The 72,089-nt window shown below is 36.6% G+C and overlaps 2 protein-coding genes and 1 long non-coding RNA gene across 4 annotated transcripts in view; all 3 read left to right on the top strand.

The window, feature by feature from the left end:
* Positions 1–18,302: 18,302 nt before the first annotated feature.
* LOC128126443 (uncharacterized) lies at positions 18,303–25,125 on the top strand. Of its 2 annotated transcripts, none has more exons than XR_008224415.1 (3): positions 18,303–18,700; positions 20,381–20,439; positions 22,196–25,125. It is a non-coding gene; the product is annotated as an uncharacterized LOC128126443 (long non-coding RNA). The 2 variants fall into 2 exon arrangements; XR_008224414.1 differs by having other exon boundaries at positions 18,303–18,929.
* An 11,044-nt stretch (positions 25,126–36,169) lies between these two features.
* LOC111877001 (G-type lectin S-receptor-like serine/threonine-protein kinase At1g67520) lies at positions 36,170–40,512 on the top strand. The gene is made up of 8 exons (XM_023873556.3): positions 36,170–36,504; positions 36,593–38,389; positions 38,462–38,581; positions 38,668–38,867; positions 38,970–39,180; positions 39,262–39,499; positions 39,710–39,860; positions 40,133–40,512. The coding sequence occupies exons 1-8, from the start codon at positions 36,411–36,413 to the stop codon at positions 40,439–40,441; spliced, it is 3,120 nt and encodes a 1,039-aa protein (XP_023729324.2). The 5' UTR covers positions 36,170–36,410; the 3' UTR covers positions 40,442–40,512.
* A 30,509-nt stretch (positions 40,513–71,021) lies between these two features.
* Positions 71,022–72,089, top strand: part of LOC111876999 (G-type lectin S-receptor-like serine/threonine-protein kinase SRK) — a 4,546-nt gene continuing 3,478 nt past the window's right edge. Inside the window, exons 1-2 of the mRNA XM_052764361.1 lie at positions 71,022–71,309; positions 71,384–72,089. The exon at positions 71,384–72,089 is cut by the window's right edge and continues 1,094 nt beyond it. Of these exons, the coding sequence (XP_052620321.1) occupies positions 71,213–71,309; positions 71,384–72,089 (803 nt within the window). The 5' untranslated portion in view covers positions 71,022–71,212. The remainder of the gene's footprint in view (positions 71,310–71,383) is intronic.

Below are 72,089 nucleotides of genomic sequence, written 5' to 3'. Positions count from 1 at the left end.
ATTGTTCGAGGATAAATTCCGAAGATGATTGGGTCTTTCAAGACCGCCATGGTTGAGTATTTTGTCGAGCGTCATGCAGACATTGCTGAGACAGTTTCCACGGCAGCTTTGGCAGCTGTAACAACGACAAGGGGAGGAGCTGGTCGAGCTTCTTAGTTCTGGGACATATTCTGATGAGCAGAGTGTTGCAGTTATTTAGGATCAGGAATATGATCGGTACTCATTATATTCTGCGAGTGGAGCAGGAGAGGTTAGCATGAAAGTTTTAGATTTGAGACTCGGGGATTTGCTTGAGGCCGGGATATGGGTCGTGGGAACTCCGAAAAGGAGTGATGAATGTGTTCAGCTAGGGTTTTGCAGCTGGAAGTGAAATAATTAGTTGATGTAGGGCAAGGATTGCGCTCTCTCAGTTTCCGAGCTTGAAGGAGTGAGCAGGCTTGTGACCCCAGGATCAGGTGTATTCCAGCTCGGGGTCAGTTGGTTTCAGGAATAGGCAACATTATTTCAGCGCTGGTGAGCTCAAGACGGTCGGCGTGGATAAGTGTTTGTGAGGTCCGGTTTTCCTTGGATCTCTTGTATCGGATGGAAAGGATTGATTTTGCGATCTATTGCACTTTTGGGACTGTAGATTGTATCTTGGGGGTGGTTTGTAGCCCGATTTAGGGTAGAGGTTGTTTCAGCTATTGCCATTCAGCTGTGGGCGTTTCAATTGGTGAGTGAGTCAGGGTGTGAACCCTGAAGAGAATGATTTCTAAAGCCCGAGAGAGGGAAGCTTGTTTGGAACACCTTTGGAAAAGGGGTTTTATGCGGGAGGCCTGCGGATGGGGTCCCACAAAAGCGTTATTCATCATTGTCAATATTCAGTGGTTAGCAACCGTTAGTGATTGACGGACTAAAGCGCCAAGAGAAGTAATTCGTTGCCAAGGTATTAGTTGGAGCATCTATCTGGTGGTCTTCAGGACGCGAGTGTGGAGTCATTCACGCATTAGTGGCTGTCGGTTTCACTGGGATTCAGGAAGTGATCATTTGGTTCTTAGAAGTGTGTGATGAGTTGGGTCCAGCTAGCAATGGAACACTAGTGGGAACGAGTTGGTTGTCATCGGATAAATTGTTGGGAAGTGAGGAGGATTGAGAATCCTCCAATTTTCATGTATTATGAAGGATTAGTTGAATCTAAGTGGGGGAGTGTCACCCTGAGATGCTGAAGTGGGAAACGTTTTGAGATGGGGATAAGTTTCACAACCGACAGGGAGAATGGAGGCCCTATTGGCTGCTTAGTTTGAGGGTTATGTTGATTGGGGGTTCGGAAAAGCTCCCGAGCATAAGAACACGTCATCTTCTGGATGCTTGATAGCAGAAGTTGGGGAACCAGGTTGGGGTCCTAGTCAAGAATTAAGTTCAGTTCGATTTTTCGGTCGAGGGTGTGCTCGACTCTGAAGGTTTTGGATTGATAGATTGAGGGTTTTGTTAGATGCCAGGGCTCAACAGTGCATTCAGCACTGGAGTGCGGGTTATTTAGCGTGTATGGTAGAAACACAGGCCAGGGAACAGACATCGGATTTCTGAGAAGGTGGACGATCGACTGAAGGCTTGGTAGGGCAGTCCAATCATGCTGAAGACTCTGTTAATGTTTGTAGATCTATGTTCGAGTATTGAGTAGGCTGCTACTCTTTAGCACTCAATAGGTCTGTTCCACGTATTGAGTATGTTGCTAGAGTAGGCTGAGGACTCTGGTGTATCTTGGTTGATTGGAAGTTGTTATTAGTGGTCGGAAGGAGTTCAAAGGATCTTGGTGATCTCATCAGTTCGGAGTGTCTCTGAGGTTTCATCTTCTTGGATCGGGTAATACTCTAGTTGAGGACAGAGAGTGGATCCGAATGGGTTTTTTAATTAAAATGTTGGATCCAATGGTGTTTTAGCCGAGAATGTGGTGATAGACACGTGGGGTAGGGAACAGACCATGGTTTTTAGAGAAAGTGATTAATTGTTGTGAGGCCTAGGGTTTGGCCGGAATGTGAGTATATGGAATGGAGCTGGTGTTCGGAACCCTAAGAGGGCGAGAACAGTAAGCATGGGAGAGATTCCTAGAAAGAATGGTTCAAGGTGATGTACGAAAATTTTGAGTGGTCTAGATAGACTGAAGGTCGGTGGGCGTACCAGTCAGGCCGAAGGCTTGAAGAACGATCCAGACAGTCTAAAGGCCCAGAAGGGCGGTCCAGACATGTTGAAGGTTCTGAGGGTGGTCCAGATAAGCTGAAGGCCTGGTAAGGCGGTCCAGTCATGCTGAAGACCCTGTGTGTGTTAAGTAGACTTGTATGCAGAGAATGAGTGAGTATGTCGCCATGACATAGCAATCGATAAGGTTTGGCCCCAAGTATTGATCATGATGATGGAGTTAGCTAAAGGCTGTGCATGGGTTTGTTAGTTATGTGATCGGATTCGGAGTATATGTGAGTTAGAGAATAGCAGTTGCTCTACTTGGGTAATGTAGAGTGGAGTTTTAGCACCATGGCACTTATGGATGTGGTAAAGGTTGTTGAGTAGACTTCCTGAAAGAATGGAAGGGAAAGGTATGTAGCTCCGTGAAGGAGTATTGGTTATCGGAAGGGAAAGCAGTAGTGTAAATGATGATCAAAAGTATTTCAGTTTTTGATAATGAGCACTGAGATTGTACCAGTTGTATGGAAACACATCCGGGTTTGATGTTCGTGAGGTTGTGGAATGGTTAGCTCTAATGTCGAAGTAGAAGGTTTGGAAGTGATGCAAGGGTAGACCCTTGGGGTCCAATTAGGGGTGTAGTCATGAGTTATGTATGTGTTGGTGTTCCATTCTAGGGATGGTTGGACCCATCGTAGGCGTGCCTGGTCTTCCAGCATGAGGCTGTTTGGGCCAGGTACGATGTGTATATGCGTTATAGATGGGTGTTCATGAGAGTTGCTCGGAAGCTGAAAATGCATTATCATGTCAGCATAGAAAGGGATTGGATTTAGGAAGGAAGCAGGATGAGTTCCCAACAGTGCAATTTGATAGAAGTTGCGCCTGTTGGGCAAAGGATAGCAAATTTGTACTGGGTTAGGTCCCGGTGGTTTATAAAGGTATCCAGTTTTCGCAAGATGCGAATGAATGTGTAAGACGGGAATATAGTAGTATCATCAGGTGATACATAGTTGCTATGTGCTGTCATTGGGGAAAAGAAGGCTGATGATCGGCCTAGAATAATTGGCAAGGATGCCACACAAGAAGAAGGAATTCTAAAGGGGGTGCAGTGGTAGGGTCTAGAAAGACCTGAGTTGGTTGGAAAATCGGAGTCTGTAGTGCAATAGGTTTATTCAGTATCGTATACTATAGTAGGCTTCGAGGGCGAAGCCTAATTTAAGTGGGGAAGAGTTATAACATCCCAAATTCTAGAAGTATGAGTGAAGGGCTTAAAGTGTGAATTAAAGAAGCTACTCGACGAGTAGATATGCTACTCGTCGAGTCGGAGCGGGATTTGATCGCGAGTTAAGTAGCCAACTCGCCGAGTCGGAAGCTGTACTCGACGAGTTGGTGCTGAATGAGAAAACCCTAATCGCGAACCACCCTATTTAAAGGTCCTTATGTCCTTCTCTCAGCCTCCTTATTTCCCTTGAGAACCAGAAGACCCTAAGCTCGTGTGTGCGAGGCCTTTGGAGGGAGATTCAAGCTTTGGAAGTTGTCTTTTGTGGAAGAATCTTGAAGATCAAAAAGGGCTTGCATCAAGGGAGTGGTGGAGATCCAAAATCTACGTCAGTTTGGGCACATCTTGGAGGTAATAAGCTGTTACCTTCACTCTTTTGCATCTAGATCTATTCATGAAAAAGATTTGGGGCCATTTTGGGTATGTTTGAGACCTATTTCGGGTTTGGAGTTTAGATCTGAGGTTGCTACTTCAGATCTAGACTTGTGTTGGTCCAGAATGCCATAAAGCATCAGTCAATGAGTTGTTGGTGAAGCCCCTTTGTCTAAAACCTAAGCCCTCAGTCAATGAGTTGTTGGTGAAGCCCCTTTGTCTAAAACCCTAGCCCTAGAGTGATTTGGACCTTTAACTCCTTGGTTTCAGGTAAAGTTTGCAACTTTATGTAGGGGTTATGCCCTAGAAGAGTGGATCTACAGTTTGGTAACCCTGCATGGCTCGAAAAGCCTCTGTATGGATGAAGGACTGAAGGGACTCGACGAGTCGCATGGGTGGACTCGGTGAGTCATATGAAGATCGGCATGGACTCAACGAGTTTGAAGAATAACTCAGCGAGTCTGTTGAAGATTACCTTGGACTCAGCGAGTCTATTCTTGGACTCGACGATTCAGGTCATAGAACCCCAACCTCTTGTGGTTAAACTTCGGACCAGTGAGTCGGTTGGCGACTCAGTGAGTTGGACATGATGGAATTCAGAGATCGTTCAACTCAACGAGTCGTGGGGCGACTCAGCGAGTTAAGTCGTGTTATCGGAGTTTTCTGAGTATAAGAACTTGACGAGTCGACGGGTTGAGTTGGCGAGTAGCGTCAATCAGGAAGGTTGACTTTGGCAAGGACTTTGAATTTGACCTGTTTGACCTTCAGTGGTGTTAAGTATTTTGGATATTTATGTCATGGTCCATTGATGACATTAGGTGTTGGAGTTTGGAGCAGTGCTTCGGGCCAGTGCTTTCATGGTTCGGTTCGGCAATTGCAAGGTGAGTTATCCTCACTATATCAATAGGGTCTAAGGCACCAAGGCCGGCCCTTTTAGTTGTTATCTTGGTTACAGTGTGCTACATGTGGTTATGATATGTTAGATCGGTGTCCGGATAGACAATATGTTGTCATGCTCTTATGATCCGTTAGGATTGGTATATTAGTGACCTGGTTAGGTTGGTGTTTTGGTTATGAGAGATTACTATGATCGATGATCTGTGAGATAGTTATATATGATATATGTATGTGTACTGTTTGATGTGCTTATTGATCTGATTAGATCAACGTCCTGGTAATTAGGACAATATTATGTTAGTGACCTAGTTTAGGTTGGTATCCTGGTATATAAGATGATGCTATGTTAGTGACCGGTTAGGCTGGTATCCTGTTATATGTGCACATGGTTATTTTCTTGATGTTTGGGTTGAGGCGGTCCTGCTTTGTGCTGAAGGCCAACATACCCTACGAGCGGTCCAGATAGATTGTAAGGTCGTATGGCGATCCAGTCATACCGAAGGCTCGGGATAGATCCAAATAGACTGAAAGCCCGGTGCGGGCGGTCCAGTCATACTGTGGACTCAAAGAGTGGCCAGGTGGACTGAAGGCCTGTTGAGGGCAGACCAGTCACACTGCAGACTTGAGAGGCATTGGTTGTTCTGTATTGTGATATGATATGATTGTGGTTGTATGTGGTTGGTATTTTGGGGGAAACCCACTAAGCTTTTGGGCTTATAGTTTCAGTTTATTGTTTCAGGAACATCAGGAGATTGTGGCAAGGCAAAGGTGTGATCGTACCGCTCCTCGTATTTCATGATTTTGTGATTTGGTTCTGGGGATACTCTGATGTTTAAACTATTTTGAAAACAATTTGTATAACTTAATGGTTTTTGAATGGGTTAAAGTGTTTTAAATTAGCTTGAATTTTATGGGGTTTACAGACGTCCACATGTTGGGGCGAGTTTTGGCATCGAATGTTGGGGATTACAGATAATCCTGCTCATTATAAACAAGTTGGTTTAAATGGTACAGGAGCAGTTGGTTACCGTATAGGGTCAGTATATGATCTGTGCCATTGAAATGAGTGTTTCGGTTTCATAAGAGAAGAAGCTTAGGGCCTTAGTGCATATGTCTATACAAGTTATTGTTCGAGTGAGGAAGGTATCATATCTATTAGAACTACCATATAAGTTGAGTTTGATTCACAACACTTTCCATGGCTCTTAGCTTCAAAAGTGTCTGGGGAAAGAAACAACGGTGGTTTCCTTTCAATAGATTTAGATTGATGAACGACTCAATCATTCAAGGAAGTTGATTGCTATTATTGTTAAAAAAAAGACCTTGCGCCATAAGGTGATTGGAATTACCAAACTCTAGTTGTAGCATCAAAAAGGTTTGGTAAGGGCATGGAAGACGAAGTCGAAGATGCAACAAAATTAACAAGAGTTGTTCACTAACTGTGACTTCAGGGATGAAGTCTGAATCGAGTGGGGGAGAGTTGTAACGTCCTGTTTCTCGTTGATTTATTATAATTGTATTTTAAAAATAAATACTAAAAACAGAAATAAATAAGATGATTATTAATTAAAAATAATTAAGATTTGTGTATTATAGGGTTTGGTAGTTAATTTTAGGAAAAATGGGCTGAAAGTGACAAGTTAGGACACCTAAAATTTCAAGGTTTGGTCAAAAGGGGGTTGTTTTGTCATTATGGCAAGCATTAGGGGTTAAACTGAAAAATGCGAATTTGAAGCTTTTTTTTTATGGGAAATAAGCTTAGGTTCAACCCCTTCCTTTGCAAACCTAGGCTAACCTCTATTTTCCCAGGTTAAGGTCGATCTCTCGGGGGTATTTTATGTACATGTGTGTTGGGGGAGGCCTAGAGGAAGAAATAAAGACATAGAGGGAGTTGGATCGAGAAAGGGATGGAGTTCAAAAGTTGTTTTTTGCTGAAAAGGGGAGGAGAAGGTAATATGGATTGGGTAGAGCTTTGTTTCAAGTAAGTCTCTCCAATTATCACCTTTATTTCTTTTTCTTTTCGGTACGTCTACCCTAGAACGACCACTATGAGGTGGTGGCTTCCGCCACTGACCACCATGCCATGATGGCAGTGGGTGGTAACTATTTTTAGGTTACTATTCTATTCTTTCATGGATTAGGTATTGTGTGGATGCAAGAAAAGAAATCCTAGTTCATGTTTTTACCATTCTAGCAATGTACTTTGTCCTCTCCTTAAAGCAATGTACTTAGACTATGGAATTGAAATTTTTAATGGCTTTTTCACTCAATGGGCTGTCACGTCCGTTAATGAGTTGTTTACAGAAAATAAGCCACTTTGTATTATGTCTTAATGGGTTAAGAAGCTAATTAACCATAAAATAGACAATGTTGGAAATATTGGAAATTTACTAATTTATCCTTCACTTGTAAAAATGGTAGAAAAATCAAGGGACATCAATTTGGGTCGACGCCAATTCCTAAAGTTTCGTATATTAGTCTACTCCATTTTCTTTATTTAGACGGGAAGCCAAAAATGGCTCTAACTAGGGTGAAAATGACCATTTACCTAGAGTGGTCCCAAATAAGCTGCTATGCGAGATAATTTTGTAAAATTCGCCATAAATTGTACAGAAATCATATGGACATGTGTAAGTAGTCCCTAAAAATGCATTCACATGAAATACATTCATGATGTACCGTTTTGTAAAATATTGGGTATAAGGAGGGAAAAATAGGTCCCAAACAGACCATAATTTTAATGTAAAAATCTAGAAATTTACCGCATTGGCATATTTACATTTTTAAGTTAGATGAGTGACTAAAATTAACTTAAATTGTTATTATTAGGTGGTTTAAAGGGTGATCATATGTGAGTGATTCCCGGACTACTTTGAAGATTGCTTTGATAGTGGAGGTGAGTTCCTCACTACATCTTGTTGAGTCATATCTTCTTTACAATAACTCGTGTGTGATATGTATGAATTGTTTAAAAGGGTAGCACTAGGTTGGGTAGAGTATAGTGGTTAGCCACACGTATTGAGAACTGTACATGATAAGACCCGACACATTCGAGTGGGTACCGGGCGTAGCCAATGTGTCCTAAAGGTCCGACGTATAGAGTAAGGGGATCGGGCATGGCCAATGTGTCCCAGTGGATTCGAGTATGGAGGATTGGTCTTAGCTAATGTGTCCCACAGGCTCGTGCACAACAAGGGGTATCGTGCCTTGTTAATGTGGCATATATATAGGAGTATGTTTGTTACTGATTTGTTCTTTAACATGCATGTGTGGTTATGTGTTGATACCGTTTGTATATGTGTATATGGGTAAGGTTGATATGATATGATATTATGTATGCGTACATGCAATTCACTAAAATTTGTACTTACCCCTTTTTTCCTTTAAAATAATATTTCACGTACATAGAAAGGTCGGGCGTGATTGTATACATTGGCTCGATGTGGAATGTTGGTTTTGAAAATTTTGAGTTCTTGTGTTTTCATAAATTATGGATGGTTTTAGTGTTTAAATTAATCTTAGGTAATAAATTTTCAATTTATCCTTATGATTCATGTTTAATGAATAATTTGTGTTGTTTAAAAGTTTTTTTTTTTTTTTTTTAATTTGGGGTGTTACACTATACAGCATCTAAACACCTAAATACTACAAAAACTCTTAGTTCTTTTCAAATACCAATCAAGTCACTAAAAATCTTCAAACCTCAAAAACATTGAAAAACAACCATGTAGAAATAAATTGGATGTTGCTGAAGATACCACTTTAACATCAGCAAGGTGTATTGCTAGTCAAAATAAGACTTATCGAAAAAACCGGAAAATGTATCAGTATGGGCACAAGTAAGGTAACTATATGTTGAAGCTCAGGTAGATTCTAGATAAGAAACATTGGTAACAGAAAGGAATATCAAAAGAGAGGTCATTCTAAACGACTTATCAAAAATGCCCAAAACTAGGATGGTGCCTAACAGGAAGCATATCATCGAAAAAAATTGGAATGTACATGAAATATATTGAGAATGAAGCTCATAAACATTATGAGGAAAATGGGAACGTCAAGTTTAATGACATTGTTGTTTTTAATGAAGTTATTTTTAAAATTTTGAAGTGGACATTACTGAAAGATCATGGCACAACACGTTATGAGGAGGATAATAAAGAAAGTAAGAGCGTCACAAAAAGATCAAGAACTACAAAAGAAGGGAACTACTCTAAACCAGATACACAAAATAGTGGTAGTACAACAATGCAACGTCTAACATGTAGATATGTGGATAAAAGAAAAGTAAAAATATAAGGTTTCTAATGAAATTATTGAAAATTTTGTTACAATGAGGCTTAGTAGAGATACTGAAGTTCAAGTCATGAAAAAAACTCGACATGGATCAACAACGGGAGCAAACAATCCCTGGTAGAGATTTAATGAAAATGTAACTTGTGTTTCTGAACACATTATTACAAAAAGAGCACTTGCCGTCTGAAGAAAAAAACATGAAACGTTTTCTAATGGCAAAGTATTATGGAAACTAAAAGCAATTCAGTGTATCGTATATTTTAAGTATATTTTAATTCATTTGTAATTTTTTCATTATGTACTTTGTATTTTATGTACTTGTAAGATATTTTATGTATTTTTGCATTTCACGAATTTTTAAGACATTTAATTATGTAATTTTGCTGTTTTACATATTTGTTTATAATTAGTTTTTATTTATATTTTTCAGAAAGTAATGTATCCTTTGTCTATGGAAATGACAAAAACAATTTATGTTCCATTAATTATTACTTAGCATATGGCACACATTCAAATACTGATTGCATAAAAAACCTCTACTCTTCCATATGGTGTCCACTTAGTATATGACACACATTTCAAAAGATAAAAAAACCTTATCGTCATCTTTGTTGAAAATTTCAAAAAATTTTACTTTCTTTTTGTATAAAGAAGTGTAAGATGAACATCTTTTAATATCAAACACATACTCTTCATTTCCTACATCTATAGAGATATCAGATAATGAAAACTCACCGGATCATCTAATTTGATCGACTATGATGAATGGGCAAGACAAATTGCTCAGCGAAATCGAGAACTTGATGACATCATTATTGAATTACTTATAAGCATGCTAAATATGCTCATTGGAGATCATCCTACTCGAAAAAGAAGGAGGTATCGTGATGGACAACGTGAGAAGGGCAAGGCACGTATAATGGAAGACTACATTGTTGGCAACTCAACATTTGATGAAGTAATCTTCCGACGCAAATTTCAAATGCGAAAACCTTTGTTCCTCCAAATAGTGTCGACTATTACATCCAATGACATATTTTTATCAAAAACGCGATAATACTAATAGAAGAGGTATTTCATAATTACAAAATTTTACTAGAGCTATGAGTGTGTTGGTGTACAGTACATCATTAGATGTGCATGATGAATATTTGAGAATGAATGAAACGGCAACACCAGATGCTCTTATACATTTCATAAAAGGTGTTATTTCATGCCTTGGGGAAGACTAACTTAGAAGGCATAACCAATATGATTAGGCAACTCTACTCTATGTCAGGGAAGAGCGTGGATTTCTTAGTGTGGTAGGAACCATTTATAGCATGCACTGGAATGGAAAAATTGTCCCATTTCTTGGGTTGGGCAAGATACAGCTAGAAACAGTAAAACAAAAATCATTTTGGAAGTTGTTGCATCGTATGACTTATGGATATGGAACATACTCTTCGGAACACCAGGTCCGTGCAATGACATTAATATACTCCATCGCTCTCTTAATTTTAGTGATGTATAGGTAGGCTGAGCACGAAACATGAGTTACGTTGCAAATGGTCGAGAAAGTAATATGGCATATTATCTTATAGATGATATTTATCCTTCATGGGATACCTTTTCCAAGTCAATAACTGCTCTATAAAACTGAAAACACAAGTTTTTTGTTGAACGTCAATAGCCTATTAGAAAAGATGTTGAACTAGCATTTGGAGTTTTATAAGCCCATTTTGCATTTCTTTGACGCCGATGTCTAGTATGGGACAAAGATTTTGTTGAGAAAATTATGATTACATGTATCAGTACTAATAATACCATCGTTGAGGATGAACGAGATACATACCTTCGCCAATATGATCAAACCGAATTTCTAAATGACATGTCTCCAAACCAACAATAATGCAACTCTACTCAAGATGATGAACATTCTTTTGAATACTCTACGAAAGGAATTACAAGCCTATCTAGTTATATGACCAATAGGGAACAACTTTGTGACAAAAATGCTCACATCGTTTGTAAAATCGATTTGATTGAGCATATACCGGAAAATTTAGATAGCTACGAATAATATGTTTTTCGGTATTTTGTATATTTTAAATCTGTAATTTTATATTTTATGTTACATTTGTAATTTGATTCATCTTTTTTATTTATTAAGTATGTTTGATGAATGTTATATATTTTTATGTTTATTTTAATATTTTTATATCTTAAATAAATAAATTAGTTGTCTTGAAAAAAAAATTAATAAGTTTTGTTTAATTTAAAAGTACTATAAATTATATTTATTTAATAAAAAATTATTTAGTTTCGTTGTTAGTAGGAATGAAAATATGGATTTAATTGTGTTGTATAGTTGGAAGAAAAAGGAATTAGTTTTTTAATAATTAGTTGTGTTGGATTTGATTTGATTGTGAATGGACATAATAAAATAGAAAGTAGGTGATTATTAATAATTAATATAGTTATGTTTATCTTGTTGTTATATATATATATATATATATATATAGAGAGAGAGAGAGAGAGAGAGAGAGCGAGAGAGAGAGCAAGGATCATTTGAGAATTCAAAGTTTCCCAAGAACCCAAGAACTAAACAATGACAGTTGGATTAAAATAATAAAGGGTTAGGATGCTTTATGGCATTTTTGTAAATACTTGAAAATAAAAAGGGACATGGGCAGCTTATTAAAATAAATCAAGGGCGTTTAGGGAAACTGTAATTGATACCCCATTATCAGATTAAGCACGTCGAATCTCTCCCTACATCTCTCTCTCTCTCTCTCTCTCTCTCTCTTCATCCCATCCCTCTCCTTATACTTTCATCACGTGAATGGACATAATAAAATAGAAAGCGGGTGATTATTAATAATTAATATAGTTATGTTTATCTTGTTGTTATATATATATATATATATATATATATATATATATATATATATATATATATATATATACAGAGAGAGAGAGAGAGAGAGCAAGGATCATTTGAGAACTCAAAGTTTTCCGAGAACTCAACAATGACCGTTAGATTAAAATAATAAAGGGTTAGGATGCTTTATGGCATTTTTGTAAATACTTGAAAATAAAAAGGGACATGGGCATCTTATTAAAATAAATCAAGGGCATTTAGGGAAACTGTAATTGATACCCCATTATCAGATTAATCACGTCGAATCTCTCCGTATATATCTCTCTCTCTCTCTCTCACTCTCTCTCTCTCTTCATCTCGTCCCTCTCCCTACACTTTCATCACGTCAACTTCATCACTGATCGTTTGATGAAATCCAATGTCACCATCTGAAAGCCATGGCCGCCTCCGGTAATCATCACCATATCGATTAGTTGCCTTCTTCATCGTCTCTCCCCCACTTCTCTTTCTCCCTCACACACACAAACACACACACACACATACACACGTCTTTACGCTTTTGCGACAATGATTCCTTCGATCAGGATAACATCGATGAGAGATTGAAATAGAACACAACGATGAGAGATCTCTCTCCTCCTATCATCGCCTCACCTCTTCCAGTTTCAGTCAATTGCAAAAATTAGGGTTTGCAATTGTTTTCTGATCCACAATTTGAATTTCGTGTTAAGATTCGAAATCAATAGACGAGACTAGCAACACGACCATCACAAGTTAGAAATCGACACACGAGTTGGCGATGGAAGGGAAAAAACATTTGGAAGATACGATAGAATCGATATTTCAAATATTATCTTCGATAAAATCAATGGAGCTCTTAATGAAGCTCGACTCCGATACAAAGCATCTGTTGCAACTCTTTGTTCTGTTCTCAGTGCTATTCTAAATTCTAAGGTAATGTTTCGAATTTTTCAATAAGATCGTAATTTTCTCTTAATTTTCAAGTATATGATCCATTAGTAATCGGATTATCAAACTGTTTACAAACCTTGTAAAAGCTATAAATCAAGGATGCTTATGTTTTTGCTTTTGCTATGTTTAAGGGTTGCAAAACATGATATGAATAATGATTTTATGATATTTTATTTTGAATTTTAAATCTACAAATGAAGGCCAACACTTATGAAATTGATACAATATTAACTGATGAAATAGATGTTGATTAGTTGGAAGAGAGTGTCTCAGGAGAACTTATACAACTCTATTATTTTCTGCAATTTTGCTAGACATTTTATGCTTCATCTGTGCCAGTCAAGAAATTTGGTTAGCATTCTCTCTTATAATCCTTCATTTGTATTTTTTTTTTCATGTTTAACATATTTTTTAGACTTTTATCTTCATCAGAGTTCGTTATCAATCTGCTAAAAATACTTTCTATGCAAGATCTTGATGAAGGTTACAATGGTATTGATGACAAAAAGGCTTCCTTACTAATGATGAACTTCAGTATTGAGGAAGTCGAGTTTTCAATAAAAAAAACTTGGTATTGTAATTTGTATTTATTTTAAATCATACAAAATATATTTTACTAATTTGTTTTTCTTCTCGTGATTCTTAATAGGTGAAGATGCTCCTGTGAACGAACTTGTAGATTTCATCTTGACTGCTCAGTTAGCTAATGCAGATGATAAAGGAATCAGTGTTGAATTTCAGAAAAAGGTTTGGTTGTTCCATCATTAGTCTACCCTTAATCCCTGTAATTGAGGTCATTTTGTTCTAAAACAGGATATGCTTATTGTAATTGCAGAAAAACTATGGAGTGGGCTTGAACATTTTGTATTTGATTGGTTGATCAATGCTGACAGGTAAGGGCACGTTATCTTCAGAAACTTGAAGATATCTAGTTGATATGCTCATTGATTTCAAGTGGCATAATTGGAATTATGTCATGTGGTGTTGTGTTTATTTGATAAATTTTCTCATTGCAGGGTTGTAAGTCAGGTTGAATATCCTTTGTTGGCTAATTTGAGGAGGCTCCTTCTAGACCTAGTTGCACAGCTTGTGGGTGCTCTATCGCAGATGATGTGATTTGTAAATTTGGTCAGTTTTATAATCAGTTCAACAGTTATAATCAAGACAACTATGGTTGCTTCTTTTTTACTTAACTAAATTTATAAAAAGTTTAACGTTGCAATTACATGTGATTCACATGTAAATCACATATGAATTACATGTGATTCACATGTAAATCACATGTAATTCACATATGAATCACATTTGATTCAGATGTAAATCACATGTAATTCATATGTAAATTACATGTGATTCACATGTAAATCACATATGAATTACATATGATTCACATGTAAATCACATGTAATTCACATATGAATTACATGTGATTTACATGTAAATCACATGTAATTCACATATTAATTACATGTGATTCACATGTAAATCACATATGAATTGTACGTGATTCACATGTAAGTCACATATGAATTGTAATTACATATGATTCACATGTAAATCACATATGAATTACTTGTGATTCACATGTAAATCACATATGAATTACATGTGATTCACATGTAATTCACATGTGATACACATGTAAATCAGATATGTATTTTTGTGAATATTTTTGCATCAATCGATTTCTTTTTAATTTTCTTGTAGATTTGGAAGAAATTGTGGTGAATATTGAAGACATGGAAAATGATAAATTGAAGAAAATATGGAAATATTCACACGAAGACATGAAAACGCTTTGAAATTTGTAGTATTTTTTTATTTTTTATATTTTATTTTATATCGAATAAAATATTTGTACTATTATGTTTACAGATTAATTAATAAATATGAGATTTGTTGTGATTTACTTACGAATATTATAGTATAATAAATGAATATATGTGCATTTGAAAAAATATGCACATATGCACCTAAAAAATTACTTTTAAAAAAAATGCAGTTTTTTTGTTAAATACAGTTTTTTCTGAAAAAAATGTAACTTTCTTTAAAAAAACTTATAGTTTTTTTGAAAAAATTGTAGTTTTTTTTATTTAAAAATGCAGTTTTTTTTTTTTTTTTTTTTTTTTTTTAATTTGTAGTTAGTTTTGGAAAAAATGCAGTTTTCTTAAAAAAAATTGCAGTTTTTTTTAAAAAATGCAGTTATTTTAAAAAAATATTTTATCATTTTTTTTTAAAAATTCATGTTTTCTATAAAATATTAAAAAATTTGCATTTAAAAAAAACGAAAAATACTATTTTTTTTTTAAAAAATATGAAAATTTGATTTATGATGTAAATTTTTAGACATTTATATTAATATGTTAAATAGCACAAAAAAATTAAACATTAAATGAGATTGGTAAGATGACGATCATCTCCTTAAAGAATTACTTTTGATCCAACGCTCCACTTTTAGTTCTCGGGTTCTCAGGAAACTATGAGTTCTCAACCGATCTCAATCTTATATATATATATATATATATATATATATATATATATATATAGGAGTAGGATCAAATGAGAACACCTAAAAGATTGAGAATGCAAGAACAGATATCATCCATCTATTATCTTAGATCTAAGGCTATAATTAGTTAGAGATTTTGTTATTATTAAAATTTTTAAAATTAATTAATTTAAATTAAAATTAAGAAAAGGGTATCAGGGTAATTAATCATTCTCGTATTTTAAACAACTCCAAAATCTCTCTCTCTCTCTCTCTCTCTCTCTCTCTCTCTTTCTCTCTCTCTCTCTCTCTCTCTATATATATATATATATATATATATATATATATATATATATATATATATATATATATATATATATATATATATACCTAAACCTACGACTTTATCATTCACTCCATTATTTTCCACTTGCGTTGCTGCCATCCAAGAACCACTTTCACAATCGGAGAATGAAAAAGCATCGCCTCTGCCTTCGCCACCATGATCGCCGATGATAGCCACCATCTCGCACAATAAAACCCTGACTACGCTTCTATATCCAACCATCTCTATAATTCAATGTCTCTTCCATTCGTGAGTACCAAACCTTTCAACATCCTAGGGTTATCAGTTGTTACACCTCCTATGTCGAAAGCAGGTGAATGAAATTAACGAGGAAGGATAGTTGGGTCTTGCCTCCAGCAAGGCGACAATCCGACTGAAACCTACACCACAACCTCAAGTCTCCGGTGGCCACAATGGCTTTAGTAATTAGCGACAAAACTGACACAACAACCTCAAGTCTACGAAGATCTGCGATTTTTCAAGTTATCTGGTGATTTTTTCGATCTCATGAGCCGTGTCTAGAGAAGAGGGTAAGTCCTATTGATTGAGCTTTCTTGTCACTGCTAGTTGTTCATACTTTCTGATAAACCAATTATCTACCTTCCCATATGCTTTACTCAGTCAATTTCATCCGATTTTTAATCAATTTTGATGATGGCGGACAGGTCATCGTAAGCTGTATTCTTTATAATCACTCATGATTATAAACATGGTTGTACGTATGATTAAAAAACGCTAAGTTTATCTCCAAAAATCGTAGTGTTGGTTTTGTTTTCTGTAATTTTTGAAACTATGTGAGTATCAAATTTGGTGTAATTATCACAAGTTAAAACAATTAGGAACTCAATGGGAATTAGCTTCAATTTTGTGTTCATTCTCCAATTGGGATCTTGTATGAAGATGAAACTTGGAAGACCTCTTTGAAATTAATCCATCCTGTTTGGCTGCTTGTTTACATATTTAGTTACAATTGGTGTCATGAGCAATTCTTCTTGCTAATCTGATAATTGTTGGACCCGATGTACTTTTCTTTTACACTCAGTAAGTTGTTACAAGTCACACACCCTTCATGTTTCATAGTTAATAGTTAATACACAAGCCATTGGTTATATTAACATCTTCCATTTGCAGTTAATCATCAATGAATCTATCAATAAATATTCAATTGTAATCTTGTATGAATACAATGTCAGATGTCTCATTTGCAGTTAATCATCAATGAATACTCCATGAGGCTGGTTCGAGAGGAGCAGGGAAAGCAGCCACGACAATGCAGGTGAGGGGAAAAAGCCAAGAGGCGGTTGCCTCTTTTGATTTCACCGGGAACACAACCCCATCCTGGTGGTTATTCTTGGCAGGGAACGAATAATAAGAAATGACAATTTTTACACTATTTTTATTTTGTATTTATTTATGAATAGAGTGTATTCATTTGTGAATGTCAATGTATTTATGTGTGAATGACTATTTAATTATACATAATTGTTTCTTTAACATTTTTGCAGATCCATTGAATAAACATGCATAGAGTGGGAGGTGGGAGATTTACCAAATGAAACACCGACACAAATAGATTTCGGAAGGAGCGCAAATATGTTTTATTCATTTATGATTGTAATTGTAGTATTAGTTTCCGTATCAAAAAAATATATATTGTAACTTATTCATTTACTATTATAATTATATTCTTATATGAATAGAAATGTGTTTTATTTATCTATATATGTGTATCATTTTAGTTGATTTTATAATCATTTTTTTTGGGTTTTATTAATTTATGATTTTACAAGTGTATTCATAAATACATCTGAGTTAATTCATTTCTAATTTATAATTTTATTCATTTTAAAATGAAATGTATAAATCATTATTTATGAAGATATTTAAAAAAAATAAATGAGGTAAACCTATAAATTATTCATTCTCTTGATATTTGATTGCTAAAAATGAAACATAAAAATGAATGAAATGAAAAAAAAAAAACGTTTTTTTAGATAGAAATTAACTCATGATTTTATTAATTATTGGTTCATTAAAAGAATAGTATCTAAAAAATGAGATATTTTTTGTAAGTGTCATTATAATCACTAAAATTTAGGAAATCATAATTTAATTAGATGGTAAAATTCCATTTATGCCCTCTAAAAATGATTGGTCTACAACTGTTCTTACGTTCTCAACCTTTTAGGTATTCTCATTTGATCATATATATATATATATATATATATATATATATATATATATATATATATATATATATATATATATATATATATATATATATATATATATATATATATATATATATATATATATGTTCAAATGAAAACATTTTTTAAATTGAGTACATTTGAGAACAAATCTACCATTTAATTTTTCAATTAAAATCATAAAATAATATTTATATTAATAAAACTATAACTGAAAACCACTATCCACTTAGGGGTGTTTGGGTTAGCTTTTCACAGCCTAAAAGTCATTTTTGAAAAAGTTACGAAAAATCAGAATTTCCTGACTTTTCCAAAAAATTCATTTTACTTGTATAAAACTCCAAAAGTAACTTTTGCCAAATATCTTTTGCTTTTTTTTTATTTTTCAAAAAAGACTTTTGGAATATGAAAAGCTAAGCCATACATGCTAGTCCCTACCCCCAACCTCCAAACACAATTGTACGGGTTCTCCCGTCATTTGAAGCTACACCACCAAAAGACTATCGGACCACCGTACCGACGTCGTCGGAACCACTAAACTACTGCCTCTTTCATCCGCCTCTAGTACTCATTTCGCCGGAAGTCACCTCCTTTTGTCTCTACTCTTCTCGATCTAGCTTCCCAGCCGCTAGATTAGGTTTCATCGGCCACCACCGTCACCATCGGATCTGCCAATGTTGCTACCAGAACTGGCCTTCTGAACCACCTCCCTCAATCGTTTGTAACAAGATGAATCGATCGTTTGTAACAAGATGAATCGGTATTGTTTATATTGAAATTATGGCTCGCCTGTTTACTCATCGGCTGGGTTACTTCTCTTCAGGTAATGATTTCAATACACACTTCAAAAGTTAAACGAGATGAATAAATACTTTATTTTGAAGATGCTGTAAAAATGGAGTTATGATTATAGGGGAATATGATTTTGTTAAAAAGGAAAACTTCCTTCAAGTAAAAGTTCGGAACCCTAGACAATCAAATCTATAACGATCGACAAGATTCAAGTCAGGATTAGTAGCCAATTTGGAATGCAATCAATTCGGCTACTTATTGTAATCTTTCTTTCTCATCTCGAATCTTTGGGCTAAAGCTATTACATCAATTTATTTACTCATTTACTGTTGTTAGTTGTATTTTGGTGCTTTTAATTTTTTTAATATAAATTATTGTTTTGGTTTCGGTTCTTTAAGCCTTAAATTCTGCACATATACAAAACCATTTGTAAAATCACAACCATAATTAGAAAAATGGAAAAGTCAACTATTTTTGTGGCGGTGATTCTCTTGGTAATTTTTGAGGGGTATGAACTTTGAACAATAACAGAAAAAGAACAAAAAGTTGCAGTCGGAAGGTTCCCCAACATTAATAGTCTTTGCTTGAAGAAACTTGATCAACTTTTATGCTTCTCAACTTTTTTGTTCTCTCCATACCTTTACTTCTTATTGTAAGCACAAATGGAATTAGAATTTAAGTATAAAAAGATTTAGTTTGTATTGGTTAGCTCAAAGATCATTAATAATGGCAATTATTTTGTCTAGTGCTTCTGGAGTAGTGTTTTTAAATTAGTTTTTGTATATGATAAATATATTACACTTGAGTAACATTTAAACATGTGTTAAAGATTATATTATTCAAGTCTTTAGGATATATTAGTTCAACCTTGTTAGTTTTATCGATTCCCATGCATTCCATATAGAAATTCAAAGGTATTTATATGCCAATACGTAAGAGTCACAAAATAATACAAAAGATGTTAAAATATAATGTTTCTTATATAATGACATATTAATAATAACGATTATTATTATTATTATTATTATTATTATTATTATTATTATTATTATATAAGAAACATTATATTTTACCATCTTTTGTATTATTTTGTGACTCTTACGTATGGGTATATAAATACCTATGAATTACAATCACATACGATTATATATACACGAGAACAACTATAGAATCGAGAACATAAAGATAAAGTCCACATATATCATATATGATTAAATGTATATAGTCACATGTGATTATATGTATCTAATCACATAGAATTTATGTGCAAAATATTCATTTTTGCGTTCTCGATTCAGTTCTTGTTCTTGTGTATTTAATCACATATGATTATATGTATAATCGTATGTGATTAAGTACATGAACACAACTATTGAATCAAAAAGGCAAAAATGAATCTTGTCCACCTCAAATCATATCTGATTATATACATATAACCAGAGGTGATTAAATATACAAAAACAATTATTCAATCGAAACCGCAAAAATAAATATTGTCTACATAAATCATATCTAATTAAATACATATAATCACATATGATTATATGTATCCAATCATATATAATTTATGTGCATAAGATTGGTTATCCCATTCTCGATTCTATAACTATTATTTGTCAATTGTAATCATTTATATGTATCTAATCACATAGGATTTATATAGACAAAAACTAATGATGTCTATATAAATAATGTTATAACTTTTGTGTAGGTTCTTGGAAAGGAAATGATCCATCTTGCTCATGCTAGCTAATTTTCAAGATCAAGGAGGTGAGCACTAACTCTCCTATTACGTAAGAATTACTTGTTGTATGTTATTGTTCACAGAACCCTAATAACATGTGATTATGTGTATCTAATCACTACGATTTATGTCGCTAAGATTCTTTTACACGTTCTCGATTCAATAATTGTTTTTTTCACTTTAATCATATGTGATTAAATACATTTAATTAGATGTGATTATATGTTTCTAATCATATACGATTTTATTTGGAAAAAACGAATATTTTCTATTTACATCATATGTGAATAGATACATACAATCACATATAATTATATACACGTTAACAAATATTGAACCAAGAACGCGAAAACAAATCTTTATCCAAATTAATCATATGTATTAAATACAAATAATCAGATGTGATTATATGAATATAATCTCACATGATTTATGTGGACATAATTCATTTTTTCTTTTCTGATTCAATAGTTGTTCTCGTGTATTTTATCGCATGTATTAAATGTATAATCGTATGTGATTAAGTACATGAGCACAATTATTGAATCGAGAAGAAAAAATGAATCTTGTCCACCTCAAATCATATGTGATTATATACATATAATCACATGTGATTAATTACACAAAAGTAATTATTCAGTCAAAACCGCAAAAATAAATATTGTTTACATAAATCATATCTGATTAAATACATATAATCCCATGTGATTATATGTATCCAGTTATATATGATTTATATGGTTGCGATTCATTGTCACATTCTCGATTCAATAATTGTTCTTTGTCCACTATAATCATATGTGATTAAATACATATAATCATATGTGATTAAATACATATAATCATATGTGATTATATGTATCTAGTCACATATGATTTATATGGACAGAAAATAATGACGTCTATATAAAGCATATGTAATTTGATACATATAATCACATATGATTATATACACAAGAACAACTATTGAATCGAGAACCCAAAGATAAATATTGTCCATATATATCATATGTGATTAAGTGCATATAATCACATATGATTATATGTATCTAATCACATATGATTTATCTAAACAAGATTCATATTTAAGTTCTTGATTCAATCATTGTTTTTTTTCCAATTTAATCATACGTGAATAAATACATTTAATCGGATGTGATTATATGCTTCTAATCACATATGATTTTATTTGGAAAAAAACGAATCTTATTTATATAAATCATATGTAATTAGCTATGTACAATCTCATGCGATTATATATACGATAACAAATACTGAATCAAGAACGCGAAAACAAATACCCACATTACTCATATATGATTAAATAGATCAAATCAAATGTGATTATATGAACCTAATCACATAAGATTTATGTATCTAATCACATATGATTAAATATAATTAAATACTTATAATCATATGATAAAATACTTAGAATCACATATGATTAAATATATGAGAAAAATTATTGACACGAAAACTCAAAAATGAATATCGTTCATATAAATCATATGTGATTGGATACATATAATCACATGTGATTTACGTAGACAATAATCATTTTTGCATTCTCAATTCACTAGTTTTTCACGTGTATTTAATCACATGTGATTATATGTATTTAATAACATAGAAATCATATATGATTATATATATATATATATATATATATATATATATATATATATATATATATATATATATATATATACATATAATCACATGTGATTATATACAAGAGAAAACCTAATGAATAAAAAACACAATAACAAATCTTTGTAGGTGGGTGTGGGGTGGTGGCAGCAGGTGGTGGAGGCAGGGTGGTGGTGATTAGTGGTGGTGGTGTGTGGTGATGTGTAGTGGTAGGTGGGTGGGTGGTTGCAAGTGATGGTGGGTGGGTATGGGTGGTGGATTTAATTCATTTTTTCTTTGTGATTATATGAATCTAATCACATATGATTAAATACATATAATCACATTTGATTATATGAATCTAATCACATAACTCATTTTTGCTTTGCTGATTCAATAGTCGTTCTCATGTATTTTATCAAATGTGATTATAGGTATAATCATATTTGATTAAGTACATGAGCATTGCTATTGAATCGAGAAGGAAAAAATGCATCTTGTCCACCTCAAATCATATATTATTATATACATATAATCACATGTGATTAATTACACAAAAGCAATTACTTAGTCGAAAGTTGTTATTATATGTATTCAATCATATATGATTTATGTGGATGAGATTCATTGTCACAATCTCGATTAAATAATTGTTCTTTGTCCACTGCAATCATATGTGATTAAATACATATAATCATATGTATCTAATCACATATGATTTATACAAACAAAAAATAATGATGTCTATATAAATCATATGTGATTATATACATATAATCACATATGATTATATATACACAAGAACAATTATTAAATCGAAAACACAAAGATAAATATTGTCCACATATATCATATGTGATTAAATGCATATAATCCCTTGTGATTATATGTATCTAATCACATAAAATTTATGTGGAAAATATTTATTTTCGTTTTCACGATTACGTTGTTGTTTTTGTGTGCTTAATTATATGAGATTATATGTATCTAATTAGATATGATTTATATAGACAATAATGATTCTCACATTCTTGTTCAATAGTTGTTCTTTTACATTTAGTCGCATATGATTTCTGTACACAAGATTCATTTTCGTGTTTTTGATTAAATAATTTTTCTTTTTATACATTAATCATATGTGATTAATACATACAATCACAAACGATTAATATACATAAGAAAAAATATTTACTCATGAATATTATCAATATAAATCATATGCGATTTGATACATATAATCACATATGATTAAGTACATCAGTACAACTGTTGAATTGAGAAAGAAATAATGAATATTGTCCACATAAATCATATGTGATTAAATACATATAATCACATGTGATTAAACATATTAGAACAATTATTGAATCGACGCAAGAATAAATATTTTTCATATGCGTCATATGTAATTAAATATATATAATCACATGTGATTAAACACATAAGAACAACTATTAAATCAACATGTGAAAAAAAATATTGTCCATATAAATCATATGTGATTAAATAGATATAATCACATGTGATTTAATACACGATGCCAATTATTAAATCAAAAACACGAAAATAAATATAGCCCACGTAAATAATATTTTATTAAATACATATAATCATATGTAGTTATATGTATCTAATCATATATGATTTATGTGGACAATATTCATTTTTGCATTCTCGATTCACTAGTTTTTCACGTGTATTTAATCACATGTGATTTTATGTATTTAATAACATACAAATCCTATAAGATTCGATACATTTAACCACATGTGACTCGATATCTATAATGATATGTCATTATATACGAGAGAAAACCTAATGAATCAAAAGCACAATAACAAATCTTTGTAGGTGGGGGTGGGGGTGGTGTAGGCGGGGTAATGGTGGTGTGTGATGATGGGTGGTTGCAAGTGGTGGTGATAGTGATGGGTGATGGTATTGGTAGGTAGTGGGTGTGGGTGGTGGGTGGTGGCGGCGAGTGGTGATGGTTAGGTGGGTGGTGGTGGTGGTGGTGGTTGGTGGTGGTGATGGTTGTGGTGGGTGGTGGTGGTGATGGGTGGTAATGGGTGATAGATAATGATGGGTGGTGGTTGGTGGTGGTGGGTGGTGGTTATGGTGGGGGGTGGCTGGTGGTGGTGAATGGTGATGGGTACTAATGAGTGGTGGTGGTTGGGTGGGGATGGTTGTGGGTGGTGATGGTAGTGGTGGGTAATGGTTGGTGGTGGTGGTGGTGGTGGTGGGTAGTGATGGTTGGTGGGTGGTGGTTGTTAGTGATGGTTAGTGATGGGTGGTGGTGGTGGGTAGTGGTTGTGGGTTGTGGTGGCATACGGTGGTGATATGTGGTGGAGGTGGGTGGTTATGGCGGGTCATGGTGGTTGGATGGTGATGGTGGTGGGTGGTGATTGTGGTGGCGGGTGGTCGTTGGTGGTGGTGGGTAGTGATGGGTGGTGGGTGGTAGGTAGTGGGTGGTGGTTGGTGGTGATGGTGGTGGCGGGTGGTGGGTAGTAATGGGTAGCGGGTGGTGGTTGGTGGTGGTGGGTAGTGATGAGTGGTGGTTGGTGGTGGTGGTGGTTGTTGTGGTGGGTGGGTAGTGGTTGGTGGTGGAGGGTATTGGTTGTTGGTGGTGGTGGCGGGCGGTGGTGATGGGTGGTAGGTAGTGGTTGTTGTTGGTGGTGGTGGGCAATGGAGATGGGTGGTGGTGGCGGGTGGTAGTGGTTGGGTGGTGATGGTGGTGGCGGAGGTGGTTGGTGGTGGTCGTGGTCGTGGGTGGGTAGTGATGGGTAGTGAGTAGTGGTTAGTGGTGGTGGTTAGTCATGGGTGGTGGTGGCGTATGGTGGTGGTAGTGGTGGGTGGTGGTAGCGCATGGTGGTGGTGGGTGGTGTTGGTTGGATGGTGAGTGGTGTTAGTTAGTGGGTTTTTTAATTATTTGTAACTATTTTTTGATTTATATGAATATTATTTTATAATTTTAATTAAAAAACTTGTGTTATTCAAATTTGTTATCAAACTAGTTGTGAAACCCGTATATTATACAGGTTAATTAAAACATAATGTTAAACAGAAGCGATTAAATGAAGAGTTTATTTGAATTTGAAATATGAAATAAGTGAAAATTATGAAAAAAAAAACATGCAAAAAATAAATTAATTAAAATTATATGTTTAATTGTTAGATCTGTGTACTAAACGATTCATTATTATAAAATGTTAAATACAAATGTTTAAAGTGTAAATTTATTTGAAATTGAAATTGAAATTTCAAATTTGAAATTTGAAATTTGAAATTAATAGTTATTATAGTAGGTTTAATTTATGGAAACTAAATTAATGATATACTAGAAATGAATAATGAAGTAATTGACAAGTGGAAAATAAATATATTTCAAAATTATAACAAAATGACATGTGACCAAATAAATGAGAGAATGACAAGTGGCAATAAGATTTTCATTTATTAAGGTAGATGTTCTCGCGATAAGAAATGTTCTCGATTGAACGCTCCCATATATATATATATATATATATATATATATATATATATATATATATATATATATATATATATATATATATATATATATATATGTGTGTGTGTGTGTGTGTGTGTGTTTACGTTATTTTGTTTTTATTAACTATTGTGTGCCAGAACGCATAGATTTGGACCACCGGATGAATAGAATCAACAGTTATGATCTAAGGGTCTATGACATTACAATATGGTAGCATGTATCATATAATCAGACAAATTTCAGCAAAATGGTATTTTGGTCAATTAACCTATTTTAAAAAAGGAAATTTTTGGATTTTAAGGGATCATTAATTCCCTTGTTTTTTAAAAATCTGAATCTTTTAAATTAATTCTAATTAAATTTTAATATTATTTTTAATTATAACCGATTTTATTCTGTCAGAATGATAAAATGTCAACAATAAACTAGTAAAATATATTTGCGGTTTTATTCTTGCAGAATATTGTTTCATTCAAGATACTTTTTATATTAAATATGCTTCAAGAATTATACAACATATTATCAAGAATAACATTTTCTAAAGAATACGGATTACATTTATTCTTAAAGATTAAAATTAAAAATGGTTAAAAAAAGAAAAAAAAAACATCAAAATCTAACAAAAACACTAATCCATTCCAAAAGAATATTATTGTTAAGAAACACTTTATACATTTTAACATAATACATTTTGCAAGAATACACTCTAGTTCTCCATTTTTTTTTTTTTTTTTTTTCTGATTTTCCACATCAATGGCAGCCTCTTCGAAACCTAAATCCACAAAAAAAAAAAAAAAAAAAAAAAAAAAAAAAAAAAAACATAATGAACTTTCAAATATTAAAAAATTCAGAACATTCTAAAAGAATAACAACTATAAATTATGATAGAATGTAGTAGACATCAAACAATTGTAATTTATTTTAACAACATGCATTACTAGTTATTCTGCTAGAATATACTATCGCTATTCTAATAACATGCATTCCTCGTAATTCTGCTAGAATGCATTACCAGTTAAACAAATATACTTGTTGTTAACAAAACATTCTTAAAGATATTTTGACAGAATGCATTTATATAAATAAATTTTGACAGAATACACACAAGTTTTTGATGGGTTTTGGTCATAAGACATCCTATGTGCTCATACAAACCCTAATGCTTGGATCTAGGTTTCTCTATTGTACATGCTTTGAATCCAAGACTATAAACCCTAATTCTAGCATATAGAAATCAATATTAACATATAATTAGGTTTAAGATATTACCTTGATTGTTATGTAGTAATAACAATCCTAATTCCTCCTTGAATTGACTTTGGAAGGCTTAGAGTCACAAGTGTCACTCCTCTAATGGCTTACAAACACCATAAGCAAGTAGAGAAGGTATAAAGAGAGAGGAGAGAGGTAGGAATTCGTCCTTAGGACTTCTTGGGAAGGCTTGGACGAATTCATGAGCCTTAGGGGGTTTATATAGGTGTAAAGATTAGGGTTTTAGTCCTTATCCTTATCTAGTTGCTTGCCCACGAAGCAACCATAAGATAAGTCTTAGAAACCCTTATCCTAGTCGAATTCTAAGGCATTATCTCCTTAAATTCGTTCACCCTATATTTAAGATAATCCTTACCTTATTTTGTAACTATCACATAATTACAATTCAGCCCCTCTAGTTTAATTAATTACACTTGATCACAAAATTAATTCTTAATTAATTATTGACCAATATTAATTAAACAAATATGATTTCTCCTTTAATATATTATTCTTATAACATATTAATAAATCATAATAACCTCTTTCTCTTTATTTATTTCTCCAATCAAGTTGCTTAGGTGAAGGCAACCCAAAAGGTCCATGCACCATCGGGTCAAGTACATACCAAAATAGTTAGACTTAGACACTAATCCAACAGTCTCCCACTTGGATAAGTCTAACAACTATTCTGCGTATGACTTCAGATCCCGATCTGCAATCATAGCTTTCCAAAGCCGCTGTCAACTTTGATCATATCAAATACGCGTGTCCTTAGATAAGGGATCATATATTCCTCCATTCTAGATATCGTATGAGATATGATTTCAAATCATTCTCTTTGTACTATCTCTCGATTTCTGATTTATGACGACTGACTAATTGAACAAATCAAATTAGCCCTAGCCCGGCTGAGCATTTACGTTTGTCATCACTAAACCATCGAGGGGCCCAAAGATATCGCTTTTATCCTACTTTGAATAAAAGGAATGGATAAACTTTGATTCAATGCTTGCTTGCACTCACTCACCGAATTACACACAACAATATGTTTTATAACACCAAGTTACTAGTGCGTTTACATATTATCAATGTGCAACCGATTCGCAAGATACAACTCACACATCTCGGTTTCAAGAATATAAGATGTTATCGTCTCACCAATCACTCGTGATACAATTCATGGAGTGATCCAAGTGAGCGTGGGTTTAATCCAATGCTCAAATCATATTCATAAGCACTCATGAATGTTGCAGCAAACATTTGCTTATGTCTAATGCTCTTTAGACAATCCACACACCAATTCACGACAGTCTTCATTCATATCTACTTCCAACATATGAACAACTGTGGCCCGTTCGAATAATTCGATTATTCTTAATAAACTCAATTATTTTGGAAGTCAAAACATGTAAATGTGAAATACAAGAATAATACTAATCCCATATGGCCTCAAACCTTTGAGTATAAATAAAACGCCTTTTATTTATCACCACATTGATTACTCATTATTTGTCGTTTCGGGTAATCAACTTCTTACTTGAATTCCAACACTTGTCCTATGCTCCTAGCATGCACACAATGTTTACCTATGGTTCTTTCTTTGTGAAATAGATCACATTGAACACATTTCCAATCCTTCTCATTTCACAACTCCAAATCCGTTTTTCATAAGTTAAAGAATATCATATTCTTGTTACTTATAGAATATGCTAGATTCTATCATTCTATGCAACTATCCTTTCGTAATGTCACTGCACCAAAGTCACAAAGACTATTGCCAATGATATTACAAAGTCCTCTATGATCAGAGATTGTTACAAGACAATTCCTTAGATGTCTCTCACTCAAAGTACATTCCTTTGAACATCCTTTTGCATAAAAGTTTCTAATCTAGACATAGATTTTCAATATTCAATTCCCAATATGGACACGCTTCCATATTTTCCATATGACAACTCATTCTTAATAGAAACTTTTCTATTCATAATAATTTCGATATGGTCCATCCAATACCATGCTTCCAACTACTCACAAGAGACCAATTCTCATCGAACTTTGGATTGTCCTTTGATAGTTGTTTAATTATTTTAGTCAAAACCGATTCTAGTCCTTTTTCCCTCTAAATGCGCTAGACATTTGGAAAATTTTAGAATGGTCAAACATTAAAGCATTTGCAATCGATCCTATACCCGAAGCGTATGGGACACGACGCATAATGTTTTATTTGCTATGTTCTCAAAATTCGAATTGTGAAGAGGAATGCCGTAATCATAATTGAAATTTTAAGAACACACTATGTACCCTTGACTAAGTTTATTAACATTTCTCAACCTAATCCTTTAGATTTGAAATGAAGCATAATATTCTCTCCCTTAATTATAGCAAAACAACCTTTCAACTTTGCAAAGTATGACTCTTGTTTTCTATAATTAATATTGTCAACTTTGCAATACGTGCCTTAATAATCATACAATCATAACATTTATGCTCCCACTATCAACATAACACTTATGCTCCCACTAGCTTCGACATGTATTCATAAACATCTTGACTTTCAAAAATCAATACTTATTGAATTTTTAAGTTCATGTTTCTAATACTTAATGATTTGATAATCTTTTATCAAGGCTTTTTGAACTTATACACCTTTGCCTTCGATAGTTCATATGTGTGTCTAAACACTTAAGACCAATTGCCAAACCTTACAATTCAAATTATGGAAAGGGATACCGTAACCATAATTGAATTCGAGAATGCAATTTTACAATCACTATCTTCTTAAAATCTTTCTTAGTGAAAGCACTTTCTCACAATCATTTTCATGAAGGAGGAAATCTTATGACACTTAGATTTTAAATGGTGTATGTGTTTCTATCCATGTGAATTTGTTGAAACCAAAGTTTACGACAAATTCAAACTCATATGGACCGAACTTTCTTAGTCTTGATTTCTTACCTTATGGTAGCACAGTTGCCCACCATGTCTTCCAAGTAGTTAAGCAGCTCACCCTTTCCTATCAATGTACCTTTCATTGATTAAGGTGCTTTGCCTTTTATGCGTTCAAAATGAGACGTCATAGAACTCTCATGCATAATTAACTCGATTGGAACGGCATAGAAACAAAATAATGTCATCACGATAGGTTGTAAACCTCAACTCGTGTGCTAGTGATGATCAATGAGGTTTATTTGATTTGTTCTTGAAACTTTTCAAGACCATTAAGACTCCCACTGACTCCTTGACATATAAGATTCTTTTGTCAATAAACATTTCTTGACAAACAAATATTTAAGAGTTAGTGTAGCTTTTATCAAAACACTTCATAAATTGGTCCTAGTTGGTCTTTGTCTTATCCAAGACATAACAACTTACCACATTTAATGAATGTTATAAACCTTCTTAATACTTTTTCACTCAATGTCACAATTTTAACTCTAAGACTTGCTTTGGAACGAAGTATGATTGACTTCTTGATTTGACCATTTCTTCAATCTTTGATTCCTCTTCTTGGACATACAATTGTACCAAGACTCACTTAGAGGATCAATTGAGATATGGTTCTTAATCATAAAGACCTATCATAAAGCATAAAAGGTACTCTCCCTTCTTCTTAGAATGGAGAAACTTTTATCTCTCTACCTTCTTGATTCTTCTTACTCGTTCTGCTATTGATTTAAACTTTTTCAATCAACTAAGAATTACACTTAATCTTGCAAGTATAATCATATTTACTAAACCTTCAGTAAATCATGACGAATATCATTGTTACTCTTATGGTGGACTTTGATCAACACACAACTTTGTGTACTCGATCTTCTAGTCCTTCACTTGACACTTTGTCAATGAATTAGTCTAATTTCCAAATACGAAATTTCTCATTCATCGTGCATCCACGTTGCATGATTCCAAGTTTCTGTCCAATTGAAACTTGAGCGATGAGAAACTCTCCCTATTTGGTAAATTCTCGACTTTCCATAACACAATAAGAACCAAATCCATTATTGCTAATAATAGAAACATTTTAACAGCAATTTTTCATACACGCCATTGTAAGGATAAATAAATAAAATTTAAAATCAAAATTTATTTTATTGCGGAAAAATTTGTCCTTACAATGCAACTCATTGAAAAACTTATGCTAATACATCTTTCTTAGCAATCTAATTCTAACTCTAAGTAGTAGCTCAAGAATCTAATCTTCGAGAAACGCGATCGAAATCCATTCCTTCACGGTTAGATTCTGCTCACTTCTTCCCTTAAGCTTCCTTTCTTTTCTTCGATCCTTCAAAACATCAATTGTAATCTTATCACATTATGTATTCAGGATCTAGAATGAAGCTTAAAAGAGTTAGTCAATGGATTTTACCTAAATTAGAGCCATACGTTTCGACTCTCCCATCTCTTAGATCTCTTAGGTAAATGGGGCAGCTTTGTCTCCAATGCCCTTTCTCTTGGCAATAAAAGCAAATTGACTCTTTTGGAACAGGACATGTAACTACTTCAGACATCGCCTTTCTCTTATGATCAAACTTTTCGATCATAGCATGTCTTTCGTTGCCATTGTCTATATCCATAGAGGTCTCGAAGGCAGATTCACCAATCAACTTTGCTTTTCTATTGCGCCAAATCATTGTTGATTTAGCAGCAATAAGCATATAGGTGAGATCTATAAGGGTCACGTCGTAGTTCATCATATAGTACTCTCTTACGAACTCACTATATGAGTTGGGAAGTGACTGAAGAACCCAATCAACAGCCATTTCCTCACAGACAACGGATCCCAACATTCTTAACCTATCAATGTGTGACTTCATCCCTAGGACGTGTGCACACACGAGCTTTCCTTCTTTATGTTTACTTGCCAAAAGGGCTTGAGTGATCTTGAACTTTTCAAGCCTTTGATCTTGTGGGTTAGGGAGAATAATTGGAGAATGTAGAGGAAGTGAAGCATGATTTCTTGTTCCTCGATCGAATCGTGGAATATCATCTTGATGTGGAATGCTTGTTCCACGGGATTTGAGAAGACCATAGTTGTCGAACTTTGACATCTACAAAACGGGAGAAAAACGAATTCAAGTTAGTTGATAGATTGAGTCCTTAGTAAATCACCCAAATGAAATACTAAGGCTAGGACCCAACACAATATTCTACAACTCGGGAAAGGGATTCCGTACCCCTAATTGCAGAATATTTGAAGGTAAGTGAATGACGATTCACTAATTTCCATCATGAAAAACGAAAAAGAAATTTAAGTTTTAAATCTATGAAAACTCCTAGATCCGTTGAGATTCATTGAACTTTCAATGGCATGTTTAAATCTCGATATACCCCTCTTGTTTGTGACTGGGATGCCGAGGATCACAAAGCGGGTGTGAATAACCATGCAAACTTACATGGTGCCCTCACATGTTACAGTCACCTATTCGATGTGCCGGTAAACCACACACGCTCCACCGAACTATGACAAACATTGAGTCACCCTTTGCTACCTTTGCTTAGAACCATTTAGTGTGCCGGTAAACCACACACGCTCCACTAACGTCTTCGCAAGGGCACAAAGTGTAATTTCATGGAATTGCATCAATTCACTTTTGCATAAGTAACTAAGATTGGGAATTTTATGAAAACATTTAGTTACTTTTATACTTTATTATACTTATAATGGAAGGTTTCGTCCTATCCTACCCGTTCGGCTAACGATCCTCCACTAGTCAAGAGTGCGGTGGGTAAGAGTGGATACCCATTCAATCGCCATTTTATAGGCAATTTCCTTAAACACCCCTTATAGACTAGCTTCATGAATGAGGCCTACTAACGGTAAGATTGACTTTTACTCATACATATATATAATGTTAGACTTTTAATGTTGTATATAGTATAGGGTGTATTTTATACTTTCAAAATACTAGGTGGTCTAATTTAACAATTATACTTTTAATTCAATTAAATTGTAAACCTAAACTTTTATGGATTTATTAAACTTCTTTTAATTATACACCTTAATTAATTAACAAAACCATAAGGGTGTGATATGAACTTTTTCAAAACAATACTAGAGTTTTAGAATTTAACATTCCTAATTAAACTTTTAAATTCCAAAACTTGAGGGCAAATTTTAAAACATTTCAACACATTAGGGTTTAGAATTTAAATATACATCAAAATTAAACCATTTAATCAAAATTTAAATTCCAAAACTTGAGGGCAAGTTTTAAAACCTTTTTCAAAACATTAGGGTTTCAACTATTTAAATTTCAAAACAACAAAACTTTTGGGTTCAAATTTAAACTATAAAACCTAAAGGGAAAAATATGAAACTTTTCATAACAACAAGGATCAAATAACAAATAATCTAAATTAACAATTAATCACATAATTATCCATATTTGATTTATTTAATGATTTCTTGCAAAACAATTTATCAATTTACTCAAAATAATTAATCAATTATCACATAAGGAAACAATTATCTTATTAATTGATAAATATCTTCAATTAGATCAAAATTATAGTCAAATATATCATATAATAGGATTAATATTGATCTAACATGATAAGGTAACTATCCATAAGCAAAAACAACAAGAAATCCCGGAATACCCTCCATCTGACGAGCCGACTCGTCGAGTCACCTTGGACTCGGCGAGTTCATCTATGGACTCGGCGAGTCCAGCCTCTAGAAACACAAAATTCGAAATTTTCAAACATATCAAGCATCAATACAATAGAAACCAATCAAGGCTCTGATACCACTGATGGATTTTGGTCATAAGACATCATATGCGCTCATACAAACCCTAATGCTTGGATCTAGGTTTCTCTATTGTACATGCTTTAAATCCAAGACTATAAACCCTAATTCTAGCATATGGAAATCAATATTAACATATAATTAGGTTTAAGATATTACCTTGATTGTTATGTAGTAATAACAATCCTAATTCCTCCTTGAATTGACTTTGGAAGGCTTAGAGTCACAAGTGTCACTCCTCTAATGGCTTACAAACACCATAAGCAAGTAGAGAAGGTATAAAGAGAGAGGAGAGAGGTAGGAATTCGTCCTTAGGACTTCTTGGGAAGGCTTGGACGAATTCATGAGCCTTAGGGGGTTTATATAGGTGTAAAGATTAGGGTTTTTGTTCTTATCCTTATCTAGTTGCTTGCCCACGAAGCAACCATAAGATAAGTCTTAGAAACCCTTATCCTAGTCGAATTCTAAGGCATTATCTCCTTAAATTCGTTCACCCTATATTTAAGATAATCCTTACCTTATTTTGTAACTATCACATAATTACAATTCAGCCCCTCTAGTTTAATTAATTACACTTGATCACAAAATTAATTCTTAATTAATTATTGACCAATATTAATTAAACAAATATGATTTCTCCTTTAATATATTATTCTTATAACATATTAATAAATCATAATAACCTCTTTCTCTTTATTTATTTCTCCAATCAAGTTGCTTAGGTGAAGACAACCCAAAAGGACCATGCACCATCGGGTCAAGTACATACCAAAATAGTTATGGACTTAGACACTAATCCAACAGTTTTAACTTATATTCTAATAGAATTTATAACATCTTTTGTTTATAAAATAAAAACACCAAAATAACATAACTTCACATATTAACATCAATTCTAAAAGAATAGATCATTTCTATTTGTTGCTTAAACTTCAATTCCATAAGAATTCTAACAAAATATTATCTACATTACTTCTAACAGAGTATTTCAACACAAGTATAAACATGTTACCTTAACATATTCTGACAGAATCTTCCCAATAAGTCAGCATATCAAACTTGTCTCTTTTACAGAAAAACTTTCTCTTTTTGACATTATATCAAACACTTGGAAGACATGTTTTAGCATCAACATTCAAAAAACGCAACAATATGCGAATTATGCACAATTTATACCTTTATAAACCTAATGTATATATATTTCCAACGTCAGACTAAAACTAATGGACACAAAATCCATCCATTATATTTGTGTTTTTGTTATCTATTAATTTGAATTTTTAATTCACAGATTCAATGTTCAATATTAGCCACATAAAAATTGATTGATTTTTTTCTTACAGAGGCTTTTCTTTGAGCCGTGAATCAATGATGATATTGATACATCTTCCATTTAATTAATATTAACTGATAATATCAAACTTCATATCGATTGCCAAGAATGACTCTTAGATAATAATTTTAATACAAAACTATGTAGATTAAAGAAAATGATTATATACTGTAAACCAAATTTTTTTTATTAAAGATAGAGACATTACCTGTTGATAATCGTTAGGAAAATTCATAAACATGAATGATTTCTTGTTGATTTCTAATCCCGATTACACACTTGCTTTAGATTTAGGGCGAAGAAGTGGTAATTAAAATGAAAGACGCAGTGGGGGAATTGAAGGTCGCCATACTTGAAGTTTTGAGAGATGTTGATTGACTCCGACGACGATGTATTGATTCAATCTTTGTTAATAATGATGGAGTCCGAGATGATGATGAGGGATGATGATGAACGTGTCGAAGGGTTAATAGGGGGAAGAAGGATTCTGAGGACGAACGTATGGAAGAAATCTTAAGGTTTGATTATTCGGTCAATATATTTATTTTGGTGATTTTAAATCAAATCTCCTATTTATCTCAATTAGCATAATTATAGTCATGATTTACTAATTTACCCTTATTAATTTATTTAATTATTAAATTATTGCTAAATTATCATTGGTCAATACATGCATACAATATTTATAGAAAACATTTGAACCTAGCTCTCTCTTTCTCTCTCTTAGTCACTCTCTCTCTCTCTCTATATATATATATATTAATATTTTATTATTCTCTCATATATTAATATTATACATGAAACAAAGGGTTTATATCCAATAGAAAGTAGGTATTAAAATAATAAAATATTAATATAGTTTACTGTTTTTCAGGTTGTTTTTAATAGTAATAGAATATGTAAGTTTAAAAAAAAATATGATGATCTTATTATCATAGTGCTTTGTGCTCATTGTCCATGTGCAATAGTGATAATGAGACACGATTTTACCATGTGCAGCTGTAAAGATGACGATGCAGCCGAGCACGGTTCATGAAGTAGAATTACTTTGGGAAGTCCCCATTTGTATATTCTGCAAAGAAAAACCACGAGTGAATTATAATATTCAATAATTCAGAATGGTGCTAGACAAAGATGCTATGGTGTTGACCCGGTCAACTAGGTACATACAATTCTAAAGAACACATGCTGCGAGTTCACTTGGCTTTATCATATACTATTACGTTTCCTTCTGCTTAGCATATTCCCTTAATAAACGTGGAACATATTCAGTTTTCAAATCACCACCACTACCAACGTTAATAATTAATCAGAAAGAAAGTTCAACAACCACCACCACAACCCAAAGGCCAAAGCTGCTAGCGTGCTAGCATGGATGATCTTGGCTCCATCCAAGCCTAACATCAATATGGATACAAGCAGAAACACCGAGATAAATATTTACGTCTCTTAACTTTAGTTACACATCTTTTTGAGAAATCGATACCATTTTCTAGAAAATACAAGATTTGAATGAATAATGGGTTCTTGGTCGTTGCCAGCATCTTCACAAGTTCATGTGGCAGTGGTTTCTCAAACTCTGAGCTTTCTCTTTTTCCTCTTCTTTTCTAATGGTAGATCTACGTTTCTGTACCAAAAAATATATATATGTACACACACACTAAGATTTTGTTCTTAATGCAACTTTATATGAATTTGCAGGAGCCTTGGGAGTTACTGTTACTTTTGTAAACGACTGTGGGTTCACTATTTGGCCTGCAATCATTAGCCTTCAGAGTTTTAATGAAACCGGATTCGAGCTCACAAAGGGAAGTTCACGCTCTTTTCAAGTTCCGACTGTCTGGACTGGTCTTATGTGGGGTCGGACGGGTTGCAACTTCAATAGTTCAGGTAAATGGTCGTGTGCCACAGGTGACTGCGGCACCAATGGCACCAATGTAATGGAGTGTAATCCATATCAACAAATAACACCTGCCACTGTTGCTGAGTTAAGCATCAATCAAACCCAAACCCACAGCCAGGATTTGTATGATGTTAGCATTGCCGAGGGCTACAATTTGCCAATACTTGTGGAGCCCACATCCGGTTCAGGTTCGGGTTCCAATTTAAGTAGTTGTGCGAAGACAGGTTGTGTTGAAGACTTGAATAAGCGGTGTCCAAAGGAACTAAGTTTTGCTGGTGGAGAGGCGTGTATGAGTGCTTGTAGAGCTTTTGCCTCTCCAGAGTATTGTTGCAGTGACTCGTTCTCGTCACCCTCATCTTGCAAGCCAACATCATATGATCAGTTGTTTAGATCAGCCTGCCCAAGATCTGATATATACAGTACCAGGTCCGATCAAAAGTCTACTATATATACATGTAATGGTGCCGATTACTCTATCAGATTTTGTGCTGCTGCAGATTCATTTTCAACAATCAAACTTGGGGGCCAACTGAAGTCCACAGACCAGCTTGTTTCCATGCATGGAAATTTCACATTAGGGTTCTTCGGTGAAGATTACAGTTACTTGGGAATTTGGTACACAAGCGATGTTCAATCCACGAAAGTGTGGGTAGCGAATCCAAATACACCGATCATATCCAGCTCAGGCGCTCATACCCTATCAATCAGTACCAAAACCGGAGACTTGATTATTACTGCAGGAGGGACAACTCTAATGAGAATCACCGATGTTAAAATTGGTCCAAACGCAAATGTGACTGCAACCCTCGAAGATAATGGTAATTTTCGGCTGATTAACCAAGTTGAAAAAAGAGTTTTGTGGCAGAGTTTTGATCACCCAACCAATGTACTTTTACCTGGCATGAAGCTTGGGTATGACATGGCAACAGGCCAAAATTGGACTTTGACTTCTTGGTTGAGTAATGAAAACCCTAAATCTGGACCTTTTACTCTGAGTTGGGAACCCACTCAAAAAGGATCCCAGAGATTAATGATTCGACGACGAGGACGACCCTACTGGACTAGTGGGAATCTAAACAACCAAATATTTCAATATATGTTTTCATTGAATGGCCCAAGTAGTCAATCCACGTATAATCTCACATCTGTATACAACAATAAAGCAAGATACTTTAGCTATGATGGTAATATTGCTGCTTTACCCATGTGGATTTTAACACCAAAAGGCCAAATTAGAGATATTAATAATGCTACTGCTTGGAGCCCTGAGTTTTGTTATGGATATGATTCTGGTAATGGTTGCATGGAGTCGAGTTTGTCTCAGTGCAGGACAGAGAACGATAATTTTAGTAAAAAGAATGGGGATTTTGCTCTGGATATGACAAAAGGTGCAACTGATGGGAATTCAAGCTTAAGCATTAACGATTGTTTTGTTAAATGCTGGAATGATTGCAATTGTGTGGGGTTTAGTAGCAGTACTATCAATGGAAGTGGTTGTGTAATTTGGACTGGTATCAATAGTTTTTTGGTTAATCCTCATGATAACTCTACATCAAAGTATGTGATCAGCCAAAATCTAGGCAATCGAAATACAGGTAATAATGTTGATTTCTAATGGTTTTTGCTACCCTTTAAACCTCCTTAAAACTTAACAAGCAAAAATGCAGGAAACAAAACACAAAAGAGCAAGAATTGGATATGGATATCCATTAGTGTTTCCATCACTCTTGTTTTCCTTTGTTTTGGGGCTTTATGGTATATAAAGAAGAGGAAGCGTAGACAAAAAGGTATAAAATTACCAACGATATTAAATCCAGCTTATGTTTGTACTTTCTAGTTGCATCTTTTGTTAAGTCACTGACGTTGATATTAGAATACAAAAGACGGAAAAGAGATGAATATTTCGTGGAGCTGACCACTTCTGAAAGCTTCAAGGATGTACATCGGCTTGAACCGGATGGCGTGAAAGGAAATGATTTGTTGTTATTTAGCTTTGCCTCTATCATGGCTGCCACCAATGATTTCTCGATTGAAAATAAGCTCGGACAAGGTGGTTTTGGACTTGTTTACAAAGTTACGCTACTGTCACTTCAAATTTTTATGATAGATCTTTTTGGATCTTGCATATGTATATCTATTTTAACAAAAAGATATATCATCCAATTATGAAAACAGGGAAAACTAAGTGATGGGCGAGAAATTGCAATCAAAAGGCTTTCAAGAACATCAAGTCAAGGGTTTGTGGAATTTAAGAATGAACTAGTGCTCATAGCTAAACTTCAGCATACAAATCTTGTTCGAGTTCTTGGTTGTTGCATTCACGGAGAAGAAAAGATGTTAATATATGAATATATGCCCAACAAAAGTTTAGATTTCTTCGTATTTGGTATGCATATTGTTTAAAACATAAGTGCATTCATTTCTTTTACTTGTGGCATTTATTATAAACTCTTTCACTGACTTGCAGATGAAAACAGAAAGGCAGAGTTGGATTGGCCTAAACGATTTATCATCATTGAAGGAATTGCTCAAGGGTTGTTGTACTTGCATAAGTACTCAAGAATGAAAGTTATTCATAGGGATCTAAAAGCTAATAACATTCTTTTAGATGAGAGTATGAACCCCAAGATATCTGATTTTGGAATGGCAAGAATATGCGAGCAGAACCAGACCGAGTCAATGACTAACAGGGTGGTTGGAACATAGTAAGTGATCACCTCTCTTGAAGTATCAAAAATCCCATTGAATTATATCTTTCATGGTCAATCTATTAGCAAAAAGTTAGATTTAATATTACAAATGAGAACTAACACAATTATCCAATTCTAGATAGAGTATATTTTAGATGCATTTGTTGTTTTCCTGATTCCATGCTATCTATTTCTAAAAAGTCTTGGTGACCATTTTGTATTCAGTGGTTATATGTCTCCTGAGTATGCAATGAGGGGGGTTTTCTCAATCAAGTCCGATATCTTCAGCTTTGGAGTCTTGATCCTGGAAATCATCAGTGGAAGAAGAAATAGTAGCCTCTTTCATCTTGATGAGACATTCAGTCTTATTGGATATGTAAGTATAGTCAAAATCTCCTTTTAACATCTTTACATGCTATATGATCTTCAATGAAAATGAGACCATATTACTTTATTCGCTCCCACAATTATATATTACGGATGACCTATATATTCATGATGTCCAAACGGTTTAACTAATGTACGCTACAAAACCAAAGAGGATTTGACTAGTTAAATTTTATTAAACAATTTAACCTTACCACTTTGTTGTAAAGTAAGGGGAAAAAAAAGTCGATCAAAATCATTAATCTTATTTGGATGATTTAGGCATGGGTGCTATGGCAACAAGGGGATTCGTTGGAATTGAAGGATCCGTCACTTGGAAATACTTGTGATGAACAACAATTCTTGAGGAGTGTTCATGTTGCCCTTCTATGTGTACAAGAGAATGCAATAGATAGGCCAACAACATCCGAGATGATCTCCATGCTTCTTAATGATTCCATATCATTACCCTCTCCAAACAGACCAACATTTCTGATAGGTGGAGGAGACTCAAAGTCAACTTCATATGAAACCAAAGCAGAAGATTTCTCTGTGAATAATGTGACCATCTCTGTTGTTGGGGGTCGATAGGGTATGAACGTAGCTTCAGCTTATCATTCTTTGTGGACAACTTTTCTGTAATATAATTTATATTTATTCACTTTTGTAGGAGATGCAAATCCACTTTTCTAGACTTTTTAATTGTTGTATGCATGCAGAATTGCCACTTCAGAATATAAAGAACCCTCTTTACAGGTATATCCATATTAAATATGTCGATAAAGTAAAGAACATCTTGTGCAAGCTTGTGGATGGTATATTCATTATTAGCTAAATTTCAAAGTTTTCTCAGTCTAGAAAGTCTGGTGTTTATGCAACCTGATTGGAGAAGCCTGGTCACTAAATAGAAGCATCATTGAAATGTGATTGGGTTGTATTCGTGGAAATATATAACTAATTTATAGATATCATCCGTTTACATTCCCTTATTAGTTTAGGTTTTAAATAATGTTAATTTGTCTCTTCAATTTCCTCATGGTGTCAGTCAATTGTATACACATTCACAAGAGCAAACAAACATGTTTAAATTCAGTCAAGCAGAATCTGAGATTTCATTCCGTCAGACTAACAGACTAACATTTCGCCACTCTTTGTGAAGCCCATTATGAATGTGAGATTAAACTCCATAGTTGACATGGTGCTCCCATATCGATTGCACTTGTAGATGAGCTCATTGAGACGATCATAGTACAATTCAATGGATTCACTTTCTTTTTGTTTAAATTCACTTAATTCAACTACACAATTTTTCACTGAATTGATTTTTGTCTTTACACTCCCTTGATACTTTTCCTTCAGAGTATTCTAGATCTCTTTTGCAGTTTTACAACTACGAACGTAATTGTAAACAACAGGAGGTAGAGCACCTCTGGGTTCTCTCATACACTTCTTCTCATTCTTCAACAATGTTTTAGTCTGTTCATTGACATTTTGATTGTTGGAAGAAGTTCCAATACTCTGTACAGCAGGAGGTGGACGAACATCACCGAGAATACACTTCCATAGTTCTTCATCGATTCCGTTTAAGTAATCCTCCATACGATCAGCCCACTGATCGTAGTACTCGGGATTCAACATTGGAATCTTCGTTGATGAACCAAGGAGATGAGAGTAAGATGTCATCGTGTTCATGTTGAAGTTCCCTATTGTTGTACATAAAGTTTTTGAGAAAAGCTTAAATTGGAATGAGATCAAACAACTAAAACCCTCAGAAAACACCAATCGAACACTCAATTTTACAACTAGAGTGCATAATTGACTCACAACAGAAGATCTAAGATTATTTTCTGAAGCAAAAGAGTGTAAAATTTAGATCTAACACGAGACTCAAAACTTTTGCGAAAACTCAGAAAAATAGAACAATTATATATGAATCCTGCTCTGATACCAAATGTAGTTGTAATGAAATCAAGTATGTATTACAAGATCAGATTAAAATTATGAATGATGAACACAAGATCTAAATAATACATGTTTGGCTCAATTAAGCTTTCATGAGGACAAAGTGTTTTAGACAATTACACGAAAAGTTCTTCTCCGACTCTAGTACAATTCCATATTTATAGGGAACATGAAAGCGAACAAAAAATACAAGAGACTAGACACAGTAAGCTTCGAAACATAACATGCCCTTGTAATAACATTACAAACTATCAAAATTAATCAATGAGATTCGACACCTCACAACTATATTTGACATCTACACCTAATTAAGTCATAACATCATACATGCATTTTAAACATATATATATATATATATATATATATATATATATATATATATATATATATATATACACACACACACACATGGTCATTACATACAAATACACATACATACTGTAACGACCATAAAAATTTAACCAATTTTAACTTTTCAAAAACAACCCATTTTCTTAATGTTATTACAAAAAGGTTTTCAATACAATTATTATCAGAGTCTTCCCAGAATCACATCATAAAACATAATCATGAGGAGCGGTATGATCATGCCTTTGCCTTGCCACGGTCTCCTGAAGAACCTGAAAAACAATAAACCACAACTGTAAGCCCGAAAGCTTAGTGAGATACCCCCAAACCGCGACTCAACTCGCCGAGTCCAACAACTCTGGGTCCTTTCACACTCGACTCACCGATTCATAGCTCAACCAGAAGAAAGGTTAGGTCCTCACGACCAGACTCGCCAAGTCCAAGAACAGACTCGCCGAGTCCAAGGCTATCTTCAACCTACTCGCCGAGTTGTTCTTCCAACTCGCCGAGTTCCAGTCCATCTTCAAGCAACTCACCGAGTACACCTTTGTGACTTGCCGAGTGACTCTAGATCTTAACCCATACAGAAGCCTTCCAAGCCATGAAATTGATCCAAAACATAGATTTACCCTCCTACAACCCATTCATCACGTAAAGTGGCAATATTTACGTGAATCCAAAGAGATCTAGGCATTTTACACTCTAGGGCTAGGGTTTGGGACAAGATGACTTCACCAAACACTCAAGAATAAGGACTTTAATGCACTCTATACCTCCTCCACTCAAACTCAAGATACCACAAGCTAAACCTCCCACACATTCCAAGAATGATGAATCTAGAAGAATAACAGCCCAAGAACGAGATAATACCTCAAAAGGAAGCCCCCAACTGCAATGAAATCCAAATCTAAGCAAAGCCCCTTGCTCCAAGCCTCCTAACTCTCCAAGATCTTCCTCCAAATCTCCTTTCCAAGGCTCAAATGCACTCAAAATCCTTCACAATCGCGTTTCTAGGGTTTTCTGGACTTCAAGGGAGGGTAAGGAGGCTGGGGAGAGGCTATAATGTCCTTTATATAGGGCTTATCCTCCGAAATTAGAGATTTCTCCACTCAGCACCAACTCGCCGAGTCCAACCGCTGACTCGCCGAGTTGGCCACTTAAAACGCGACCAACGTCGCGACCCTACTCGCCGAGTCCACTCGTGGACTCGCCGAGTTGCCATTTCCCAATTATACTTTTAGTCATTCAACTTTACTCTTGATATTCCAGGATGTTACAATTCTCCCCCACTTAAATTAGGCTTCATCCTCGAAGCCTGCGGCAACTCAACTCCAGAAATACTCTCGCATTGCATCACCTGGCATTAAGCCGACCAAGTTCCTCAAAGCACAACCATCGAAACCCAAAACCCAATTTTCCTTCCCGCGGTGTTCCAACCACCGCTTCAAGATGGCCACTAGCCTCGCCCTCTGACAACCACACTTACCAACTTATCAACTGAGTATCATTCCATGGTACCTCACCCGCTCCAATTCACAACAATCAATCGACTCAACGAGCTAGAATCACCGTGAACCACCGGACACCCGATCTGAGTCCAAATCCATCCACTCTAGGTTGACAGAAGGACACATCCTTCAATCTCATAGTGACTCCCATGAGTTTCTCCACCGCCATCTCATACCCATGCTGAACTGGCTCTAGCATCTTCGGGTTGGGAAACCCGATACACTAACAACACCTCCAAACATCCCCCAGGATGAATTTCCACCACAAACATAAATCCTTGACCGGAAAACAAACTGGAAATCCAAGACTCCATCCCTGCATCCCTTTCGAGCCCCTTCGCTTTACACCCTTGGAATTTCTTCCGAGACCTCGGCGGAAATCCCATCTGGATGTGATTCCATACCACTGCTGCAATCACACTGCTCACTGACCATAATTGGATCACTCCAATTATAACCCTGCACTGCCGCTTTCACTTCCGTGAATTTACACTCCCTCTCGGAGTTACATTCTTCTTCCTTTCCTTACCAAGGAAATCCACTTGGCCGCCTTGACACTGTGGAAAGTGCCACTATGTTCACCCAACGCTACACCACTCCCTTATAGCATAACCACTATCCATGCAACACACATACTCTGAATCTGCTCGCAAGGACTCTCGAGTCCATGCACTACCTCCACTAATCGAGATCAATACCTGGGGCCAAACCTTCTAATGCTAACACATCACGACATACTCAATCCGTTTTCCTCGAACCGATCTAATGACGCCTGCAGAGTCTTCAGCATGACTGGACTGCCTTACTAGGCCTTCAGCAAATCTGGACCACTCTCAAAACCTTCAGCCAATCTGGACCGCCCTCCAGGGCCTCCAGCCTGGCTGGACCGTTCTCCGAGCCTTCGACTTGACTAGTACGCCTACCGGCCTTCAGTCTACCCGGACCGCTCAACTAGCATCCATCCTTCCGGATTATCTCTCCGGGAAACCCTCCCATGCATACTGTTCTAGCCCTAAAGGGGTTCCGAACTCTATCTCTCTCATACATACTCAATCACGGCCTGATCCCAGGCCCTCCACAATCAAATACTCTAGGTCTGTATCCCGCCCCGCATGTCTGCCACTTACTCATGCCAGCCTACGCTCTTGGTTGATCGAAACACTGCTGAATCCCAATCAGCTAAACAACCTCACATGCTCATCCATCTTCCGGAGAATTTTCCAATTATCCTCCACTTATAACGATGACTATCAACCACCGGTTGCCATCACCGACCTCCCTCAACAACCCTACACAACACAATCACTTGTACGCAAACTGATTCCCACTAGCACTAGCAACCTTCACAAAATCACATATCAACACTGATGATCCCGAGCTCGAAAGAAACCCAATCTTCAGCCAACCACTCCTCAGACTGCAGATGTTACCCGACATTCAGACCAAATGCCACTAATAACCCTCATGAATGATAACCAATGAAATTCCCAATACTAAACCCATAACCATACCATAACCCTCGAGGAACAACGAATACCATACCGAAAACCACACAATGAGACTAGCAGATAAACAATACTCCACAATAATCACAAGATAACAAGACATTAAGAAAGATACATACCCTCAGCTGCATCCGACACTGCTCTGACCTCCTCTGCTATAAGCTGAAAAGCACGACCCTGAGCCCTTGGGGGATCCGTTCCACCCTGACCTCCACCCGTGATCCTCAATGTGGCCGGTGCTGGAGCCTGCACCGATCCTGCAGCAAGCTGTGGACAGTTGACCCTCAAGTGCCCAACCTGATGACAATGATAACAAATCCTCAAATCCCGAACCGGGGCTGACTGCCGACAATCCCTCGCATAATGCCCCTCTTTTCCGCACTTGCGGCATGAACCACCGGACCTACAAACTCCAGTGTGACCCTTCCCATACTTCCCACAAGCGTGGCCGCTCTGATCTCCCACTCTGGAATCAACGGTCTTAGACCGTTTCGACGCCGGTTGCGACTGCACCGAAGCCTGCCTCAGCTCACGCAACTGCAACTCAATCTCCAACTCACGCCGCCTAGCGGCCTCCTGCAACTCCAACAAAGTCTCGCACCTCTGCGTAGACACAAACTGTCTGATATCTCTCTTGAGCATGCTCATATATCGAGACATCTGAGCCTGCTCCGAAGCGAACTCAGGGCAAAACATCGCCCTCTCAGTGAACATCCTGGTGATCTTCGTCACCGACTCCGAATCCTGCTTCAGCTCAAGCAACTACTGAGTCAATCTCTCCCTCTCAACCCGTGGAACATAACGAGTGCTGAACATCTCTCTGAACTAATCCCATAAAACTGCAGCCCTCTGCGCATCCGAATATGACCCCGTGGTCAATCTCCACCAATCCTTCGCCCCGAGCCTCAACAGGTTCAGAGCACACCTCACCCTCTGATCAGCAGGGCATGAACACGTGAAGAAACACCCCTCCACGTCCGACAACCATCTCATAGCAATAATCGGGTCCTGAACTCCATCAAAGGTAGGAGGCTTCGTATTATTGAAGTCCCGATACTGAAAACCTCGACCGGCTCCTCCCCCTGCCGTTGCTACAACCGCTGCCATCTCATTGAGAGCCGCATAGTGCTCATCAAAATACTCACCCATGGCGGTCGTGATCGATCCAAACAGTTCCGGCAGCTTGGCCCGGAACAACGCATCAACCTCATCATGCAAGATCTCACGAATCCTAACATCAAACTCACCTGTGCTCATCTGTCCAATAACCTCGGGCGGTACTGACCCACCCTGACCGCCCTCTTCGGCTCCCGATCATGACCCGGATCCACTCCCAGCATGCCTCGGAACCTCCATACTGAAAAACACCACAAGATCTCAGATACTTCCCACAAACCCGGGAACCAACTCCTAGCCCAACCCTAGAGGTCATGGTTTCCCTGATACGCGTATGGGTCCTGTGCTTTCAGTAGTACGGGCCCATACTACCTTCCACACCTACCCATATTTGTATGAAGTACTACCACAACACCCTAGTGAAAAACATACATAATAAGCACTCAACCCTCACTCCTAGAGGAACACCATAAATCTCCCATAAAGGAACCCTAGGCTAGCAGGCATCATAAATCAGGCAACACTATCATGAAACCCTGAAGATCTCTAGCCTAATACTAGCATGATGTTCTATCAAAGCTTAAAAACAATATCATGTATGGTATTTTTGTTGGAATAGTGTCTAAGGCTACAACTATATTGGGCAAGTATTTGACCCGATTGTGCACGTTCCTTTTGGGTTGCCTTCACCATAGCAACTTGATAGGATGATTTATTATGAGAGAATAAATATTATTAATATATTATGAGGATAATATAAGGAATAATAATATTGTTATTTGATTAATATAAGTCATAAAATTAATTAGAATTAATTTGGTGACTTAAAGAGATTAATTAAATAAGAGGGTATAAACTGTCAATTGTTTGATAGTTACACTTTGGGCTGTAAATCCTTCATGGATAGGGTTGGACGATTTCTAGGGCTTGGGATAAGCCACAAATCATCCAAGGGCTTATCTTGAAAAGGATTTGGATTGCTTTGAGTAAAAGTTATCCAATTAGGGTTTAAGGGTGAGACCCTAGGAGCCTTACAAGTATAAATAGACCCTTGGGGCAAGGGAAATCGACACCTGTGCTAAAGCAAAGAAACCCTGGCCGATTTCTTTCCTCTCCTCTCTCCTAAATCATCCTCTTGCTAGTTGGTGTTTGTAAGCCATTAGAGGAGTGACATTTGTGACTCTAAAGCTCCAAGAACAAGAAGATCAAACAAGTGTTTCAAGGTAAGCTTGTAACTCTGATTTTGTATTGTTCTTATACTCTATTAGCTATTAGAAGTCTTGGATTCAATGCATGTTTAATTAGATAAACCTAGATCCAAGCATTAGGGTTTGTATGTGCACATAGGAATGTTCATATGGCCAAAACCCATCAGTGGTATCAGAGCCTAGATTGGTTTCTATTAAATTGATGCATGATTGTTTGTTTCTTGCTTGCAAAATTCGAATTTTGTGATTCTGAGTCATGGACTCGGCGAGTCCCATGGTGAATCGACGAGTTAGCCTGATTCGGCGAGTCCAGTTGGGCACTCGGCGAGTCCGAGTGTCAGGAAGAGCTAAAATCGGGATTTTTTGATATTTAGCTTATGGAAACTTGCCTTTATCATATTAGATCAACCCTAATCCGATTTTTTGATATATATGACTATAATCTTGATCTATTTAAAGATATTTATCAATTAATAAAATATTTAATTTCCGTATGTGATAATTAATTAATTATTTTGATTAAATTGGTAAATTATCTTGCAAGAAATCATTAAATAAATCAAATATGGATAATTATGGAATTAATTGTTAATTAAGATTATTTGTTATTTGATCCTCTATGTTTTAAATGTTTAAAACTTGCCCTCAAGTTTTGAAATTTATGTTTTGTGATTAAAAGTTAATTTAGACAATTTAAATTTCGAACCCTGGAATTTTACAAGTTTAAAATCCAACCCTATACTAATATAATATTACAAGATTAATATATATATATATATATATATATATATATATATATATATATATGTATGTATGTATGTATAATTAAAATGCTAGTTTTACCGTTAGTAGGCCTCATTCACGAAGCCGGTCTATAAGGTGGGTATAAGGTTGCTGCTGAAGAGGCCTTTAGATCAATCAATATATCAAACAATGACAGAAACCAAGAACAAGAGGAATTCACGAAGAAAAACTTTCACTAAGAAAGATAATCTCACAAAGAGATTATCGTGTGCACAAAGCAGCGATTAGGGTTTGTGAAAGGCGTAACCATTCACAAACCTATACAAAAGATTATATACTGCTATTCTAGACAATCCCTACAAATCAGGGATACGCTAGCTAACTAATTAAGCTAACTATGGAAACAGGATAAATACAAGATTTGTTACAATGCACAATAAACTAAACTATTACAAACTGAGCTGCTGACACGCTGGTGCTGATACTGAGATATGCGCTGATGCTGAGTCTGTTTTAAACATTATCATATTTCAAGGTTTGACCTTACAATCTCCCCCAATATGATGATGTTCAAAACAAACTAAATTAAAACACCTCTGGAAAGGAACTCTTCATACTCAGCTTCAGCTTCAATTTTGACTGGCCAGTAAGGACTATCCAGCAACTCCTGTCTTCTGTTCAGCAGCTCCATGGCAATAAGAATGTGAAACTCTCCAGATAGATCTTGATGACTCATGCACATTTTCCTTAAGCCAACAAGATGAGTGGTTGGAGCCTTTGGGATCTCAGCAGTTCGCTGAAAACACATCCTCCTGTTTTTATCAAGATAGAACATCCCGTGTTCAGGAGCTGAGATAAACTTATGTTGAACCGGATCAACACTGATAGGAAGAGAATTGTTAATTTCACCAGCACCAAAGTCCAGAACCAATACATCTTCACCATCAACTTGAAACTTGGTTCTTCGAGTTCTAGGAACACACAACCTTTGGCCTTGATGCTGAGGTCGTTCTTTAGGAACAAAATCCAAACGCTGAACTTTCTTGATCAGCAGATGAAGAGCACAAGTCAGTTCCGAAGAGTGAGCTGAGGTTTGTTTGGATGCTAGTTCAAGTAGTTCCATCCATTCAGAATATCCATACCTGATCAGCTCATCCCTCTTGACAACTTCAGTGTATGAATGCTGAGGACCTTGACGAGTAATCAGCAACGTAAGGATTTTCTCATTTCGTGGTTTGGAAGCTTTGACTTTGATGATCTTATCACCACACATTCGCCGATTAAGAATGTCTTCAAACCTCTTTCGATCAATCCGGTCAAGAACACTGTCAGTCTTAGGCTTACTATGGCCAGGAAGAGGTTGAGAAGACTGAGCCTTGGACTGAAATTCCAGGAATTTCTGCATCTGAGCTTCAAAAGATCCCTTGGCCTGAAGTTTGCGTTGAATAAGAGATTCATCAGCTTGAGCAATGTTCTTTAGAAGCTGAGCTCGATTGGCTTCATCAAGAATTTGCTTAACTTGATCAGGAGACATGCTCCATTCAGCGGTAAGATTTGAAATACTGACTATGGACTTGGGTTTCTTCCCAGGCAGAGAAGTATCAGTTTGAGAATGAGCCAAGTCAGTATCTGCTACCTTACACTTTCGAGATAGCGGATGAGATTCTTCACTAGCAACGTCTAAATCCTCTCCTTGGACCGGAATGATGGGATCATCATCAGGATCGACTGATAACGGATGAGATTCTTCAAGGTCATCTGAACTTTCTTGCTGAACTAGAATAAGAGGATTAATGAAGTTCATATCCAGTATTTGACATTCATCATCTGGTTCATCATGCTCACTGTCTTCAATCAGCTTTTCAGTAGCTGTTGGACTATTATGCCCCGCAGAGTCAGACTCATGCATTGGCGTTGATGATTCAGGCTGAACAGGAGTGTTGTCAACAGGTTCGGTGTCTCTCTCATTTGGTTCACAGTTAGCATTATCATCAGCATCAGCATCATCATCAGTATCTCCCCGTTTTTGAGCATCATCAGATTGAGGACTAGAGGGGGGAGTTTGCAGGAGAACTTCCTTTAGCTGGTGAACATCAGCCTCAATGCGTAGAAGACGCTGATTCATGTCCCGAGTCAGTGTCAGAAGTTCAGTATATGCTGATGCCGGAATCTGAACAACTGAAGTAGCTGGAGCTGCTGGAGAGCTAGGAGGCATTACCGGAGAATATTGGTACCCATGAGGTGGATTCTCCCCCTGAGAGGGATGCTCCCCCTGGGATAGTTGCTCCTCCTGAAATTGTTGCTCCCCCTGACTCAGTGAATCCTTTTGAGCTGAGGGAACATTAGCAACTGAGTCGATATGATGAAAAAGTTGAGGAGAGAAATGACCACCATCATGTGGTTCATCCTCTTGACCGGCTTGATCTACATGATTACCATCAGCACCTCCTTCATCAGTGTCAGTGGTGAGAGAAGGAATAGAGTATGGATTTGCAATCCATTCTCTCATCCTATCAGAGATTCCAATGTCAGTATCCAGAGGATCATCTTGATACATGCGAACAGACATGCGAGGGCATTGGATGGGATTTCCAGAGTGCGAGAAGTAGTCTGCAGCAAAGAATTTGTCGAACACAAGAGCAATCCAGCATGGAAACGAAACATGATCAGCGCGTACATTTGCACGAAGAAGCTGAACAAGCTGATCAAAGAATAGAGCTCCATAATCCAGTCTTTTGTTGAGAAGAAGTGAGCAGACGACTTGTTGCTCATAATTACTCAACTGATCACCACTGCGAGACTTATGACCCACACACTTGCACAGAGCACCGGTGAAAAATTTCCAACCTAGGGTCATACATTGGCACAAGATAAGAGCTGATCGAGTACCAGCCTTTGAGTGATCATAACCCAGTTGATCAAACATACGTCTACACCGTTCAATAGTGGGAGGTTCAGAGAAAGGTTCAAAGATAGGTAACCTTAGGGCAGCACTAAGAAGTTCTGTGGTGATGAAGACAGAGTGTCTTCCATGGCCAATGGTCCCGAGGATGGCATTGTTGTTGTCAGTGACAGTTGCAGTGTAGTAGAACTCACATACTTGTTCAGGGAAGAACTCGGATGGAACATCACTGATTGTGTATCGTAGGCGGCAGGAAGCTAAGAAATTGACAAAATCATCGAGTCCAAGACCTCGATGAACCTCTGGAATATCAGGGTTGAAAACAACGTTTGTAGCCTTGATGTGAATTGGAAGAGGAGGAGAGTTTGGGGCAGGAACTACCCTTCATGAGGTGGAGGAGTAAGTGAACAGAGATGCCACCATCAGAGAGTTTTTAGAATTCTAGGGTTTTGAGGGAAGTTTAAAATCGTGGAAGGAAAGTTTAAATCAAGGGTGAGAGAGGTTTAAATATGGAATGAAAAGGGGTTTTAAAAAGGTAATGATTATCTTCATTAAAAAAGTGATCATTATCTTCATTAAAAATAACGGCGTATCGTAACAACCTGTCAGATCAGAAAATAGTCGTTGGATAAAAGAGCCGTTGACTGAAGGTGAAACGTCAATCAGTGTTTGCGGAAGCGCTGAGATCAGTGTCACAAAAGTTACATGCTGAAAATATTTCTCCGTCAATTCAAGGTACAACTTACTTAACCGGGGCTAGCAAGGAGATTGGTGCGTGTGATAGATACTAGTTACATTATCTAACCATCGGCACAGAGTGTTGTGACTTTATCAGTTAGTGGTTTATCTTACTGAATCATTAGACACTGAATAAGAAGAAGGTAGAGAAAGTTTGTTGCGTGTGATAAACCTTGGTGTTTTGGTCTAACCATCGGCAAAGATTTTAGACTCTCATCAGCGTGTGTTTTGGCACACTGAATCACAGAATCAGTGTAAGATTGGTAAGAAGGGATAGTTGCGTGTGATAGATCTTGGTGTTTTGATCTAACCATCGGCAAAGATTTTTAGATTCTCATCAGCGTGTGTTTTGTCACACTGAATCATTGAATCAGTGTAAGATTGGTAAGAAGGGATAGTTGTGTGTGATAGATCTTGGTGTTTTGATCTAACCATCGGCAAAGAGTTTCAAGTTGTTATCAGTGTATGGTTTAATACAGTGAATCATTCAACTTTAGTTTAGAAGACTTGACGAAGAGAGAAGGATAAGAGATCAAACCAAAGTACTCAGTATGCAAATATCACCAGTATGTCATCATCAGCACAATGTACATCAGCTTATAAGACAATAGCAAACATTAGCACAATTAAACAGCAAAATTAATTACAAGGTAATCATTCCAAGTTCTCCACTAATGTAAGCAGTTGTTTGAGAATCCAGTGCCTTAGTGAAGATATCAGCAAGTTGCTCCGAAGTTTTGACATGTTCAAGAACAACCTTTCCCTTTTCAACATTATCTCTGATGAAATGATGTCTGATTTCGATATGCTTCGTCTTTGAGTGCTGAACAGGGTTTTGTGTGATCTGAATGATGCTGGTGTTATCACAATATATGGGAGTCTTTGATAACTTGATCCCATAGTCGAGAAGCTGATTTTGAATCCATAAGAGCTGAGCACAACATCTCCCAGCTGCAACATACTCAGCTTCTGCAGTTGAGATGGCTACTGATGTTTGCTTCTTGCTAGACCAGCTGATGAGACGATTTCCAAGGAAGTGACATCCACCAGACATACTCTTTTTGTCTAAATTGCATCCTACATAGTCTGAGTCAGTGTATCCATAAAGTTCAAATGCTGAGTCGCGAGGATACCACAGTGCAAGGTTTTGAGTCCCTTTCAAGTATCGAAAAATACGTTTGACAGCCATGAGGTGAGATTCTTTGGGATTAGCTTGGAAACGAGCACAGAGAATGATTCCAAACATGATATCAGGACGACTTGCTGTGAGATATAAGAGAGATCCAATCATTCCTCGATACAGAGAGTGATTGACATCAGTTCCAGTTGGATCAGCGTGTATCTTATCAGTCTTGGACACTGGAGTAGAGGCTGGTTTGCAGTCATTGAGAGAATACTTAACAAGCAAGTCAGAAATATATTTACTTTGGCAAATGGAAATACCTGACTTTTGTTGCTGAACTTCAAGACCTAAGAAAAAGGTCATCATCCCCATCATGCTCATTTCGAATCTTTGAGACATGATCTCTGCAAATTCCTTACTCAGTGTCTCATTTGGAGAGCCAAAAATGATGTCATCGACATAAATTTGAACAAGAACCATATCCGAGCCTTTGTTTTTGATGAAGAGAGTATTGTCGATTGCTCCTCATCTGTATCCATTTTCAAGTAGATACGATGTCAGCGTCTCATACCAAGCCCTGGGTGCTTGCTTCAGTTCATAAACAACTTTGTCTAATCGGTACACGTAATCAGGATGATCTTTGTCCACAAAGCCTGGGGGCTGATTTAGGAATACTTCTTCTTCTAACACACCATGAAGGAATGCTGTTTTCACATCCATCTGATAGACAATGAAATTCATGTAGGATGCGTATGCGAGATACAGTCTGATTGCTTCAATGCGAGCAACTGGAGCAAAAGTTTCCCCATAGTCGATGGATTCAATTTGAGTAAACCCTTGAGCTACAAGCCTTGCCTTGTTGTGAGTGATGATTCCATCTTTATCAACCTTGTTACGATAGACCCAGCGAGTTCCAGTGATAGTTTTCCCGGATGGTCTTGGGACAAGAGTCCAAACTTTGTGCCTTTCAAACTCATTTAGTTCTTCTTGCATGGCTTTGATCCAATCAGCATCTTGAAGAGCTGTGTGTATCTTGTCAGGTAAGATCATTGAAATGAAGTTAACATACATGCAAAAATTATTAGATACACAAGATCTGGTACGGACACCATCATGAATATTCCCTATAATTTGATCAACAGGATGATATCGATGTTTAGAGACTGATGCTGATTCCGAAGAATTTGACACTGACAGGTTATTAGTTGCAGGAGAGTTTTCAGCTTCAAGGATTTCATCAGCACCTAATGAATTATCTGCTGATCTGGTTGCAGTATCTTGATTCGAGGAACATGGAACCGGAACAATAGAATCAGAAGAATCAGCTTCATTTCCAGCAGGAGGGACTTCGTCAAATGGACAGGAGAGAAGCTCTTGAAAAATAGAAGAAGAGTGAGTGACCTTTTCATCAGTGTATGATTCCTCATCAAACTTCACATGAATGGATTCTTCAATGCATTGCATGTTCACATGAAAAACACGAAAAGCTTTTGAAATGGATGAGTACCCAACGAAAATACCTTTATCAGCCTTAGATTCAAACTTGGATCTTGGGTCACGCTGATTTAGAATATAACAAATACATCCGAATACATGAAAAAAGGATACATCTGGCTTTCGATCTTTCAGCATTTCATATGGTGTCTTCTTATGAATCCTGTGAATTAGAGATCGATTTTGAGTAAAGCACGTTGTATTGATAGCTTCAGCCCAAAACGACATAGGAAGACCAGCATGGATCATCAAGGTCGTTCCTGCCTCAATCAGTGTTCTATTTCTTCGTTCAGCAACTCCATTTTGTTGAGGAGTACGAGGAGCTGAGAAGTTTTGCCCAATTCCTTTGTGATCACAAAATTCTTCAAGAGTTAAGTTTCGGAACTCAGTACCATGATCACTTCTTAGCTGCTTAACTTTGAGACCTGTCAGTGTCTCATTTTTACGAATCAGTGAGATAATTTCCTGTGCAGCATGACTTTTCTTCTTCAGGAAAACCACCCATGTAAATCGAGTGAACTCATCCACAACCACTAGAGTATACTTATTTCCACCTAGAGAACAGACAGGAATAGGTCCAAACAAGTCCATGTGGAGTAAATGAAGAGGGACTGATATACTGGAACATGACTTGGGTTTGAAAGAGGGCTTGGTTTGTTTTCCTTGTTGACAAGCTGAGCACATCTTGTCTTTCACAATGCTGAATTTTGGGAGCCCTCTAACTAGATCTTGATTGGATATTTTTGATAGGTTCTTGAAGTTCAGATGAGAAAACCTTTTGTGCCAAATCCAGCTAAGATTCTTCTGAGACTTTGTAAAGAAGCATTGCATCAGTGCCTTGTCACTCGAGAACATGTCAAGAACATATATATCATCTTTTCTACTTGCTGAAAGTACGATGTTCTTGTCAGTATTTACAACTCTGCCTTCCTTCTTTGTAAAGTGAACTTCATAGTCAGCATCACACAATTGACTGATGGAGATAAGGTTGTGTTTGAGACCCTTTACATATGAAACGTTTTGAAAAACTACGTTATTGCATTTGATATTTTCATATCCCTTAGTGAACCCCTTTCCATTGTCTCCATAAGTAACTGCAGGACCAGTTTTCTTAACATAGTCTTCCAGGAGAGACTTTGATCCTGTCATATGCCTTGAGCAACCACTATCCAAGTACCAAAGATGTTCCTGACCCTGCAGTGCTGAGAAACTAGTTAGAACACACTGACCTATTCGAGGATGGGTCATTCACAAAGTTATTTGATAATAAATTATAACACTCCTTAGGAAGATAGATTAAAGAATTTGACTTAAGAGTCCATTTTTCATTTCTAACTTTAATATTATCAGCTCTTGAGGATGATTTATCAAATGAACATTCACTGATCTTGTGAGAGGTATCACCACATCTGTAACAAGCTCTAGTACCAAAGTTCTTCTTGGTGAGCAAATTTTTAGATTTAACACATTTCGACATGTAAGATTCACCAAGAGAGCTTTGAGTCCTTTTGTTTATCATTGAGTCACAACTAAATTCAGTGTCAGAAGGAATTTGATCAGTGTTAGATAATGAGCTATCAGTGTCTGATTTTGACTTATTCACAGATGAATTGCAATCAGGAAAATGCTTAAGTTGTTCATGAACAGCATGAAACACTCCATTTGAGATAGGAAAGGCAATAATATTCTCAGTGAGTGGAGTTGGTCTTACAAGATGTGCAGGGTAAGAGGTTGGATCAATTCCGGTAATTTCAACATTACACTCAGTAATACCATCAGAATTAGTAATACAGTATTCATCAATTAAACTCTGATTAATAAAAGAGTTACTAACAAACTTATTTTTGAAATTGTTTTTCATCTCATTCATGGAATAAAACTCAGATTCCTTTTCTTGTGATTTAAAAACTTTTTCAGCTTCTACAAAATTACCCCCAAGAATTTTTTCACATGAATGTGGAATTTGAGCAGAAATAATATAATTTTCATTCTTATGAGATTTTGCCCAATTGTGAAGCACAGTTTGTTCTTTGATCAAAAGATTTTTAACATTGTCAATTTCAGCAGACAAAGATGAATTTGACAAACTAGTGATTCTAAGATTTTCCTGAGTGGACTCAATAATGTTATTTTTCATGGATATATCAGTTTCAAGAAGATCAATTTGATTTTGCAAATCTCTTATTGTTTGATTCTTCTTAGAATTAATGACGCCCAAATACTCAAACATTTTGATTTTTTCATTCATTGAATAGGAAACAAAGTTTTTAACCTGGTACATAGAAGGAGAGTCAGTGTTGTACTTCCTGGAATTTTCAACAGCATCAGACATATCAGCATCAAATGTACTTTTGCCTTTATCAGAAACATCTGTGTCTTCCATCTTTACCATTAGACACTTCACTTCATCATCTGATGACTCCTCATCAGTCTTCCATTTTTCTTCTTCAGCAACAAGAACTTTATGTTCCAAGTTCTCTGCTTTCAGCTTCTCAATCAGCTTGTTGTACTTCTGCTTCCAGTATTCATCCGATCCTTGTTTCTTTTGTTTACACTCCTTTGCAAAATGATCAGTGCTCCCACAGTTAAAGCACTGAGCCTTCTCTTTCTTATCAGTACCATACTTTTTATCGGCTTCTGATCTTTTTGAAAACTTTCCACCCATCTTCTTTTGAAACTTTGAGAAGTTTCGGCCAGATTTCTCAAAGGTCTTTACAATCGAAGCTGCACTCGCCACAACCTTTTCGAGATCATCAGTGTCAATTTTAGAGGAAGCAGTGTCTGAATGGCTATCAGTGTCTGAATCTGACACTAGCCTTTTGTTAGAGAACAAGGCTACAGATGATTCACGCTGAGAGTCTTTCATCAGCTCTTTTCTTTGAAGCTTGGATTCCTCATAGTATCGAAGATTTCCATACAAACTTCGTAAGTCCATAGAGTTGATCTTCTCACTGTTTTTCAACACATCAACATGGTTCTCCCAACCTGCACCCAGAGAATCCAAAAACTTCTGCACTAGAACAGTTCTGTGCTTCAACTGATATAATCTCCGAAGATCATTAACAAGAGTATTGAATCTGTTAAAGGTTTGAGTCAAGGTTTCACCTTTCTTAGCAAAAAAATGTTCATACCTTCGATTAAGATCATTTATTTGAGTAGCCTTGACTTCTTCAGTGCCTTCAAAGGATACAATCAGAGTATCCATCATCTCTTTTGCTGAGATGCAATTTTGAACTAGCCCAAAAATGTTGTATGGCAGAGCGTAGCTGATTGCGGCACGAGCACGAACATCTAGACCATGTTTTCTTTTATCATCTGCCGTCCAGTTTTCTTTAGGAGTTTTCTTCATAGTACCATCAGGAACATTATTTTTTAGAGGCTGATACATTGGGACATATGGACCATTTTCGACGATGTCCAACATGTCTTCATCTACTGACTCTAAGGCATATAGAGCCTTTATTTTCCACATAGCAAAGTTTGTTTCATCAAAAGGAGGAATTTTAGCGGAAGGATGATTTGATTAGTTCGACGAAGAAGAAGATGAAGCCATTTGTTTGATAAGAGAAACCCGCTCTGATACCAATTGTAGAGGCCTTTAGATCAATCAATATATCAAACAATGACAGAAACCAAGAACAAGAGGAATTCACGAAGAAAAACTTTCACTAAGAAAGATAATCTCACAAAGAGATTATCGTGTGCACAAAGCAGCGATTAGGGTTTGTGAAAGGCGTAACCATTCACAAACCTATACAAAAGATTATATACTGCTATTCTAGACAATCCCTACAAATCAGGGATACGCTAGCTAACTAATTAAGCTAACTATGGAAACAGGATAAATACAAGATTTGTTACAACGCACAATAAACTAAACTATTACAAACTAAGCTGCTGACACGCTGGTGCTGATACTGAGATATGCGCTGATGCTGAGTCTATTTTAAACATTATCATATTTCAAGGTTTGACCTTACAGCTGCCTATAAAATGGCGCTTAATGGGTGTACACTCACACCTACTGCTTGCTTGATCGGTGGAGGGTCGTTAGCCAAACGGGTAGGATAGGGCAACCTCATCCTCTCATTAAAAGTATAATATGAAATACAAAGTAACTACATGTTTTTTAAAAATTTCCCAATCTTAGTTACATTAGAAAAAGTGAATTGATGCAATCCCATGAAATTACACTTTGCACCCTTGCTAAGAAGTTAGTGGAGCGTGTGTGGTTTACCGGTACACTAATTGAGTAATTGGTTCTAAGCAAAGGTGGTAAAGGGTGATTCATTGTGTATCATAGTTCGATGGAGCGTGTGTGGTTTACCGGCACATCGAATAGGTGATCATTACAATGAAGGCACCATGTGAATTTGCATGGTAATTCACACCCGCTTTGTGATCCTCGGTATCCCAGTCACAAACAAGAGGGGCATATCGAGATTTAAACATGCCATTGAAGAGTTTCAATGAATCTCATCCAAACCTAGGAATTCTCAATACATTTAGGACTTAAAGTTATGTTTTGTGGTGGAGAATTAGTGAATTGTCATTCACTTACCTTCAAATTGTTTGCATGTTAGATTACGGTATCCCTTTTCTAATATGTAAATATTGTTGTTGGATCCTAGCCCTAATTTTCTTATTGGGTGATAATTAGGGATTGATATTCTAATCTATCTTTGTCCTTTCTATTTGTAGATGTCAAACGCAAACAACGCTGCTACTAGTTCATTCACATTGATGAGCCTTTGTCAAAATGTCACTTTCGATGTCACAAACTTTAGCGAATGGATAAGATACATTCGCACTATTGCTCGCTATGAAGACAAAGAGTATGTCCTCGATGAGAAGCTCGAGAAAATCAACCCTGAAATCGCTAATCCGGCTGAAATGACCGCTTTTGAAACTCACGAGCGTGATGAAACGAAGGTACATTGTATCATGATAGCCACTATGAACTCCGAATTCCAAAAGTCCTATGAGGACATGTACCCGTATGAGATGCACCAAGACCTGTTGGAGAGATACCACCAAAACGCGAGACAAGAGCGTTATGAGATTTTCACTAACATGATTTCCGCTAAGATGGGTCATGGAGAGTCTCTTACCATGCACCTGCAAAAGATGCAAAGGTATGTCGACCGTCTTCGCAAGTTGAATGTTGACTTTGGGGAAGACTTAGCGATCGACATGGTGCTTCACTCTTTGCCTCCAAGTTACAATCAATTTAGGATGACCCACCACATGAACAAAGAAGAGGTCACCCTAAGCAAGCTCCAAGGTCTCTTGAGGGTCGCTGAAAGCAACTTCAAGGACAAGTCTGTGGCACCAACTCCCAATCCACCCGATGCTCCTGTGTTGACTATTGGACAAGGAAAGGAAAGGAAGAGGAAGGCTTCGTCTAAGAACCATCGCAAGTTTAAGCCCCGAGATGGTGCCTCTTCTAATGGGACCAAAGTAGATCCTGCTAAACCCTGCCCTAACCCAAAGGAGGCAGAGTGCCACCACTGCCACAAGATTAGACATTGGAAGAGAAGCTGCCCAGAGTACCTGCAAGCCATCAAGGAAGGAAAGATCAAGCCGTCTTTTGCAGGTATATACACAATTAAATCTAACGATTCATCTCATGATATTTCTTGGGTTCTTGATACCGGTTGTGGTTACCACATTTGTTCTAATGTGCAGGGACTAAGAAGAAATAGAGACGTGGAGCATGGAAGAATAAATCTAATCATGGGGAACAGAAGATCGTCGCCTGTGACCAAGATTGGAGTGTATTCTTTAGTGCTTAGGAATGGTTTATCTTTAGATTTGAACAATTGTTGCTATTCACCAGAAATGGCTAGAAACATCATTTCATTTCATGGTTTGTTTAGACAAGGTTTTAGATTTTCTTTTAATAATGAGAATGGTTCTATTTTGGCTTATCTAAATGGTGTTTTTTACTTTGAAGCTATACCATGTAATGGAATTTATGAAACCGTTATGATTGTAGATAACTTAGGAAATGATGTTTTATGCATGGATTCTTCCAATAGTAGGGATAAAGCATCCTTGCGGCATTGTCGTCTTGGACATGTCAACAAGAAGCGCATAGCCCAACTCCAAAAGAATGGAGTGTTGGAGTCATTCAACCTTAGGGAAGATGACACATGCGAATCTTGTTTACTTGGAAAGATGACTAAGTTACCCTTCACAAGTACATGTGAAAGGGGTGAGGGTCTATTGGACCTAATACATACCGATGTATGTGGACCGTTTAGATCAACCATGAAGGATGGGAACCGCTTCTATGTGACTTTTACCGATAACTATAGTAGATATGGGTATATCTACTTAATCAAGCAAAAGTCAGAAACTTTTGAAAAGATCAAAGAGTTCAAGAATGAAGTGGAGAATCAATTGGGCAGGAAAATCAAGATGCTTCGATCCGATCGAGGAGGAGAGTACCTAAGTCTTGAATTCCACGATTATCTCAAAGAGTGTGGAATAGTTTCACAATTGACGCCACCTAGGACACCACAATTGAATGGTGTGGCAGAAAGGCGTAATCGAACCTTGTTGGACATGGTTCTCTCTATGATGAGTCGTGCTTCACTACCTATCTCTTTTTGGGGGTATGCCTTAGAGATTGCCGCCCATATCCTTAATCGATTCCCTACTAAGAAGGTTGCCAAAACACCTCACGAGATGTGGACAGGGAAAGCTCCCTCGTTGGCACATATCAAGGTTTGGGGTTGTGAGGCTTTTGTAAGACGGGATACTCACGACAAGCTCGAACCTCGTAGTGAGCGATGTATTTTCATCGGCTACCCGCAGAAATCCTTTGGATATCTTTTCTATAGACTGAAGGACAATGTTGTCTTCGTTGCAAGGAGAAGAGTTTTCCGAGAGCGAGAACTTATAAGCCAAGGAGACAGTGGGAGGCAAATCGAGCTTGAATAGATTCAAGAGTCGATAGATGAAGGAACCTCTACCGCTAGCACTCAACCCGAGGAGTAAACTCCGGTTGAACCGATTAACAAGTCCTTACCTCTTAGACGTTCCGAAAGAGATAGAGTTCAACCCCAGTTTTATGGTTTTCATATTACTACCGAAGGGGACATGTATATTAGTGATGGTACACTAATAAACCTTGATGAACCTAATAACTATAAGGAAGCCACGGCAGGCCCGAAGTCTACGAAATGGAAAGAGGCAATGGATAGCGAGATCCAATCCATGTATGATAACCAATTTTGGAATTTGGTTGATAATGTGCCCAGACGTAAGACCATTGGGTGCAAATGGATCTTCAAGAAGAAGACCGACGTGGATGGAAAAGTACACACATATAAGGCACGATTGGTCGCGAAGGGCTTTACTCAAACTCCCGGAGTTGACTATGATGAGACCTTCTCACCAGTTGCGAAGATAAAATCTATTAGAGTGATGCTAGCGATTGCCGCATTTCATGATTATGAGATTTGGCAAATGGATGTCAAGACCGCTTTCCTTAATGGAAAGTTGGCTGAGGATGTTTACATGGCTCAGCCAGAGGGGTTTGTGGATCTGAAGCATCCGAATAGAGTGTGTAAGCTTGAGAAGTCCATTTATGGACTGAAGCAAGCATCTCGCAGATGGAATCTTTGCTTCGATGAGAAAGTCAAAGAGTTTGGATTTGTACGAAGCGAAGATGAATCGTGTGTATATGTCAAAGCCAGTGGGAGCATAGTTAGTTTTCTCGTTTTGTATGTCGATGACATACTACTCATAGGAAACGACGTCCCGACTCTGCAGGAGGTTAAGTCCTGGCTCGGGAAGTGCTTCGCTAGGAAGGACCTCGGAGAGGCTTCCTATATTTTGGGAATAAGGATAGTAAGAGAGAGAAGTAAGAGACTAATAGGACTTAGTCATAACACTTACTTAGATAAGGTACTAAAACGTTTTAGTATGGAAAACTCGAAGAAGGGAGAATTACCGATACAAAGTAACGCCAAGTTGAGTAAGACTCAAAGTCCGAGTACCGAAGCTGAAATAGCAGAAATGAGCCGAGTACCATACGCTTCCGCAGTTGGCTCAATCATGTATGCTATGACTTGTACTCGCCCTGATGTAGCCTTTGCTTTGAGCATGGTTAGCAGATATCAAGGGACCCCGGGCAGAGCCCATTGGATTACGGTTAAGAATATCCTTAAGTACCTTCGGAGGACGAAGGAATGGTTCTTAGTCCTCGGAGGGAGTGATGAATTGATGGTGCGAGGGTATAGTGACGCCAGCTTTCAAACCGACCAAGACAACTACCGTTCGCAGTTGGGCTGGGTCTTTACCCTGAATGGAGGAGCAGTGACTTGGAAAAGTTCCAAGTAGGAAACCGTTGCTGATTCAACGTGTGAATCAGAATACATTGCAGCGAGCGAAGCGTCGAAGGAGGCAATATGGTTGAAGAACTTCATCGGTGATCTTGGAGTTGTACCTGCCATAAAGGAGCCCATGGAGATATTCTGTGATAATGAAGGAGCGGTTGCCTTGACCAAGGAACCAAGAGATCATGGTAGATCACGACATATCGACAGAAAATATCACTTTATTAGACATCGTGTAGAAGAAGGACAACCCGTAGTGAAGAGGATATCATCGGAGGATAACCCAGCAGATCCGATTACGAAGGGACTGAGTAGGGTTAAGCACTTGCAGCATGCTAGGAGTATTGGGCTGAAGGATGATATTAGCATAGATTAGATAATAGTAGAAACGTGTAATAGATAAATGAGATTAACATTTGATGATTAAATAAAAGAGTATTATTTATGAGTAATGTTACTGTCTTATGTTAATTATTTAACTATTGTTTCATTTTGCATGTTTTGACTTCCAAAATAATTGAATTTATTAAGAATAATCGAATTGTTCAAATTATCCACAATCGTTCATATGTTGGAAGTAAATATGAATGAAGATTGTCATGAATTGGTGTGTAGATTGTCTAAATGGTATTAGACATAGCAAAGGGTTGCTGCAACGTTCATGAGTGCTTATGAACTAGTTTTGAGCATTGGAACAAACCCGCGCTTGCTGGAATTACCTTATGGAATATGATATAAAAGGGTGATCGCAAGACGATAATATCATATAGTCTTAAAACCTAGATATATGGTTTGTTATTTGTTAATTGGTTGTACATTGATAATGCAAAAACGCATCAGTAACTCGGTGTTATAAAACGCATTGTTGTGTATAGTTGATTAATGAATAAGTAAATGCATATAAGTCGAAGTTTATCTGTTACTTTTATCCCAAGAGGGTAAAAGCGATATCTCGGCCGCTCGATGATTTGATTTGACTTATGTGCCGGGCCCGGTCAGAACTGAATTGATGTGTTTGATTAAGTTCTATGTCAAATGAATCGGAGATCGAGAAACCAAATGCTAGACAAATTATTCCATAGAATTGTCAGCATGATATCTAACACAGGACTGTACGATCCCTTATCTAAAGGACAAGATTGATTAGATCAGAGTTTGTCAGCGTCTTTGAGAGCTACGATTGCAAATCGAATTGTACTTGTGCATATAGTTAGTAGACTTATCCAAGTGGGAGACTGTTGGAATAGTGTCTAAGGCTACAACTATATTGGGCAAGTATTTGACCCGATTGTGCATGGTCCTTTTGGGTTGCCTTCACCATAGCAACTTGACAGGATGATTTATTATGAGAGAATAAATATTATTAATATATTATGAGAATAATATAAGGAATAATAATATTGTATTTGATTAATATAAGTCATAAAATTAATTAGAATTAATTTGGTGACTTAAAGAGATTAATTAAATAAGAGGGTATAAACTGTCAATTGTTTGATAGTTACACTTTGGGCTGTAAATCCTTCATGGATAGGGTTGGACGATTTCTAGGGCTTGGGATAAGCCACAAATCGTCCAAGGGCTTATCTTGGAAAGGATTTGGATTGCTTTGAGTAAAAGTTATCCAATTAGGGTTTAAGGGTGAAACCCTAGGAGCCTTACAAGTATAAATAGACCCTTAGGGCAAGGGAAATCGACACTTGTGCTAAAGAAAAGAAACCCTGGCCGATTTCTTTCCTCTCATCTCTCCTAAATCATCCTCTTGCTAGTTGGTGTTTGTAAGCCATTAGAGGAGTGATATTTGTGACTCTAAAGCTCCAAGAACAAGAAGATCAAACGAGTGTTTCAAGGTATGCTTCTAACTCTGATTTTGTATTGTTCTTATACTCTATTAGCTATTAGAAGTCTTGGATTCAATGCATGTTTAATTAGAGAAACCTAGATCCAAGCATTAGGGTTTGTATGTGCACATAGGAATGTTCATATGGCCAAAACCCATCAATTTTGGGGTTACTTCTGGCTCCGGCTGATCGTACTTCCGCGTCCTCCTTTTACTCATTTTAAAAACCATTTTAATTTCTCTTAAAAACTCTCCCTGATTTGAGACTGGATTCACACGATTGTTCCTCCAATTCACTCAAACCAAGGCTCTGATACGAACTTGTAATGACCATAAAAATTCAACCAATTTTAACTTTTCAAAAACAACCTGTTTTCTTAATGTTATTACAAAAAGGTTTTTAATACAATTATTATCAGAGTCTTCCCAGAATCACATCATAAAACATAATCTTGATGAGCGGTACGATCACGCCTTTGCCTTGCCACGGTTTCCTGAAGAACCTGAAAAACAATAAACCACAACTATAAGCCCGAAAGCTTAGTGAGATACCCCCAAACCGCGACTCAACTCACCGAGTCACCCCGAGACTCGCCGAGTCCAACAACTCTGGGTCCTTTCACACTCGACTCACCAAGTCATCCCTCGACTCACCGATTCATAGCTCAACCAGAAGAAAGGTTAGGTCCTCACGACCAGACTCGCCGAGTCCAAGAACAGACTCGCCGAGTCCAAGGCTATCTTCAACCTACTCGCCGAGTTGTTCTTCCAACTCGCCGAGTTCCAGTCCATCTTTAAGCAACTCGCCGAGTACACCTTTCTGACTCGCCGAGTGCCTCTAGATCTTAACCCATACAGAAGCCTTCCAAGCCATGCAATTGATCCAAAACGTAGATCTACCCTCCTACAACCCATCCATCACGTAAAGTGGCAATCTTTACGTGAATCCAAAGAGATCTAGGCATTTTACACTCTAGGGCTAGGGTTTGGGACAAGATGGCTTCACCAAACACTCAAGAACAAGGACTTTAATGCACTCTAAACCTCCTCCACTCCAGATCTGAGGTAGCAACCTCAGATCTATCCTTCAAACTCAAGATACCACAAGCTAAACCTCCCACACATTCCAAGAATGATGAATCTAGAAGAATAACAGCCCAAGAACGAGATAATACCTCAAAAGGAAGCCCCCAACAACAAAGAAATCCGAATCTAAGCAAAGCCCCATGCTCCAAGCCTCCTAACTCTCCAAGATCTTCCTCCAAATCTCCTTTCCAAGGCTCAAATGCACTTAAATCCTTCACAATCACGTTTCTAGGTTTTTCTGGACTTCAAGGGAGGGTAAGGAGGCTGGGGAGAGGGTATAATGTCCTTTATATAGGGCTCATCCTCCAAATTAGGGTTTTCTCCACTCAGCACCAACTCGCCGAGTCCAGCCGCCGACTCGCCGAGTTGGCCACTTAACACGCAACCAACGTCGCGACCCTACTCGCCGAGTCCACTCGTGGACTCGCCGAGTTGCCCTTTCCCAATTACACTTTTAGTCCTTCAACTTTACTCTTGATATTCCGGGATGTTACACATACATTAATTTCTATTTGCTTGCATACAAATACACATATACATGTACCAAATACACTTATACATATACTAATACAGATACTATTTATATTTCACATATACAAAGAAACATATAAACAAATATATACAAATAGACATCCATTCATATATAGAAATACACACATATTCTTCGTACTTCTAATTTCATATCTCTCAAATACAACTATTTCATACTTCTAATTTCACACATAGGAACATATAAACAAATATATATATATATACAAATACATATCCATTTATATATTTGAATACACACATGTACCACAAAATACACACATATGTGACAACCCAAATTCTATTCCGTTATATAAATTCTGTTTCCGCTAACGGAATACGTCATTTTATAAAAGTTCCGTAATTTGGAGTCGTCAAATAAATAAATATTTATTTATTTATTTATATTTCATGTGATTATTATCTTAGTAAAATAAATATAACTCGTTAATGTTATTTCCATTTAACGAAATAAAGTTATATTATTGTCAACCATTTAACCCGGGTAAAAAGTTTAAACCCCGTTAAGCTTTAGTACTGGGTAGTCGTATACCGGGTGCAACACCCGAGATCTATATAAGGAAGGTGGAACACCTCCTTGAACTCTTTTACCACTCAAGCTCCACTCTCTCACTACCTTCTCTCTCTAGCTTGTTCCCGACTCCAAAAACCGCAAGTTCCGCCTCCAAAACGTAAGATCTTCTACCCTAACTCATTCTAAACATCATTTATTGTTGCATTAGCTCAAAAATCACACTATATGGCCATCGAAAAGGAGTTTACGGCCTAAGAATCTCCTTAGGCCGTAAACACCAAAAAGGGTGCCAAAAGTCCCGATTTTCCTTCTTTTGAGCTTAGATGCTAGTTGGGGAATTTACCTAGGGGTGTTTAATCATCAAAACAATAAATTTTAGGGCATAAAAGAGGGTTTACGGCCCAAGCACATGCTTAGGCTGTAAACACCCTTTATCCATGCAAAAATGCCCCAAACACACTTCCAAACCATGTTAGACTTGAGATATGACCTAGGGAGCTTCCATTTCGAGTTTGGGACAATTGAACAACATCATTTGAGGGGTAAACTAGAGTTTACGGCCCAAGCTTATGCTTAGACCGTAAACTCCCCCAAACCATGTCAAATAATAGTTTAAGTCCCCTACAAGGCCCTATACCTTCACTAGAAATTGTTGGAATTGAAACAAGGACCTTAAAATCAAATATTTGGGGGTACACAAGAGTTCACAGCCTAAGCCATGAAGCTTACGGCCGTAAACTCCCAAGGAGTGGCCTTGGGGTCGTAAACTCCAAGGGAGTAAACTCTTGTACCCTTAGACACCCCCTTTGGCCTTGTAAAATTCCCTAGAACCACTTCTATATACATATGAGACTTGAAAGCATTCAAAAATACCCCTCCCATGAGTTTACGGCCGTAAGCTCATGGGGGATGTGGCCTACCAACCGTAAACTTACTTAGGGTGGGTTTTAGGAGAGTAAACTCCAATGTGAGGTCATACACTCCTTCTATGCAACTCATTGACCCTGTAGCACTCAACAATAAGACCTTTAATCAAGTTAGGATGTTTAAATGTTTTAAATAGAAAATAAGTAACTAATTACTTGTAAAACATACATCTCATATGATAATAGGGTCTTAAAGGGTGTACAAGTCCTTACTTGACACCAAACGCTCACCCGACACGTTCACCCGATTTAACCAATTTCAGGTGAGTTCATGCCCCTCAATGAACCTTTTCCACTATTGTTACATGTTTTGAGGGGGGGGGGGGGATACAAGTCAAATGTACATTTTATGGAAATCAATCACATGTGATTTACTATCCGTAGTACAAATCACATGTGATTTGTCACTATGCTTTATAAAAGAATTCTTCATTTTTTTTAGAACTACTTTGGAAAAATAAACTATTTTCTAAATGCATTCTTTTGTTAAGATTTTTATTAAATTACTTTTCTTATAAAATGTATCTACATTAATATATTTATATAAGTAATACTTGAAGGACTTAGGACCGATAGCTCGCCTTATTTCCTGTTCTTGTTTGATGTGGGCTTAGGGTATTTGTTATCCATCCGACTGTCATTGATGTCTTAGTTATATATCATGTATATTGGTGTTAGATACGAACATTTTCATCTCATTCGATATCTCTGTCATATAATTGCTTAGAACCATACACACTAAGTTAACTATAATAGGTATAGTTAAGGCTACTACTACTCGTTACTTCTACTACTATACACTCTAAAACCATTATTATCACAAGATGGTACATGTATAAGAGAACACTCTATGAACTATACAAAAGACTATTACTACTCTATAATACAAGAGAAAACACTAATCCAGAGTATAACACACTATCCCTCTATAAGACACTCTATGGCGCTTACATCCTGTGACCAGGGCTTTCCGGAAGGAAGGCGACACTACATGTATATATCTATACGGGGCAGACACTATTATATCCCGACTGTTAATTTCAGTCCGAGCCGAGCAGGCCTAGGGATGACACTACTTCACTACACTACGGATGATCGGGAAGGTCATCGGACCCTCTATTTCTCACACTATTGGTCACATAAAAAGGAATACACTATATCCACACTAAAACACTAAGACTAAAGTCTAAGTTAATATCCCGAAGTAAGTAAGTATCTATTACTAATGGAAGTTCGCACCACTATTACTGTCATCAGGCATAACTTTTCCTTATCTACATTACCTACTGGAAATTTACTACCATACTTTTACAATGAACAGACTTCAATGATAAAACTTATATGCAATTTACAGGTTTTCACTCACAATGTATTTCTTGAAAATATAGGATTTTCTAGGGTTTTCTACTATTTATAAAAGTAAATTGCAGCTTTTCACACTATATGTTTTAACCCATTTTATACATGAACCACACTAAATTCTTATGAACTCACCAGCTTTATGCTGATACTCGTTTTCAAAATAACTTGTATCATCAGGTCAAAGATAGACAGGTACAGGTGCAACATTTTGGAGAAGATGGAGTATACAAGATCCATCTCTTATTTTGTTATATTTTTGGTGTCTATTGAAACTTTACAGAACACGCTTGTATTTAAACTCACTATGTAAATGAAATGGTTGTATGTTTCTTGTTTTTACTATTATGCAATTGTGATGATACTGTACATGACGTCCTCCATCCCGAAACGTATTCCGCCGTTATCGGTTTTGGGGTGTGACACCATACATTCCACAAAACAAACACATTTATACCAATAATTTCATTCTTGCATGCAAAGAAACATATAAACAGAAAAAGTGTTCAACATATAAACCAATACACACATTCGTATACATAATTTAAAAAAAAAAAAACACACATGTGGCCGTAAATCAACAGAAAAGTGTGTTGTATGATGGTGTTGTGATGGTGGTCGTTGGAGAAGAACACAATGGCGATGTTGATGCCTGAAAACTATCAATTCATAAAATTAATTTCAAACAAAAGGTTAGAACATAAAGAGAAAAAGAAAGAAGGGGATTTCATCGGTGTTTGTGGTTGTTGTACTCGCTGGAGAACAACCGTGCAACGACGGTGGTGGTATGCAATAGTCCCTAAAATCACTAAAATCATCAAACTAGAGTACAAAATTTGTTCAACATATATAAAGAAAGAGGAAAGAGGGAAATGAGCACCTACCGTCGCCGACGAAGCCCGGAGATTCGAAGTCAGCGTCAGTAAACTCGACCTTCGATGAGGGTGGAAATAGATCGTCGACGTAAGTGGTGGAGGACGCAAGTGGCAGCGGCAACTCGAATGAAATTGTTGGTACACTCGACTGAAACCGTCGGAGAATCGAAGGTGGGAGAGAAAATGATCGTGAGCAGCTGTTCTGGGACAAGAGACCAATTAAAGGGATACCCCTAATTGCGGCGACAAGTTGGAGGGAGGTATTCACGCTCATATTTTCGAGATCATTAGCGACGACATCGGCATATCTATTGAGGATGTCGCTATTAGGTATGTACGGAGGAACCCCAAACGTTAGGTCAAAGAAAGAATGTAGGACCAAGATTGAATCTTGGCATGGACACATAGACTGCAGATGTGAATCTTTAGCGACGACTCTGGCTTTAGCGGCGGTGACATTAGGCGTGTCATATCGCCGCTAAAGTCAGCATCATCGCTAAAGGTGGCGCCGCTAAAGGCTTTATTTATTGTAGTGAGAAAGTAGGAAATAAAATATTAATATAATTACTGTTTTCTCACGATGTTAAATAATCGTAATATAATATGTAAGTTTTAAAAAAAAAATATGATGATCTGATTATCACATTGCTCAATTTCCATATACAATTGTCAAATGAGACACAATATTACCATGTGCAGCTGTAAAGATGACGATGCAGCCAAGCACGGATCATTAAGTAGAATTACTTTGGGAAGTCCCCATTTGTATATTATGCAAAGAAAACCACGAGTGAATTATGGCTTACCGAGTATTGAGAATGGTGCTAGACAAAGATGCCATGGTGTTGACCCGGTCAACTATATACATCCAATTCTAATGAACATGCTGCGCATTCACTTGGCTTTATTAAATATTACGTTTCCTTCTGCTTAGCATATTTCCTTAATAAACGTGGAACATATTTAGTTTTTAAATCACTACCACTACCAGTTAATAATTAATCTAAAAGAAAGTTTGACAACCACCACCACCACCACTACCCAAAGGCCAAAGCTGCTTGCCTGCTATCATGGATGATCTTGGCTCCATCCAAGCCTAACATCAATATGGATACCAGCAGTAACATCGAGATGAAGATTCACGTCTCTAATTTTAGTTACACATCTTTTTGAGAAATCGATACTATTTTCTAGAAAATACAAGATTTGATTGAATAATGGGTTCTTGGTCGTTGTTAGCAGCATCTTCACAAGTTCATGTAGCAGTGGTTTCTCAAATTCTGAGTTTTCTCTTTTTCCTCTTCTTTTCTAAAGGTACATATATGCTTCTGTATCCAAAAATAAACAGTAAGATTTTGTTCTTAATGCAATTTTATACGAATTTGCAGGAGCCTTGGGGGTTACTTTTAATATTGTAAATGACTGTGGGTTCACCATTTGGCCTGTAATCATTAGCACAACGAGTTTAAATGAAACTACATTTGAGCTCACAAAGGGTAGTTCACGCTCTTTTCAAGCTCAGAGTGTATGGCTTGGTAGTATATGGGGTCAGACAGGTTGCAACTATAATAGGTCAGGTAAATGGTCGTGTGCCACAGGTGACTGCAGAATCAATGGCACCAATGATATGGCTTGTAGTGTATATGATGTAACGATACCCGCCACAGTTGTTGATTTCAGAATCAATCAAACCGAAATCCACAGCCAGGATTTTTATCATGTCAACATTGCCCAGGGCTACAATTTGCCAATACTTGTGGAGGCGACTTCCGGTTCAGGTTCCAGTTTACGTAGTTGTGCTAAGACGGGTTGTGTTGAAGACTTGAATCAGCGGTGTCCAACGGAGCTAAGTTCAGCCAATGGAAAGGTGTGTATGAGTGCTTGCTTAGCTTTTGGCTCTCCAGAGTATTGTTGCAGTGACTCTTTCTCGTCACCCTCATCATGCAAGCCAACAGCATATGATCAGTTGTTTCGATCAGCGTGCCCAAGATCTTTTACGTATAGTACCCCGTCCGATCTATGGGATCTAGAGACTACAACATTTACTTGTAATGGTGCCGATTACACCATCAGATTTTGCGCCCCTGCTGATTC

Source organism: Lactuca sativa, chromosome 5 (genome assembly GCF_002870075.4).
Source record: "Lactuca sativa cultivar Salinas chromosome 5, Lsat_Salinas_v11, whole genome shotgun sequence".
Taxonomy (NCBI): Eukaryota; Viridiplantae; Streptophyta; class Magnoliopsida; order Asterales; family Asteraceae; genus Lactuca; species Lactuca sativa.
This window is presented reverse-complemented; position numbering and strand designations above follow the sequence as displayed.

What these genes read in the sequence shown, in the direction of transcription:
- LOC111877001 (XM_023873556.3), top strand. Translation starts at nt 36,411, where the DNA reads ATGGGTTCTTGGTCGTTGCCAGCATCTTCACAAGTTCATGTGGCAGTG. An exon ending in TCTAGGCAATCGAAATACAG is followed by an intron (nt 38,390 to 38,461) that starts GTAATAATGTTG and finishes GCAAAAATGCAG; the next exon opens with GAAACAAAACACAAAAGAGC. An exon ending in GAGGAAGCGTAGACAAAAAG is followed by an intron (nt 38,582 to 38,667) that starts GTATAAAATTAC and finishes CGTTGATATTAG; the next exon opens with AATACAAAAGACGGAAAAGA.